The following is a 72089-nucleotide window of genomic DNA, read 5'->3' as shown; positions in this document are numbered from 1 at the left end:
TCAAATCTAATGGTTTGATATTCTCATAATTTGCAGATACTACTCTTGACTCCAAAACTTATGGGAACTGTTTTGACTCTTTCGAAACTACAAGAGCGATAACTTTTCTATATATATACAAGTGCATACATGTGAGTTAAAACTATAGAAACAAACAAATAAAAGGAGCCTTCACAAAGATTGCTCATGTAAGCATCAGTACTTGGTAGTATCCCATAATGGGGAGGCACTTAAGATTGCTCATGTGAAGCCTCAGTACTTGGCAGAATCTCGGAAGAGGGAGATATAGAGATATTGATCATGTGACACCCCAATACTTGGCAGAACGCTAGAAGAAGGGGGCACTGATGGTTGATTATTTGAAACCTCAGTACTTGGTAGAACTCCAGATGGTGGAGGCAATGACTGCCTTTGAAATAGAGCCATGAACCTTTGATGGTTACTTTGAATCCGATTTTTGGATTCTTACAGCTAGTCGAGCTTTCTCTTCATGCTTATTGAGTAATTATTTGCAATCATGTGTAACTCTCTATTCTTATGCTTGACCCCTCTAATTTCTTGTTTAAGGCTTGTTACCTCAGCCATTAGTGATTCAACTTGGAAAGTTCCAACTAGTAGGTGTTAGCACATATTGGATAAAGAGCTCGCACACTGAATACTGAAATCCAAATAGTCTTGAACAACCAATTCATCATACCTTTTTGAAAGTATTCTTTTGTCTTTGGGAGATAGAAGATTCCTATCTACTACTGTGGTAGTTATATCATTCTTCATCACCGAGTTCCCAACCGTAAGAGGACCATTAAAGGATAAGAAGGATGGGTGCCATATGTTGCCTTGAAGAAGCATATCAGTATCTTCCATAACATTCAAATTAAAATGATGGTCAGATAGGCAAGCCATTTTTAGAAAAGATGAAAGAAAAGGAAATCAGATAAAGTGAAATCTCATAGGCTATTTTCACATGAAGACAACTTTCTGAGTATGCTTTTGGATACCATTGATGCCTCTATAAAATGAGAGGCAACATGACCACTCGTTCAAAAATCAAAGAGACATCAGTCTCTGAATTTCAAAAGCCGGATTTTCCTGAATTAATTTCCTTGTCACTTCTCAGACATAATCTCAGCTCTGGATATCAAGGACAACTTTGTCAAAATTGAAACACGTGAATTTTATTGTTCCAACTACACCACCGTTGCTGACAAGCGTGAAGGAGATGGTCCCAACAGCAGCACTACCTGCTATTGGGAAATCCCTATATATGTTGACTTTCATCCTCCATGGCAAAGCAGAGCTCCAAAAATGTCTAACCCTTTTTTTTGCTGAGAATACATCTTCAACCAAGCCTCACAAAATACCCAATCTTCCTCCTCTCTGAAAATACCTCTTCAACCAAGTCCCTCAAAATGCCAAACTTATTTTCTTAGCCAGAAATTTTGATCGAGAAGCTTTACATCAACATCAAATCCTTTTACTGTTTTTCTTCAAGAATAAAAGTATCTCATATCTTCAGGGTCAAGAGCAAAAGTATCATATCATGCTCTTTCCCTGTCTTTTCCTTTGCCCTTGCACTTACTTGCAAGACAAGGTGAAAGAAAGCAATCATTTGAAACATGAAATCAAACTTCCGATCTGGAACTGATTGCCTGGAACCTTTGCCTGGTTGTTTACCTTGCATTGCTCTTAAGTAGTCATCTTGAACTGTTGTTGGAGCCGAGTTTCAAGTCACTAACATCGCAGAATAGTTGGTATGCTTTTGGGTCTTTACACTGAAGTTGCCAAGTATGGATAAGTCACCAATAGGTGATGCTTTGAAGGACCATTCAAAGGTAAAGGATGTGCACCACTTTTGTTGTGTAGAATGCTAAAGTTGAATGACCAATGACAAACCCATAGAAGTTCAAAAAGGAGAAAATGAGTGCTAACCAAGTGAATGGAAAACCAAAGTTCAATGATGGGAATCCTACTCATAGCCCAAGCAAACTCTACCAGTTTATATCATTCACATGATGTACAAAAAGGTAATCCAAATTTTGAAAATTACTAATTAATTACAACTTATAGAGATGTTGCACGGATTGAAGTCTCACTAAAACTATCCATAGATTTGGCACTATTGAAGCATGACAGTTGCCACATGGATTCAAGTTCCATAAGGATAATCCAAGGACATGGCAATTTTAATAAATCTTCTGCTTGAACCATGATGGATGTATAGGTTCCAATGATTCAGCCCCCTAGAAGTGGGGATTAAAAAAATCCAAGCTCTATAACGCTCTAGAGAAGGTTATGATCTAAATTCTTTAAACAATTAATCTAATAAGAGATGATTGTTCTAGAAGAGACAATGTAAAGCCCCTGAAGAGGCAATGATATCCAAAGTAATGAAATGCTTATAAATATGCATACGCATGCGCATGCACATGAGAATTATGGGATCACAAATTGATGATTACCAATGTTAATTTTGATTTTACAATAGCTACTAAATTCATCAATGAGTTATGCTAATACTGAGCCACATTCTTTTGGTCGTCAACAAAAAGAAAACTTATTGGCCAAAATGGAGAAAGGCAATTGTATTAAAATTTAGTAAGAACGTGGAAAAATGGACTTATAGTACAAATTGCCAAATAATTTTGAACCCAGAAGGTTACATATGGGCATTTGTAATGTAGTAAACTCACATGGTATGACACAAGGTTCCTAGTTGAAACCTGAAATTTTAATACAGTCCTGTAAACTTGATTTCCTATTGTGAAACTTGTTCATTTCAATGGAGAATAATACATATTATACGAAGGCTTATGAAATGCCCAAAGGATATCTTCATAAGTAAATCCCTCAAGTATACATGGAAGCAAGTTGCTATGTATAAATTCCAAAGGAGAATGTGTCATGAAGTGTAGATAATTTTTGAAGGATTCAAATTGCTTGAAGAAAGCCGTGGAAGGGTAAAACATAAATTACGTACTCAATACCAATGGATGGTATAAATTACCTTAGTGAGTACTATCATTATGATATTATTGCAACATACTAAATCTCTTGTAAAAGTTGATATTAGATTGAGACTCATGAAGAGTCTAGAAAGATTATAAAGTGTTGAAAGTAATATTGTCTCGGGCTGCAGATTGAGCAATATGGCAACACAAGTCTTATCCATGATGCTTATGGTATTAAAAAACCATATGGATTGAAGATCATGAGTTGAACACTCAATGGTTAATTAATATTTAGACACTAAGAAAGATCATTCATTATCATGAGGGAAATGATGAATTGATATTTGGTCCAAAAGTACCACATTTTAGTGAAGTATGTGCCTTACTATATTTAGCCTAGTACATTGAATCAAATGTTACATTTCTAGTGAAGCACAATACCAACATATAGGTACTGGTATGAGGTTAAACTTATCTATTAATAACTCCAGGAAATTATAGACATATATTTGTTCTATTCCAAATAACTCACTAATAACCATGGTCTTATTGGGCAAGCAAACTCTGAATATCTCTCGAGCTTGCATACAAATCGCTCACAGAGAGGATTTGTTGCATACGGAAATGGATTGATCCTACAACTGTCAAGGAAGTAAATATTCATTGCTACATCTTCATCTCTCAGAAATACATATCTCCAAAGTTTTTCAATGCACATGAGCTTTAGAAGGCCAAAGTTATTGAAGTCAGACAAATTTGTTCCAGCAATAACCAGGTAGATTTCTTCACCAAATCTCTACCAAAGTGTACATTCCAGAAGTTGGTACATAATATCATATTACATCAACTTTGTAATCAGTCAAATTGAAGAATTTGAAATCAAGGGTAGCATCCAAAACAGATCAAGGTTTTAACGAGGCAACCGATATGGGCATCTAAGGAGGAGTGTTGTAAATGGAGGTGTGAATGCCCATTGTAATAATTAAGCAACTAAATATGACTATACTTTGTTGTCAAAGAAAAAGTCTTTGGTAGGTTTGAAAAGTTTGATAGGTTTGCTAGACATTTTGCCTATAAAAGATTGAAGAATAAAGAGAGGAGAGACATACGAAGGAAAGGAAAGAAAAGAGGAAAAGAAGAGAGAAAAGAAATAAGACGTATGCAGGAGAAAATATTAGTGAGCTAGGCTAGAGAGAAAAGAGAAAATAGTGAGGTTATTTTGTACACCTATTATTTTAGATAATGAAAGAAAGTGCTATTGTTGCCTTAAGGACTTAGGCACATTTGCCGAACCTCATAAATATTGTGTTTTATTTACTTTATATTCCACTACACATATATCCTCAATTTCACAACACTTTGTTATTTTTCCATTTCCTCTTAACAGTTATTTTTCTAAATTTCTCAAAAGTCCCAATCTTTGTCATCTCCTTCCCATCACAGCAAAACCCAAAGGTCGGAGCTAATAGGGACTTTACGACACACACAAAAAGGTTAAAAACACCTATAATACTTGCAAGAATGACAAGGATATTGTAGTATAAATGGTTCTTGCAAGGTCGTTCTCCATAAGGATTATTAAATAATTCAAAATAAACCAAATTCTAATTAATTATTGTACATCAAAGATTTGAGATGATTGATTTTATGACTTAATTTAATAAAAACGAATTTAATTAATGAAAGTAGACAAATCTACAATATTAAAGATGAGGAAAAAGGACTATTAATGAGATTAAGTGGGACTCACCTAGACTTAGTCTTTCACTAGAGGGCCTTAACAAGACCAACCCCTCCTAAAAACCATTGGATTGCTAAGACAGTGTGCTTCCCTTCGTCTTGTTGCTTCGCACCGTTTCGCTGTTTTGTTTTCACTTATTTTTAAACAAAAAACTTATTTAGTACTATTTTCAGTTTTCAAAACAATGAAAAATAAAAAGTGAAAATTAGTATGACACACCGCAATCTAGAATGTCCTATTGGACTTCGAAATTGAGTTGTACTGGCCAACACCAAGAAGGTGACGAAGCCATAAATTATGGTGATGTGAAAAATGTGGATAAATTTAAACCTAAAAATGACTAAATGCAAGAGTGCGCATGTGAGCGGGATTGAACCTATCTCCTCTATCAACTTTTTGCTAGAAATCCTCGTCGACACAAGAGCTCTGTCACTGAATCCTAGAAGGGCGAAAAATAAGGGTGAGTAGGCCTGAAAATAAAGTGTTATAAAAACCTTTTTGAAAATATATAACGCATCGCCATCAAACAAGTATAGTTTCCGAACACTTACCGTAAACAATAATATTTCAAAAATACGATAAATCATAATATTTCACATGTAGAACATATAACACCCAATAATGACAATATCTCGTATAGACAAACAAATAATGTCGGATGCTCATCGATATATGCTGACGCACGAGTTCATGCAGAGGTATTTTGACATTGGACCGGATGTAATAATGATTTACGCTCTAGTACTATAATCACATGAAGGCTGGCGCTAAAGGGTCACATACGAGTCTTATTTTCCTATAGCAATCTAGGACAAGATTGGCACCTACAATGGATCCAAAAGTAAGCGTCTGGTGTGATTTGAACATATATGATCATGCCACGGTAATTCGATAATTCTAATCAACATAATACTATTCATGATTGTAAATATAATAATAGTAGCATGCACGATGAGCAGTGTAGCATGCACGATGAGCAGTTAACATATATGATCATGCCACGGTAATTCGATAATTCTAGTCAACATAATACTATTCATGATTGTAAATATAATAACAGTAGCTGAAGAAGGTCTCAAGAGAGAGAAAGCTCAAACAAGAACCATAAATGGAAACCTTATATAATATTCTTTTACTGAAATTTACCAGATTAGTTATAAATGAATATTCCCTTTACTATGTATACTTCATACAAAGCTTACAAACTAAGCAACCTTATAACTACCCAACTCACAAGATTATGACACATGTAAAACATCAAGATATGCCACATATCTCTATCAGAATCTTACATCACTCAATATCCCTCCTCAATCTCAACTGGGAAATCTTATTTTAAGATTGGAACAATGACAAACAAAAGTTGGACCATGAAGACCTTTGATCAAAACATCGGCAACCTGATCTGCAGTGGCAATATATTCAACCTGAAGATCTCATTTTTGAACCCTTTCAAGAACAAAATGGAAATCAGTATCCAAATGTTTAATACGAGTGTGAAAATAGGATTCGAGTAGAGTGCTAGAGTAGAAACATTATCATAGTGAAGCAATGGTGGCTAAGGAAGAAAGACATGCAGATCCTTCAAAATCAAACGAATCTAGGCTATATCAGCAGTTGCATTAGCCAAGGCCATGTACTCAGCCTTGGTTGAACTTCGAGACACACTACTTTGTTTCTTAGCTCGCCAGAAAATAAGGTTATGATCCAAGAAAACAACATAACATGTTGTGGACATTCGAGTATTAAAATAATAATTGAGACCATAATCAATAGTACACTGTAAGTATCTAAAGATGGGCTTAACAAGATGAAAATGTGCATCAATAAGATGAGCCATAAACTGACAAGCAAAATTCACAACAAATGCAATGTTTGGATGGGTAAACAAAATACTGAAAGGCACCCACAAGGCTTCTATAGATAGTAGGATCAGGATTACCTTCATCCTTTAGCAACTATGTATGTGGCTTACAAGGAGAATGACATGACTTGTAGGATTCCATATATGTCTTTTTGAGCAATTTTTTAACATACTTTGATTGAGAAATAAAATGATCCCATTACACTTATAGGTGACCTGAAGACCAAGAAAGAAGGTTAAATGACCCATATCCTTCACATCAAATACTTCACCCAAACTGTCAATAACTTGCTAGACAAGAAGAGAGTCTGAGCTTGTAATGGTTATATCATCGACATATAAAAGAAGAGCAACCACATATGTATTGGAAGCTTTGAGAAACAAACTTGGGTCTAAATCTAAAACAACAAAGCCTAAAATAGGCAATAGGTAGTAAACTTGGAGTTCCATGCTCTAGAGGCTTGTTTAAGTCCAGAAAGCGAGTTAACAAGCTTACAAACATAATGAGGATGAATTATATCTTGAAAACCCTGTGGCTGTTTCATAAAGACTTCCTCTTGTAAATCATTATGGAGGAAGGAATTTTTTACATCCAACTACCTTAAAGACCATTTATGTGCAGTAACCAAAGCAAGAACAATCCTAATAGTACTTTGCTTGACCACATGATTGAAAGTATCATCATAATTCAACCCTTGCTCTTGCCTATACCCTTAAGCCACTAAACGAGCTTTATACCTGGAAATAGCTACATTTTGATCCTTCTTAATCTTATAAACCCACTTATTGCTAATAATATTCTTATTGGATGGGGCAAGAACCAATTCCCAAGTTTCTTGCTTCTGTAATGCTTGAAACTCCTCAGTCATAGCTGCTCTCCAATGAGACTGAGAGACAGCAACCTTAAATGAAGTAGGTTCACCTGAATCCACAATGCTCAATACTGCATTATAACCTTTAAAAGCAACTTCATTTGGAATACTAAGATGAGAAGCTAAATCATTAGCAAAACCAACCAAGTTATCAGATTCTCTTTGAGAAGCAACAGTGAACTAAGAAGAGTCAAACTCAGAAACAGCCATAGAACCGTAGCTTTTTTCTAATCTTGCATAGGATGGGAAGAAGATACTAATCTTCGAAAAGAAAAAGAATTAGAATCACTCGAAGAGGTAAAAAAGGAGAATTACCTCAAGTTGAGCATCATGATGGGCAGGCAACAAAGGTTCTGTAGAATGCTGGAGAGAAGGTGTGTAAACTTGAGAATAAGAGGCTCATGAAGAAAAGTCAATCCTAATACCCTGAACCATAATATTTGGTATAACCTGTGTAGACCCATTCAAAGATCTTACTGAACTAGAAACATCACTGAGAGACAAAGAACCATTATCAATTTGGGCATAATTATCAACAGATTTAGTAGTGTCAACATAAAAAGTATTTTCAACAAATAGAGGAATAACATAGGGAACGGTCACTAGATGTCTTGATAGAACTGTTGTTTCATTCTAAGAACTGGGAACAATTGAATTTGTATGAAAAGGAAATACTTGTTCAACATGAACAACATGCCTGACAATGAACAACTTTTGTTTCCCTCTGTGATAACATATAACACCCTTGTACCATAAGGTATACCTCAAACGTACACATTTCTTTCATCTAGTCTTTGGTTTGGTAGAAATATAGGGCCTAACATAGGGATAAACTATTTTACCAAATATTTTCAAAGAACTTAACACAGGATGAGAACCAAAAAGCTTAAAATATGGAGATTGCATATCTAAAGACTTACAAGGCATTTTATTTATGAGAAAAATGGCATGAGAACAAGCATGAAACCAAAAGTTGCGAGGTAACTTAGCAGTAGTTACCAAAGTAATTGCAATCACATTTTGTTGAGGGGTATAAGGACAGGAAACCATATGTATAATCCCATTAGATTCTAACAACTTCTTGAAAGCATTACTCATGTACTCACCACCACCATCAGATTGAAAGAATTTCACAGAGGCTTGAAAATGATTCTTAATGAAAGCATAAAACTTCTCAAAGATAGAATACACTTGAGATTTATAAGTAATAGGAAAAATCCAAGTGAATTGAGTAAAATCATCAATGAAACTAACATAGTATTTATAGCCCTTAGTGTATACAACTGGTGATGGTCTCCAAACATCACTACTAATTCTCTCAAAAGGTTTTACAAAAGTATGAGAACTAGAGGAAAATAGTTGTCTAGACATCTTGCCACACATACAAAATTCACAAACATGCTTATTTACATCAGGTTGGTAAAGAACCTTAGAGTAAGATAACATACTATTCAAGACCTCATTTCTAGGATGACCTAGTCTATGATGCCAAAGAGAAGCTTTCACCATTCATCCCAGAAAAACAGTTGGTTGTAGTAGCTTATTGTAGTTGAAGAAAAGACTCTTAGTAATGTAGTACATGCCTTCCTTACTCTTCTTCTCATTAGAACCTTCTTTTTTGCCTTATCTTGCACCAAAAAGCCAAAACTCATCAAGAATAACAAAATAATTATTATCCCTACAAAGAGTACAAACAGAAAATAAACTGCCAGCAAGTGCAGGAACATGCAAAACTGTAATAAGATTCAATGGTAAGAATTTTAATAGAGGTTGAACCAGTGCTCTTGATTGGAAGACACTCTCTATTGCCAATTGCAATCTTTTGATCTCCCTCAAAAGGTGTAACCAAATTCAAATATACCATCTCTCCAATCATATGATGTGTGGAACCAGTGTCCATTATCCAAGCATGATTGAGCTTAAAACTAGCAGAAGCATTAGCTGTCATAGCAATGAGAGAATGAGGTCGTTAAGCACCTTGAAATGCGTAGTTATTCATGTAAAAATAGTTCAATGTTGTATGACCACATTTGCCACAGATTTGTCACTTAGGAACTGTGGCAACAGAAGTAGAAGATTAATCATTCTTGTAGAAGCAATTGGGAGCAGTGTGCTCTCTTTTGCTACAAATTTGACATTCAAGGATGATGGTTGATTTTTTTTTTTTACCACTATTACCATTCCAAAAACTCCAAGTAGATCCCCCTTTGAATTATTACCAGCCTAATTAAAATAGCCACTAAAAGTTCTGTTGTTAAACGTGCCATTACCTCCTCCATTAAACCTCTGTCTAGAACCATTGAAACCACTATGCTTTTATTAGAATTGAAATTGGAGCTGGTGTTGTTCTGAGTAAACCCTCCATTATTTCCACTACCATTTCCATTGTTCCTTGGATATTGTCCCATAAAACAAGTACCACCATTGAAATTGTTATACTTTTGAGTGGATGATTCTCCATGATAAAACTGCATTTGAGAACCAAAATTAAAGGACTCTTGTGGATAAAATGGTCTTTGTGCACCCATTGCAGATGATTCTCCTTGTGAAAGCATGCTAGCCATAGGAAATGTAGGTTGAGATCTTCAGCTATCTTCTTAGCACTGAGAAGCTGAGCCCAAAATTCTTTTGGGGTGATTGGTGATTCACTAGCCATTATTATTGCCTTGATCATGTTATATTCTGCAGGTAATCTAGCTAAGGCAGCTACAATCAAATCATTCTTAGATGCACTCTCTCTTGCAGCCAAGCCTTGATCTTTCAAATGCCTAATTCCAAGAAGATAATTCTCAACAGAATCAACCCCATTTATGATTAACCCTAGCTCAAGACACAATAGCATAACAATCAGTTAAATGAGTCCAAGCGTCATAAGTTATTTTGCTTCCAACTACATACTCAATTGCTTCATCACCCAGTGTAACAATCAATAGACTAAGTAGAGCTTTATGAACTGTTATCTGCTCACGATATGCCTCTGTAATTTCTTTTGTAACTCCTTTCTCCAAACAAACAACATACTTGGGAGGCCAAACATTAGATTCATCAAAGTAATCAAAAAGATCATAACCTTCAAGAATTGATCTAAATTGAAAGACCACTTTGCAAAGTTGTTATCATTCAATCGAATGGTAAGCATACCAAGTAATCCATCAATTTTCAATGGTTAAGAAGTCATAGAAACAATTCACAGTCAAAATTATACAATTGATAGAAAGACTAGAACTAAATCACCAAATGAACTCTATATACAAACAATAACAAGCACAGAGCTTCGTGCTCACAAATTTCAATTTCAATTACAGAGCTTCGTTCTCTCAAACTCCAAACTTCTCCAAGAATAAGCAACGAACATAGAGCTTTGTGCTCACTGAGTCCAAGCTTCAAGAAAAATTGAGGCTTTGTGTCCTAGACAACTTAATTTCTTCAATTTTCTCAAACAATTTAGGCTTAGTGCCCTAAGACAACTCTTCATGCTCAATTTTCACAGAATTCATATCAACAATTACCAAATTCATATCAAGAATCATCACAATTCAGATCTATAACAAATAGTCAAACAGATATGGTTTCATGCCTCATCATCAATTAAAGATTCAATATCAAAGAATCATAAGCTACAAATAAAAGATTCAATGAGAAACAACCTGAATTGCAACCATCGCCATAGTCGAAGAACACCGATCAACAACACCTAGAATCTTGAAATTACAGACACGAATTACACAATTCAACTCAAATTATCATTGAGACTCAGATTCGATGAAAAACCTAAGCTCATGATACCATAATAATAGTAGCAGAAGAAGATCTCAAGAGAGAGAAATAAGAGAGAGAAACCTCGAACAATAACCAGAAATGGAAAACTTGTACAATATCTTTTACTAAAATTTACCAGATTAGTTACAAATGAATATTCCCTTTACAATATATACTACATACAAAGCTTACAGACTAAGCAACCTTATAACTACCCAACTCACGAGATTATGACACATGTACAACATCAAGATATGCCACATGTCTCTATTAGAATCTTACATCACTCAATAGTAAACACATTTTAGTCGAATGGAGATTCTTTTTTCTTTTTTCTTTTTTACTGTTGTAATTTATATCATTGTTTCGATATTAAAAAAAAAGGTTATTTTGTTGCATTCATTTATGTTACATAGGAAATCTATAGTTGAAAACCCAATAATACGAAAAAATAATCTTATTTTGCCTTGCGTTCTTTGTTCTCTTTTTCTTTTCCTTTTTTGGATGCCTATAGATGTGCTGAATTATGAGGAAGATATAGCCACCGACACAATAAAAGCAGCAACAAATCCAAGGGTAGCCAACCACGTCCTCATTTGTAGACCACAAGGAAGCGTTATATCTCAGTTGGATTTGATTTCTTGTTGGAAGAAGAAGACCAAACAGACTTTTAGAAGGATTCATATCCTAGAACAAGAAATCCTCAAGCACTCTTAAGAGTAAGAATAATTCTAATCTACATACAACTGCATATTAAAGTAAAGATAGTGGGTTCATATATCATACCTTCCTCTATGGATACTCAGAATATGTTTCTTGCAGTTTTAACAACAAAAAAAAAAAGAAAAACAACATTTAATTTCACTTTTTCTTCGTTATGTTAGAGAAAAACGAAGGTGAACCTATTATAATTCTAATTCATTTGATTTTTTGAATCATATGGATGGTGATGATCTCATTTATTATTTTTTTTGTTTGAAGAATTTTGCTTCAATTTCCTGCAGCCCTTCCTCCCCTAGACAATGTATGTGCGGCAGTCATTTACAGTGTATTCATCAAAGGTCAGATGAGGATTGAACTCTTAGCGAATGACCTAGAGGCCTCATAATTATATCCTGATTAGAAGTACACTTCCATTAATAACTTTCTTGATATTTGCTTGGTTGATCCTCCCAAGCCAAAATTAGCATTATTTTAAATAGCTTCCTTGACATTTGTTTGTTTAAAGTATTATTGTAATTTCTTTTTGTTTAACAATGTAATTATATAATTACGGCTTTATATGCTATAACATTGAGCTTATATCGTCAAAGAAGTGATTCCTCACTTATTTTCTCCTTATGCTCACTCAAGTAAATTTCTATACCTTGATTTTCTGTTGATTTTATTTAATCCAACAACTAGAAATAAACATAAGCGTACACATAAAGAAAAAAGTGGACGGAAATCGTTTCCTTGTATATGTTTAGCTTCTCTCCGTATGACATTAGTGATCATTTGTCTCCATGCATGTTTTGTGGTGGTGTGGTATGGAAGCGTCTCTTTTCAATGTAGTATGATTGAACACGAGAAAGATATATGTAGATAACAAACATCAAATACTAATATTTTGTTTGTATGAAATTGACGGGACATAATTTTTGTCCAAATTAATGAGTAAATGCCTAATTTTTATAAAAGACTCTAGGTTACCAGTTAGGCAGTTGCACCACAAACCTAAAGTAGCAAGGAAGACAAAAAAGATACCAAAATTTACTAAATAAATGCTTCAAAATTAATGGTGTCTAGAAATTTTAACTAATTGAAAAATTAATGATAAATCTCTATTGATTAATTCGTCATCATAGCACAATATGAGCTAAACCACGTTAAATGTTTCAATGACCAACTTCATCCAATTTTCCGTCACTTGAGAGGTATGTAACACATTTTTGAGGACATAAAGTCTTCACTAATAGTCTCAAAGATACGCATATTGCTCTTCAATGTTTCATTGTCAAGCAGTGGAAAACGGTTTAGCCCTCAAAAGTGAGTCACAGTAGTCACACAATACACCCTTTGATTAAAAATTAAATGATATCGCCACTTAGTATAACAGTCTAGTGGTATTCCTCTTTACTTGCAAGTGAGAGGCCTTAGGTTCGACTCTCACGAAAGACAAATTTGAATCACAGTATTGCTACCCCTCCTCCTTAGTGTAGACAATATCGTTTGTTAAAAAAAGAAAAATTAAATAAGATTGGTTAAGATCACTACTAAGAATAACTTCTTGGGTGACGAAGGGAAAAGCGTCGCACAAGGGCCAAAACCGTCCTCGGAAACATTGGGCGGCGAAAAGAGCGTTGCACAAATTCTGTCACACAAAGCTCATGACGTCAGGCATTGAGCGACAGAACTGGTGGTCGTTGCGCATAGCTAGTGATGAAACTGGGGTTCGACCCCCAAGCTCTTGCGCGATGAACATATGGCATCGACCCACAAACACTTGCGCGACGAACATACAGGTTCGACCCACAAACTCTTGCGCGACGGATATAAAGGCCATCACAGTAAGATTTTAAAATTAGTTTTCTAAATTATTTATTATTTATATTTAAATTAGTTTTGTAAATAACTTATTATTATTTTTTTCGTTTATGTAAAAATGAATTTAATGAAATTAAAAATAGAAAATGTAAAGAAGAATATTGAATTAAAAAAATTATTGTAAATGTACATACAATGGAAAAAAAATATTTTAATTTGAAAACAATTTAAAACAAAACTAAAAAAAAGTAGTCCTTGACGTCACAATCGCCGGCTAGTGGTGTTGTTGCTGTGTCGGGGGGCTGGGAGGTTGTTTTTGGAGTTGGTTCAACGTCGGGGAAGTGAACGGCAAAGATTTGAAGTGCGCGACATATTTGGTTCATCAAATTGTTTTGGGCCACAATCTGATCCTTCAAGCCCGCCACTTCAGATGTCATCGTTTGGACCTCTTCAGTTCTCTGCCTTGAGGATAAGGCAGACGGGTCCCGAATGCGAGCTTTCCTAAGCCCTCGGTGAACATTCCCATGCCGACGATCAAGGGTCTGATCAAGCGTGTCTGTCATGATCTAAAACCCAGCATCCTCAAGGGGAAACACTTCCTCAATTAGGGTCTCTAAGGGAAGCTGGGAAGCCACCTCCTCCGGAACGGTCTGGCCTTTCTCCACCATGGTGGACTAGAAAAATGAAATAAACAAATTAATTTGATATACATGTAATTAATATTAATACTAATTGAATATTAAAAATTTGAAATAACTTACATGAAGCTGCTCCGTCAGCTCATCCCCGGGCCAAACGTACACCTCCTTGAACATGTCAATTTCAGGAAACTTTGACCCCCCCTGAAAAAATTTAAAAAGTGTTAATATAGATTACCAATTGTGTAATAAAGAGTAAAAAGAATGAAAACTTAAAATAAATGTACGGTTACCTTACATCGCTCCTCCAACCTATAAGAGAAGCGTCATGAGCCAGATCGGTGAAGAAGTTTCTTCTTCGACCGATTTATTGAGTTTTCCTTCACTTTTTTCTGTTGAATTAAAAAAACGTATTAGTTTAGATATTTATAACAAATGAATGAAAAAATGAAAATTTTATTTAAAATTGTAAATTTTTTTATTAATATATTATTGAAATATATATTATATGTACCAGGTATTTCTCGGCCGCAAAGCCACTCCCATTCATCCCGACGGTCCACCAACTCGATAGGGCACCCAACTTCTAGAGCGACCTACGGACCGTCATATAGCTCATAATACTTGTGGAGGTCGCTCTTCCATTGAGTGAACCTACTGGAGCAAAGGTCGTTGATGTACTGCATTTGATTGGCAACGAGGTTGGAGAGCTCATAGTGATGCTACAAAACTCAACAAATAAAAAGTAGTTAAAATTTATAGTCTTTGTATACTTTAATAAAAATTTAGTATTTGAGCTTGAAAATACTTACCGATAATTCATGAAGAATGGCTTCCTTGGTTTCTTCTGGGACAACTCTCCATGACTCCCACATGAGGGGGCAATAGTTCCTGATAACCAAGCCAACATCAGTGGCCAACGCACTATGCTGCTCATTTATTGCAGTCGCACGGTGTTGAGGATCCCACGTAATGGTGATCTTCTCAGTTATGGTGCGAGTGGTCTATGTCGTCTTAAGTAGTTTGCAAGGGCCCCTGGTTTTTTTTTTTTTTTTTTTTGACCTACCAAATAAATAAAGTAAACATTAGACGAATTCTAGTTTCTGCTGAAAATTCAGCAGAACGTCCCCTAAAACTATAACATACACAAACAACACATCCACCCAACAATTCAAACAATTTATACCAATTGGGGACGTTAAAACAAAATTTACAACTTGTTGATATGACTTCAACTTACTCAGTGCTACTTAACAATAATTAATATAGGTCAAAATCACAATTCAAATTAACTAGCTAGCATGCATGTTATTCTCTGCATAAATTAAAGGTATCAGCTCATCGTTGACAAAGAAAGATGTAAAGCAGGTTGATTGCTATTTAGCTTAGCATATTCAGAAGAATATAACAATCTTTTGCAGCTACATATCAAACTGTTCAAACCAATAAAATCCACACCTATTTTTCTCAGTAAAAGTAGTTGGAAAAATGGTTATATGTGTGTGTGTTCGCGCACACGCATTGGACAAACAATTCAAAATAATACAAATACTCTAGTTGCAACATAGCTTAAGACTGGTAAACATTTGTATCCATTAATGGAGACTATTCTGAATTAATGTTTGCAGTCAATTTGCAAGCCAAAACTTAAGAAAATATTAGAAAGCACATGTGCCACTCGTATATTTGTAAGGAACATATCATTATGGCTATGAATAAAGATGAAACAAGAAGCAAGCTTATCAATGGACAGAGCAAGCTTACCTGTCTAGGACCTTTCTTCATGGACAGAGGAAGCCTCACCAGACGACTGAGCCTTATCAGAACTCCGAGGCCGTCGATGAGTCCGTCAGGTGCTTTGAACAACATGCGTCACCGAAGAAGTCGATGATGCAGGAGGCATAGACACCGTTGGCCCCAAAGGTGTGACCGGAGGGACACCCGCCGTGCCGATATCAGGTGTGGAGGTGGCAGCAGCATTACCTCCTAGATAAGGTGTCTGACTGCCCCTATTAGCTGCCCACCGATTTGATATTAAGTTTGACATCTACAAAAACAATCATGAATCTGTTTAGATATCATCTTATTATATGCATTTTATTTCACATATATAAGGTGAATGAAAACATGCGATAAGAATAAAAAGGAGTATTGCAAGGAACATGTTTATTCATAAAAACAAACAAACAAATTGACCCATCTACAATAATATTCAAATGCATGCCATGACAAAGTTAAAACCAACATAGTTTCAAATCAATAATCTTCAAACACTTTTGGGCATACAACATTTTTATGCACTGAAGAAGATCACTTATAGATGCGATGAAGAACTCAGAAAAAGAGAAAATAGAAGAATCTTGCAATCTTTCTAAAAAATCTCAGAGTTGGTTACAAAGAATATTCTCACCACTATTTATACTAGATACAAATCTTAATGACTAAGCAATCCTTATAACTACCCAACTCACTACATTATGACACATGTAATACATCTACCAATGACCCATGTCATCATCTAAAACCATCCATATCACTCAATACCTTGGTGCGAATTCGAATAAAAATAATGGAAAGAGTATGAGGACATGAACTTATATATCATTTATTTGATTAAGAGGCCAAGAATGAAATTATGAAATTAAGTGTTGAACCCTCAACCATGAGCAAATTACATTTGTGAGGAGAAAGATGCTATTTAGACCCGGAAGTAATAACCATTAGATATTCTAAATTTAAATCTCACGATTGACAAACATACGATTAAAAAGTTGGATTATATCCCTCATGCATATATTGCCAATATGAAATTTAAAGGTATCAGAGAATCCGAATAACCAGCAAAATGTCATTGTCATAGTCATGATTGATCCCTAAGAACATCTGATATGGATTTTAGGTAGCTGATCACAAGGCATATCTTATTAACTTCTTTACGTATATATATGTTATGCTAACAAGAAGTAAGATAGGTTTTTACAAGGGTTGGTTCAGAATTCAGATATAAAATTCTATTCTAGCATGGCTTGTTTTACAAGTCACACCAACAAAAACATGATCCCAAGTTAGGTAAATATGTATTGGAGCACTAAATATTTATCTACATGTACAAACTAAGGGTAATATCATTCAATGTTTTAGACCTAGAAGCCCACAAGGAATAAAAAAATAACTGTCCTAAGGTGAAGCCACAGTGTCTTCTTTATTCTAAAGTTTCCCTATTTATACTCCACCAAACCACCAAAAAGAAAAGCCAAAAAAGCACACTTTCACAAGGTGATCAATATCTTGTTCTATAAACTCATGGAGGCAACACCATATGTTAAATAAATATCAGGATCAGAACTTGACATTAACATATATAAACGTTGTTAAAAACAATGTGATGAATAAACTATGAGCAATCAGCTCTAGAAGGATAACATATAGCAATGCGAAAAAGTAAGCAGGCTTAAGAAGAAAAATAATGGACAATACATGCAATATCCTTCAGTACCAGAAAAGTTGCTCAGTTGCTTGGTAAATTGTTTAACTCCTTTATTAGAGCAATGGTCTCCAATGCCTGTCATGATGAATGAAGCATTAGAATGCAGAAAGAGCGTAAGAATGCAATAGTAAATAATGGTAAAAGAAGAAATGAATTCTTAGTTTCAATGATCTACAAAGTTAATAAAATCCAGGAAAGAACCACTCAAATATATAAAAGGAGACTAAAAGCAGAACTAAAATGGATGATGTTCATAATCCAACCAAAAACACTTGACAACTAATATTAGATTGACCAAATTCAAAGGAAACTAGGTATCTATAAATGTCAAACTTCTTTTCAAACATACAACACAGAACACTTGCACTACTCCAAAATGTTCTTTGTGAGGTCATTCTCACGGGTCAAGATTGAATTAGTACATTAGATTATGCAGAGTTTATTGAATGCACTAGTTAATTGGCTAACATGGAGGTTCTGACAATCATCAAATGAAAAATATATCATACTACCTATGCTTCACAAAAACACATTGGGTTCATTTTCAAACTCAGACAGACTCTCTCTTGAGACACTACTTACCACTTGAATTATAATTTTAGAGGCTGGTTTACATGCCAAATCTTCCTCGTAATTCGAATTAGTCTGCTGCAGTTAGATGAGGCATGCCCAGGCAACCAACAGATATAGTGGTAACCATCCAGCAGTAGTTTTTATTATCTTTTTTGGCTCCACATGCCATTTTGTTTTGTAATTTTCTCAGCAGTTTTTCTTGGTAATTAACTTCAAAAAGAATCCATTTGGTTCATGCTACAGAAAGAAAAAGTCACTTCAAAAAGCAACGCCATACATAAACCTATGAAATAAGATATATGCTTTTGATTCATTATGCAGCTGGTATTTAATTGGTTTACTATGATGAGTGTAAGGTTTTCGATTTGATACTGCTAGATTATAATGGTTCTGTGTAACTGAATTTATTGGACTTGACCATTTTTCTCTTACTTGATTGCTTGTAAGTAGTTACAAAAACCAACCTGTCTTCCTTGCTTTGACATGAATATTTTATCCAAAACTAGATTGTAATGGTATAGCTACATGCACAGAGATTTAACCCTTGTGTTGGACATAAAAAATCCTTTATTTGCACATAAAAGATCCTCAGATTTAACCCTAAGATCCAAATATAAGCAAACTTTATTTGCACATACAAAATCCTTGAAACTACAACCTGGGATGAATGTATAGCTACATGCACGGAGATTTAACCCAGGATTCCCAATTCCAACCCTGAATCCTTAACCCAGGCTTCCTAATTCCAACCCTAAATTCCTAAATGTTGAGATTAGAACAATTCAATATAAAATTTGAGAAAATTGCAATTATAAATAATTGAATTAAGGGAGATGAATTAAGGGAGACTGGGTGCTTACCTAGTAATGTTGTGGCGGTGGGGAGAGGGTGAGGCGTTGGAGTGCGGCAGATGCGATAGGGAGATTAGCAGAGAGACAAAGAAATAGAGAGAGTGTGAGAGAGGGAGAAAGGAGCTTGAGATAGTGATTCTGAGATAGACAGAGTGGGAGAGAGGGAGAGAGGAGCTTGAGAGAATCGGACAAAATCGAGAGAGATTGAGTGAGTTTGAGATAGAGAGAGAGAGAGAGAGAGAGTTAATTAAGGCACCGAATTAAAAACGCGCCCAATTTTGGCACAAAAAATCAAATTTTTACATGTTTGCGTGACGAGGGTGTTTAAACTTTTGTCGTGCCACTAGTTTTTTTTTTTTTTTTTTTTTTTAAACGAATTTTAAAATATTTGCGCAACAAACATTTATAAAACAACGTAGCGCAAATCTATAAATTTAACTTATTTTTTGGTTTAAATAATTAAATAAATTTAAAAAAAATAATAATTTTGTTACAAATTTTAAATGAAACTTTTGTTTGTATACAAAATAAATATCATTCAATACATATCATTACATTTACATCACAATTTTTTATTAATCCTTGTCTAAACTAGAATAAATATCATCATTATCATCAGATTCAAACTCCCATTCCTCCTCATATATAAGCACGTCAACATCATCGTTTGCGCGCTCGGGTGCATAGTATCGCTATAGATCCCCGAGGTCAATCATAATAGAGTTGATTAGTATTTCGATTTCAGGACCTCCGGCTACTTGATACGGTTCTTGTACAATAGTCATATCCCGTAGTGTATATGCACCAATTGTCGTTGAAGTCTCCAATTGTTGGTCAGCAACGTCAACATAATCATCATTGGCAGCAGGCTCTCGGTCCGGGGTATCATACAGCCCTTTGTGTTCAATCTTTTGAACTACTTTCCGTCCCCTCCCGCCCTTAGGGTCATCTATATAGAAAATTTGTTTCGTCATCGTTGCCAAAATGTAGGCGTCATCGTTATACCAACATCTGTTAATGTTGACTGATAGCAAACCATCGTCTCGCTTAACACCTCCAACTCGACGTGGGTTTATATCAAACTAGTGACACTTTAACAGGATAACTTGACACCGGTCTTTGTAAAGCAATTGCACAACCCTTGTTAGTTTTCCATAGAAATCAATGTCTGCAATGTCACCCCCATATCTTGAGGCTGATAACTCATACATTTCATACATTTATACCATCCATTCCTAGTCCCTTTGTGATATTTTTGAGTTAAACTAGTTGTATTTTACCCTCTTTTGTGTTAGTGTGCAGCTAATCGTATTTTAGAGCTCAGTTGAGGACAAATAAGGCAAAATGGTGCTAAAAATGGAGAATTGAATAAGGATGTTGATGTACACAAAGAATTAAAAGTGGAAACTAAATATGGTGATGAATATGGCTCTTTATAAGACCAATAATAGCAAAAAAAACATGGGAATTAAATGCCCAATTACTGGGATGTATTGGCAATCTGTAACAGCTCTTTAACATCATAAAACCTAGCCTTTCAGCCACCATACACCTTTTATTTTGAGCAAATTTCACAACTTCATTCACTATTTTTCCCTCTTTTCATCCACACTCAAAACTCCACCCATTCTATACTCTCCAACATCATCGAAGACTCATCTCGACAGGCTGTTCTCGGAGAAGTTCAACATCAGAATTGCTTCAAGGGTTTCCTCTTTCTTTGATTTATTTTCACTCATGTTGTGTATTTCCAATTTCATCTTTGTGAACATGATGTGTAACTAAATTCATAGCTAGGGATTTCGATGTAGCCTAGCACAATTGATCCATGTTTTTATGTTAAAATATTCAATTCATCAATCTGTCTCTTGTTTCATTCACTGAATCTTTTGTTAAATTTGTTTGTTAATTTTAATGATTGATCACCATTAGGATTTCTTACAGATCATTTGATCAAGATTATAGTAAACATCATGCTTAATCTTGGTAGACATGTGAATAAATGAAGAGAATGTTATGCAAACATCCTGCTATGTATTTCTTTTGGTTCTTTAACGTTTAATTGCATGCTAAAGACTTTTAATTTGGAATCGAAGTTGAACATCCCAATTAGGTTGTAGATTAAGAGAATTTGATCAAGACATACATCATATGGCTGATCATATATATGTAAAACGAACTCTAGAAACAGGTTGGTAATTGAATACGATTTAACTTTATGAACATGGAATTGGTTTTGTAATGGTGAACTCGAAATCCTTAGACCCATCCTCATCGTTTCTCAATCAACATATCATTCGTTGTTACATTTTTCTTGTATTTTTAGTTATTCTCATTAACAGCACACAACCTACATTTAATTTGTTATTTTCATTGTTTAGTTAGGGTTCTTTCAAGGCTAGTAATTTATAGAGGTCTAATCATTCCCTGTGGTTCGACACCCTTACTTGTGCCATTATACTAACCATCTATTGCACTTGGAAGGAACATAACAAAGTTATGGCGCCGTTGCCGGGGACTGATTTCAGCCCCCTATAATTGCTTGTTCTTCAAACCCTATTTATTTTCATTTTCAGTTTAGATTTCTAAATTTCATTTGTGTTCTTTCTATTTCTCAGGTAGTATATGTCCAACAAACTTGCTAAGATAGGCCAAAAACTTGAACGTATAAAGAGCAACACTTTTGAGAACTGTCTATCAACTAATGCTTAAATTAACCGTGAAGACGAGGACGATCAATCTTCTAGATCAGCGAGTGTAGGTGCTTATTCTGAGCACTCTAATTCAGACAGAGAAGAAGAGATAGCTGACAATAATGATGACAATTAAGCTTTGGAGGATTATGCTCAACCGATTATACCAAATTCACCTTCATGCATCTTACTGCCTCTTGAAGCTAGAAATTATTATCTCAAAACTTCACATTTTCACATGCTTCCTTCTTTTTATGGTTTACCTAATGAAGATCCGTTAGCCTATATTAAAGAATTCTATAATGTTGTGAGTGGTTTACCTTTGCAGGGAGTGAATGAAGCAAATCTGAGGATGAGGGTCTTTCCGTACACATTGAAAGATAAGGCTAAGGGTTGGCTAATGACTTTAGCACCTGGTTCGCTCACCACTTGGGATGCCGTAGCTAAGAAATTTTTGGAGAAATTTTTCTCTACTCAAAAGACAGCTACTTTGAGAAAGCAAATCTTCAATTTTGCACAACATGATGGAGAACCTTTCAATGAATGTTGGGAGCGCTTCAAAGGCCTTTTGCTGCAATGTCCACATCATAGGTTACCTCCTTACTTACAAATGCAATTTTTTTATGATGGATTAACCCAAACATGTCAATCTATTGTTGAAAATGCAGCAGGTGGAGCTTTGAAGAAAAAGAATGCTCAAGAGTCATATAACATCTATGAGATGTTGGGATCTAATGCCCAACACAAAGATACAAGAAGTAAACGAGCTGGAGTGTATGAAATGAGTTCTAATAATGATCTTGAATTGCAGGTGGCTAGTTTGGAAAAAGGAGCTTGATTCTGTGCTTAATATGGTGCCCAAGATAGCTAAGGTTAGGTTATCCTACTTATCAATGCTCATCTAGTGAGGCTTATCCCAAATTCGTCCAAGAGCAAGTGAATTTCATGAACTCTTACAATCAAAGGCCAAGGAATGACGCATACTTTAATACATATAACCCTAGTTGGAGAGATCATCCCAACCTCTCATGGAAGAATAACAATCAGTTTCAAAATTTCCAACCAAAGTCTGCCACTACACATGAAGATACGGTCAAATTGCTAGCCTAAAACATCGTTCAATTCCAGCAAACTACCAATAGTACTCTCCAACAACATTCGGCTGCTCTAACCAAAATGGAGACATAATTAGGTCAGATTGCAAATGCTTTGAGTCAAAAAGAGGCCGGAAAGTTTCCGAGCCAACCGGTGGTACTTCAAAGGAACCAAGAGCAGGCCAAAGTAATTACTACACTTAGAAGTGGTAAGGTTATTAATAATGGAGTTGGCAATGAAGTTACTAATGAATCTGATCATGTGAATGCAGGTGCTACTCAAGAAGAGATTGAGAAACCAAATGACAAACCAAGCAATGTTACTTCTTCATTTAAAGCACCAAATCTTCACAAGGCTGAAAAACCTTACACTCATCCCATTCCATTTCTTGGAAGACTTGCCAAAAGCAAGCAAGATAAGTCATTTAAAGAAATTTTTGATATTTTAAGTAAAGTGAATGTTAATTTACCTTTGCTCTATGTCATTAGGAATATGCCAGCGTATGGGAAATCTTCAAGGAGCTGAACAACTATAAAAGAAAGTATGGACCTAATGAGAAAGTGATGGTGTCTGAAAATGTGAATGTTATGCTTCAAAGAAAGCTCCCACCAAAACTTAAGGATCTGGGCAGTTTTTCTATCAATATCACCATTGGAGACAAGCTAGTAAAAAAGGCTATGCTCAATTTGGGTGCTAGCATCAATTTAATGCCCCATTCAGTGTACCTTCAATTAGGTTTGGGGGATTTGAAGGCAACAACTATTTCATTGCAACTTGATGATCAATCAGTGAAATATCCAAGAGGTATAGTGGAAGATATCTTAGTTCAAGTTGACAAACTAATGTCACCTGCTGATTTTGTAGTGTTGGATATGGAAGAAGCTCCTGTACATGATCGTGAGTTACTTATTTTGCTTGGGAAACTCTTTATGGCTACTTCAAAGACTATCATAGACATGCCAAATGGTCTTCTCACCATGGCCGTGCTAGGAAAAACTGTACAATTCAAAGTGTTTGAATCTCTTTCTCACCCTTCTAGTTTACTTGATTGTTGTTCGGTTGATGTGTTTGATTCACTTGTTTTCTCTAAGTTTTTGCAGACACAATCTAATGATCCGTTACAATTTGCTAGTCCTTTAGCAAAACTAAAACTGAAAGCAAACAAAACAAAGAAAAATCTAACCAAACCACTTTCGTTGGCTAAACGATTACATTGAGCATGTGCAACAAGCCTTTAAACCTCTAGGTGTCCCTAGTAGGAGGAGTTGTGTCTCATGAGGGATTACAACGATGACGCCCACAAACATCTATAGACTCGACAAATAAATTGGTTAAAACTCACTTGAAACAAACTAATAAGAACCAATAAATGCTTAGTCATACCATCAAACAAAACACTGCCACTTCAAAGAATCATATCATGTGTGTAGAGTAAAAGTATTACTCCATGACTCATGACTTCAAAAGCACCATACTCAAATGCCAAAGATAGAATTCGCTTTAACTCTAATTCTCTCATATTGTCACTCAAATTTTCACTTAGATCCTAAAGTTTTGTCTCTCATCAAACATATATGAGTGAAGTTATTTAAAAGGAATCAAAATTCTCACATATGAAATATGAAATAACAGCATAATTTTCTTGAACAAATCTTATGAAAGGAATCAAATACTAAGAATATGGATAACACACATACTTACCAACACCCATGAATATATCCCCAAATATCAGCTAGGTCTTTCACAAGGTTGTAATGTAAGGCTTAGGCTAGGGCTAGGAAAGAATGGATAGGAAATACTAGAGCTTCGGACATACCAAAGTGTCTTTGTTGTTAAACTAGCAAGCTCTGGTCCTGAATTGATCTTCGTTGTTTGTTCTTGGCGTCCAAGACACACATGCGATAGTGACGGATTTGGAAATTGCATCTTCTTTATTCATTTTTTTTTTTTAGCAAACTTTTTTCTTTCTTGTCTTGCAATTCCAGCACATGTTACCTCGGTACACGCCACATTCTTGATATAGAGCTCTATCTATCTTTGTCTTCATCACTTTGGTATTCCCCAAACTATAAGGTATGGCTGTAATGGGCTAAGATAGGTAGAGTTTGGTGTGGGTGATGAAAGAACTAGGCTAATAGTGTTTGGCTGCAACAAGAGTGAATGGAGCACACAAAGGGATGGGAATTAGGCCTTTTAGTGGTTAAAACATGCATAGCCTAACATCTTCTCAATGAGTTCATTCATAGTTGATAATAAGCACATGGTATCTTTAACATAGGATTATTCTTAGCATTCAATCAAAGAGAAATAATGAGATCATTTGAAATGAAATTGAAAGAAAAAGATAGGAGCTGAAACACTTTAAACCCTCTCAAAGAAGCAAATAGGCTCAAAATAACTCACTAGGGTAGTCTCCACTATTCTTCTTCAATAATTTGAGTTTGACACTTTAATCACCATAATTCAAGAGTAATAACTTTGTGAACTACAAAAATTATGATATGGAACTTTTCATGACAGCATCATAGTCAGATTGTATACACAGCCATCATATACATTCACATTAGTAAGCAAAAGCAAACTTTAACCAAAATGCAAAAGCAAAAGAAAATTTTCAATTTCTAGAGGTCGAAAAATTTGCCTTCATCCACGTTTGCACAACGGCCGATCTTTGAAGCATACCCATCTAGAAACTTTATAGAAGATGGAAACTATAAAAACTCTTTCCTCTTTTCCGGTTTCACCGAAAACAATGTGAGCTTCTTTCTGGCTATGTGTCCATCCCTCGTCATCCATGAACCTAGCCTAATGCCAATTTTTTCCAGATCAATCCGAGCTTTTATTGTGTCCTTTGTTTTTCTCTCTATGTCCAGTATAGTTCCGACCAGTGTATCAAACATTTTTTTCTCAACATGCATTACATCGATGTTGTATCTCAATTTTAATTTGGATTAGTACGGGAGCTTGAACAACCTTGTCTTGTGTGTCCAGTTTAGATGTGTTTCTGGTCTTGTCCTATTTACGGATTTGCCCAATGAAGCAAAATTCAACCGATTCACTAAAGCCAAAATTTCATCGCCAAACCATTCTCTGGGTCTTGGCTGAAGCTCTATGCATTGAAGAAGGTTGTCTCGTTCTGATGCCACTCGTGGTCCCATGGCAACCACCTATGATGCCCTAAGTAACAAACTTTTTCGCGTGCCAACTAGACGTCGTGTCTTCTTTGCAAACTGGGCATGCGTAATAGCCCTTAGTGCTCTACCCAATCATCATAGCGTACGTAGGAAAATCATTTATAATCCACATCACAGCTGCTCTCAAAGTGAACATCTTCCTAGTACATTTATCATACATGGGAACACCGCTTTTTCCATAATTCTTTTAGTTCATTGATCAACGGTTGTAAATACACATCAATACACGTGCCTAGATCTTCGATTATCAACAACGACATCATCCTATATTCTTTTTTCATGCACTTCCAAGGTGGCAAATTATACGAAATTGTGAAGATTGGCCAAGTGTTGTGGTTTTGGTTTAGAACCTCGATCGGATTAAACCCGTCTGCCGTAAGTCCCAATCTAACGTTCTAGGGCTCTTTCCAGGCCTCTCCATCAGCAGGATGTCTTATAACATCATCATCCACTCGTCTGTCCTTATGCTACCTCATGCCGCTTGTAGTGTGTGTACAATTGCTGCAACTTGGACTTTAGTGGGAAATAACGCATAATTTTTTGTGGAAACTTCTTTCTTCATTCATAGAGGTCATTTTAAACCGTGACTCATTACATACACGACATTTATCTAACGCTTTATTCTCTTTGTAGAACAAAATGCAATTATTTTTACACGCGTGAATTTTTCATATCCTAATCCAAGACCACCTTCTTTGCACTTTTATGATCTTTAGGAAGGCAATTGTCCTTTGGAAGCATCCACTTGAAAACCCCCAAAAAGCAATCAAAACACTAGTTCGACATATGAAACTTTGTTTTGCCATGCATCAACTCAACAATGGCCATGAGCACCGAAAATCCTCGCAACCGGGGTATAATTCTTGCCTGGCACTTTTTAATAGTTTTTCGTATTTTCCGAATGCTTACTGTCCATGGTGGGTGGAACGTCATCTTCTACTTCCACATTCGTATTCGGCTTAGGGTTGGAAAAGCATCATTGATAATGTCCATAATTTGGTCATTTGGCTCCATAACATATTCAACTGTATCCATTGCTTGGGTAATGTGGGAGGATGAAGCATATTGTATTTGTTCTCCATGACGATTCCATGTAGTATAGGTTTCGATCATCCCATTTCTGACTAAATGATATTTGAACAGTTTCAAAATATTCAATCATTAAGTTGTTACACTTTCTACAAGGACACCGAATTTGATTTGAACCGTGGTTGTTTACAATTGCAAAATCGATGAACTGATTTATTCCATCCAAATAATCATTAACACATCTGTTAGGATTATGTATCCACTATTTGTCCATTTCACCTGTAAACAAAAAAAAAATTTACAAGGGTTATAACAACTTCATTTATGATATGCCACCTATGCTTCCAATATGGGTTCTATCACATTTAAGAATGCACAGTTACATGCTGTAATTTACGATTCCAACACATTAGAGTTCAAGTGTGGGAAAATTTCGACAACATCTCCCTACAGTTCTTCAAGTGCACGACGTATATACAAAAAACTACGATGCACCTGAAGAACGCAAACAGATGCTACCACATTTCCCACGTTCAAACTCTAACGCGTGAATCGCAAACTACAACATGTAAATGTGCAATATCAAACTGTCCAAAGTTTTGGGACAATTCAAGAATTAATTGGACCGCAGTCATGCTTTCACATCCATTCGTGAAATCCAACTAATTCTCAAATGAGAAACTAAGCTCATATGAACATTGCAAACCATTTTTTGTACATCCATACAAAAATGATTGCATACAAATACATAAACTCACAACACCTATAAGTGGTTTGCAATCTTGTTAAGTTCAATAAAGTGACAAACTTTGCGCGACGAACAAATAGTCACGCAAAACCTTGGGCTTCAACTTTTTGGGCACCATCCAACTATGCTTTCTCGCGTTTTTTAAACCCATTGCGCGACAAACCATAGTTCGTCACGTTTTTTTTTTTTTTTTACATTCGTTTTTCAAAAAAAAAACTTTACCATTCACTCTTCAAATTTTTTCAAACCACATACATATTTAATAAATAAGAACTTATCTCATTATACCATTTGTGCATATTTGATTAATATACATATATATTAAAATGCATTCATTTTATTCGTAATAAACATTAACTACATATTTAATCAAAAAATTTCATACTAAAAAAACTTAAATTCATATCTAATTATTAAATAAGCAATAAAATTAAAATAAGAAACCCTATTCTACTCATCCCTGGTAGTTCTAGTTCTTGCTGTAGTACTGCAGCGCGTTCATTATCAAACTTCCACTCTCGGAATCTTGATTGAACATGTTGTCGATAGCCTTCATCAAATTTGGGCCACTTTTGTCAATGTCTCAATTGGGCTGTCATGCAAAAATTAATAAATTAAAATCTCAGTATTATATTATATGTGACAAACATAATTATTATTTAACTAATGAAATTAACATATACAGCTAACTCATCAATCATGTGCATCTTTAGCTCCTCGAGGATGGCTCTCCAAGACTCCCAATACGCATCACATTTGGTACGCACCAATGTTCCTACGTCGAACCAAAAGCTGGCGTGCTTATCTGACTTCACAACCCTTATTATTTTGTTAGCAGTGATTCTATAACGGCTCCCACCATAAGTGTGTCGGACCCGTACCGCAGCTCTTTTCTTCTTGTCTGTCAACAAAATATATTTTCATTATACTGAAGCTAAATAAAAACTTTATACAAAATGCAAAAATTTCAACGCAAACCTTTTCCAAAACCTTCGCCATCCGTTGTCTTTCACAAACGTGCACCACTGTCGACCATCGTACCAACACTCAAAGAACGAACTGATTATAATCGTCAGAATTGTAAAGCATTTCTGAAACAAAGTGTGAAGAATAAGGAGAGCAGAAGCGTGTATTTATAGGAAGGTTAGGGACTTTGTGCGACGAAGACTTTGTCGAACAAACAACTGCAGTAAATACGGTATTTATTTCTCTGATTTAGATGCACCAAATACGCTGACCTAAAATTGAATGCCAGTTGCGCGATGAAGACTTTGTCGCGCAAGGGGTTTGCACATCAACATCTTTGTCGCGCAAATGTTTTAGCAACGAACTTGATCGATTGTAATTATGAAGTTTACGTAAACATAGATAGATATCTATGTTTACGTAAACTTCATAATTACAAACAAATTTTCAGTTATAATATGTATTCTAAAAATAGTTACTACCTTAAATAAATTGATATTATATTCCATTCAATTAATACATTAAATAATTAATACCTTAAATAAATTGATATTATATTCCATAATATAAACAAATTACAAACAAATTTTCAGTTATAATATATATTCAAAAAATAATTACTACCTTTGTAACATCCGACATTGCCCAGGGGAATGGATCTTGTAAGCCTTATATGTATATTCCCATCTCTATCTAGCACGAGGCCTTTTGGGAGCTCACTAGCTTCGGGTTCCGTAGGAACTCCGAAGTTAAGCAAGTAGGGCGCGAAAGCAATCCTAGGATGGGTGACTCACTGGGAAGTTCTCGTGTGAGTTCCCAGAAACAAAACTATGAGGGTGTGGTAGGGGCCTAAAGCGGACAAAATCGTGCTACGGTGGAGTCGAGCCCGGGTTGTGGTGGGGGCTCGGGCTAGAATGTGACAATTTGGTATCAGAGCCAATCCTTGGCCAGATGTGTGCTGACGAGGACGTCGTGCCCCTAAGAGAGGTGGGTTGTAACATCCCACATCGCCCAAGGGAGTGGATCTTGTAAGCCTTATATGTATATTCCCATCTCTACCTAGCACGAGGCCTTTTGGGAGCCCACTGGCTTCGAGTTCCATAGGAACTTCGAAGTTAAGTGATTAGCACGCGAGAGCAATCCTAGGATGGGTGACCCATTGAGCGGTTCTCGTGTAAGTTCCCAGAAACAAAACCGTGAGGGTGTGGTAGGGGCCCAAAACGGACAATATCGTGCTACGATGGAGTCGAGCCCGGGTTGTGGTGGGGGCCCGGGCCGGGATGTAACAACCTTAAAAAAATTGATATTATATTCTATTCAATTAATATGTGACAACCCGTCCATAATTTTACGTTTTTATTAATTTTAAAAGCATGAATTTACGCAAATGCCCTGGAGGCAAGAACTTTGACTTTCGTTGACCATCGTTTAAAGGAACATATGACTTATTCTTTTAGCGTAACCTTGTAGTACTCGTCACTACGAACACATAGGCGAAAGCCGTGTGCGAGTCCGGATTATAACGGTATAGATACAAACGTTTGAAATTGGTTATTCAAAGTTTAGTTCTAATTAAATTGAACTCCCATCTTGTGGGAATGAAGCCAATCAGCTTTTAGCAAGGAAATAAGGAACCAATCATATTATTTCTTTTAAGGACCAATCAGACAAGGGGAGAAAAGAAAGGACCAATTGGAAGAGGAGAGAGAAGCATCCTTCCCTATTTCATTAGCTCGTGCACGCCACCAACCCTGTTCGAACCTCCTATTTTCTAAGGCCGATTCTGGCCAACATCTGTGGAGTTTTTTGACGCCACCACCACCATCTTAAAGCTCTCATTCCCCTCTAAAAAACCCACCCAAGAACCATCTTGATTAACCACGGTATGTGGCGGTTTGATGCCACGAAAGTCAACAAAAATCAACAGTGCTCCGACCACTCCTTTCAATTTTCCGGCAAATCAGCAAAGTGATAGCCTATGCCACCACTTTGGCCTTATAGCCCATCATCCCAGGAGAAAATCCCAACCAACCTTGATCCCGTTGGACTACCGTAAACAACGAATCGATGCCAAGAAGCTTTAGGCACCTACCGGATTTGTGGGCAAAATTGACCATCATCCGTTCGCTTTTGGACTTCGTGGCATGTATGAAAGGGTTTTCTTTCTTTGAGATATTCATTTCTGTGAAATTTGAGAATGTTTAGAAATAGTGGAATTTTCTGGTGAACCGTGGCGGCTAGCGACCGCGTACGGCACTGCATGGGTTGGGACTCCACCTGACCATCTTAGGCTAATTTGGATGCTCCAATTCTATATTTGACATGCATTTAGTGAAATTACGATGTTTTAATGTAGTTTCGTAGTTGACCACCTAGTTGGCCGTCATAGTGTCCTTGCATGAATTGACATTCCAACTGTTGGATCGTTCCAAAACTTTAGGATATTGTTCTAGAAGCATAATGTGGATCTTTAGAAGTTACGGATCAGAAATCCGAGATACGGATCTTCTGGATCGAGTTATGTAGGGTTGTGGACCCTATCGTCGACCTTTAACCGACTGTTGACTTTTGGTCAATGGGTTTCAAATCATTCTAGAACGTCCTTAGGGATGTGTTTTACGTGAATTGTGTATTCTATCGATAAGAATTCTGAGATGTGATTTGATAATTGTTCTAGGCGACGATCGTTCGTGACGCCTTGATATTCGTGCTAAGGAGTTGTAGTGCGGACTCCAGGTGAGTAGACAGTTTGTTTTTATACCTATACATAGTTATAGTTTCCATAAATGTGAATTTACTTCATTTTTACGCTTATATTTGCCAAGTATTCGTTATTGTGATATGAATTGTAATAAATGCTGATATATGGATAAGATATAATTGTCATGACATTCATACATATTTGTACATGCTCATCTGCTGCACCCTAGTGTTAGTACTTCACCCAAGGCCAGGGCCAGTCCTTCACGTGTATGTTCACATCAGCACCATTCGCTCACCTTGGATCCAAGTTAGGCGTCAGTCCTGTCGTACATATTGCATTAGGCAATTCCAGCTCGTATGTGACCACACCTCGGCGCCAGTCTTCACGTGATCGTAGTACTAGAGCGTATTGATTACACTCAGTCCTATCGTACAGGTTGCATTATGCAACTCCAACTCGTGTGCTAGCATAAATTGATGAGCAATTGATTATACTTGATTATCACATGATTTTATTACTGTGGCATTTGATATATCATGACTTGGCATATTTCTGGTTATAATGCTATTGTATTATTGTTTACATACTTACGTAGTACGTTTTAAGGAAACTATGCTTATTTTACAACGAGGGGTTAGTATATTTGAAAATAAAGGTCTTTACAAAACGTTGTTTTGTTCACCCACCCAACTTTGTTTTTCGCCCCTCCAGGTTTAGTAGTTGTGCTCACGTGTAAACGAGGATTCTGGCAAATCTCAGTAGATGGTTATCTTTAGTAGTATAACCCTCACCCTAATTACTATATTGTTCTTATGCTTTAATATCAGGTGTGAAATGGGTGCAATCCCGCTCACCCACGCACTCTTTTGTTTAGGCATTTATAGGTTTAAATTTATTCACATTCTTTTTCCACTACACTACACTTTATGGCTTCGTCACCCTCTAGGTGTAGGCCAGCACAACTCGATCCGGAGTCCAAGTGGACTTTCTGGTTCGGGGTGTGTCATAATACATTAATAATTAATACCTTAAATAAATTGATATTATATTCCATTCAATTATTTAAATAACCAAATAGGAATTAAAACCTAATTAAGTCCAAATACATAATTTATAAAAAAAAAAAAAAAAAAAAAACCCTTAAATTTAAATATTGTCATACAAAACATAAATTTAAAACTATTATTTTGATGGTCCTCCATTCCACTGGACTTCATAACGCCACCAATGGTAACCTCCCTTTAACGCATCCTCCATCAACTTCATCAACCGTTCGTTTGTATCATCATCAAGAGTATACTTACACTGTTACACATATATGCAAATAATTAATTCTAACATATAACAACAAATTTCACAAAAGTAATTATTTATCCATCAACAATGTACTTACTAATAATTCATCCATCACCGCCTTCTTCGCATTCTCGAGCATATCTTTCCAAGAATGCCACTTAGCAGTAGGACAATTATTCCCCATGGCTACAACAATCGCATATGCGAACTCAAAATGCTGCCTCAAATCATTTGGGTCGGCGGTGGCCATGCTTTGATCCTTGTTTTTATCCTCCATCCCAACACGAACAGAATTGTGAAGAATAAGGAAAGCAAAAGCACATATTTATAGGAAGGCTAGGGCCTTTGCACGACAAAGGCTTTGTCGCGCAAAGACCCGCACTAAATACAGTCTAAATTCCTCTTATTCGCATGCACTAACTTGTCTAGATCAAAACTGACAACAACTTGTGTGACTAAGCCTTCATCGCACAAGTGTTCCTCTATTTCCCATGCGTCAAATGCTCTGCCCCAAAAAACTGAAGAATCTTTGCGCGACAAAGACTTTGTCGCACATTTATTTTTCACCCAAAAAAAAAACACCCGAGGTTTTCTTACTGGGTTTGCGCGACGAACACATTTTTCTTGTCGTGTAAACACTCTTGCACAACGATGGATCTCTTGTCGTTGCGCAAAACATCATTGCGCGATGGATTTTGCTTTGTCGTGCAAAATTTGGTCGCACAAATAGTTTTTCCTACTAGATATAACGTTAGGAGAGTAACTTGGATATTTCATGCTCATTTTAGGGATAAAGTAGCAAGAAAAATAGTCTAAGGGGTAAATTGACACTAGGGGTGTAGGAATAAATTAATTTTAGACTCTCCATTCACGAGATTTGAATTTATGGTCTGTCAATTACTAGTATAGAAGAATACCATTAGATCGTAGTACTAAGTGGCATAAACAAAAACCATTCACGAGATTTGAATTTATGGTTGGTCCTTTCTTTCCCGCCAAAAAATGGTTGTAGCTATTAGTCCCATCACCCTCATCTGGCGAAAGCAAAACCCATGGTTACTCGCTTTGATTGCCACGTGGTGGGCCAGGTTGTCGCCAACGCTGTCTCTGGGGAGGAAACACTGGGTGACGTCAACCTTGTTAAGATCAAGGCCTTCAATTCTTGTTGTGTCAATGAATTTGAGGACGTTAAAGCCGTCTTCGTACTGGGAGGGATACCGATGCTCTGGCGCATGGCAGTCGTTGACTGAGGTGACTACTGCGAGGAGTTCGGTGGCGAGGCATTTGCAGAGGTTATTGTAGGGTTGTGAGTTGGCAGAAAAGAACACGAATCCACTAGATAACGAGTGGTAGTTTGGCGGCAACGTCGGTGGTGGTAGGGATGTAGAGGCGGAACCAGAGGTTAGGGGAAGGGTCCACCATTACGTCGGAGGTTTTGATAGAGTTGTCAGGTTTGTTTGAATGCGAGGCTTTAAAGTCGAAGAGGCTGATAAGATGGTGGTTGATAGTGTCGTTGGAGCGGCAAGTGGTGTCGATGACTACAGGTAACACCAAGCAGATTAAATTTGTAGACCAAATTTGCAAACTAAATAATGTGTCACCGATAAGAAATAATCACGTTAATTAAAATTTAAGTAATAATCTAATCATCAACTTTCATATAATTTAATTACAAAATTTAGAGCATCTCCAAAGAAGATGTCAAATTCAAAACGTCAAATTTCTATTTGATGGCTGACTTGACAATTTGACATATTGTCAATATTTTCCTTATATTCGATATGCCAAATTTATTGTTTCATTTATGTTTTTTATTAAAACAAAAATAATAAAAATTGGGTTGTCGTTGGTTTAAAAATAACTAGCATATGGGCACACACAAAATGTGTGAGAGATTTTTTTTTTTTTTTTTTTTTTTTTTTTTTTTTAAATTAGAGATATGTTAGGATTATATGTTTGTGAGACTTTGAAAAAAAAAAAAGCAAAATTTGTTTGTATGAAATTACATTTCTGCCCCATATTTCTTATTCATGTTCTGTCTTAATTAGAGGGTGAAACTGATAATTTGATAGGATTTTGGTTGACAATGAGTATTTTATTAATTAGTAGAAATAAAATAATACTTAAATATGCTAGCATTTAAGGTATAAGACAAGTAGAATGCCTTTGGACATAGCAAAAATCATATTTGAAGGCAGCTTCAAATTTAACATCTATTTATCCATGTTAACTTGGCCTTCTCTTTCATATCAGATTTGACATCTCGGTTGGAGTAAATGGTACGTCATTTGTTACTGTTATATATTTATGTAACAGTTTCAACATCTCATTTGGCGATGGCTTAGATGTCACAAAAAGCTTTTAATCTTTTTTCCTTCCAAAAACTAGTTATATTGATCTTGGACCAAATACAATGTGATCAATCATGGACGTGACTTTTGTGGAAAAGAAATATGAAAAGAGAAATGATAAACACCTATCATTTTTCTTCTCCTACGCATCATTGTTTAATCTAAAAGAGAGATACGTGAGAGGCTAAAAAATTTGTGTGAAAGTAGGCTCCCAATAGTGGAAAAATTCTCAAAGGTACTATAGTAAAACCTCTATACTGTCATAATGTTAGGACATAACCATTTTATTACTATAAAGAGGTTATTACTTAATAAGTATAGTTTAAAAAAATAGGATTTGGCCACCATACTTACATGTATTAATACAATCACCACGAATTATATTTGACTGGCAGATGGTGATTGTATTAAATACGTGTAAATATCCTTAAAAAAACAATTGCATGTAAGTATTGTAGTCAGTCCAAAAGAATATAATTTTTTTTACTTGGTTATCTTTAATGAGAGTTGTATGGATACAAAGAACTATATTAGTAATGTAGCATGCCAATTTTCAAGATGCAACAATGGAAAAAGGCACAACTAGTCTCTAATATCAAAAGTATGCCAAGAAGGTGTAAACATGCTTGAGAAGCTTGAAACATTGTGGCTTCACAAAAAATTGTCCATATTGACGAGATTTTTAGCCTAAATTTAAAAATATAAAACATTGTTACAAACAACTCTTGAAAAATATTTTAATTTATTTAATGGGAACTGTCATTGGCAATCCAAAAATCTCAGTTTGCAATCCTCACAAGTGTATTTTTTTTAATGTAGAAAGGTTGGAGAGCAAAATGTGTTGGAGTATAAAATGAGAACTTTGGAGTGTAGATAACAATTTCTTATTTTATATTTTTATTTGTGATATTACATATTTTTGAATTTAATAGTAATTATTAACATGTGTAGGCAAGTTTCGTTAAGATGGGAACCTCGAAATTTATAACCTATAACACATAATTAAAAATTAACCCCACTCTAGCAACTAAGCACGCCACTTGTTATACATAGAAGAGTGTGTTGCGTGGTATTGAATTACTAAGAACGGGTATGCTTTGGAGGATAGGAACGGACTAAACACAAAGTTTTGGGTGGATCCATGGGTTCTTAGTGGGGAGCCGTTAATCAACAAAGTTGGTAATGTTAATGATTTGCCTATGAACTCTTGTGTTGCAGATGACATAAAGATAGATAGTGGGGCATGAGCAAATTGAGGAATGAGCTTCCAGAAGAGCTAGTGCAAATAATAGCCAGTCATCCAGCTGGTGTTTTGGGTGTTGGCATGGATAAACAAATATGGGGACAAATTGCTAATGGCCTTTTTAGTGTCAAAACAGCTTATGAGCTCCTTTTGAAGGCGATGAATGGCCTGCTTCTCCGTGGTATTTTATATGGAAGTTGACTTGCCCACCAAAAATTAAAATTTTTATGTGGTTAATTTCCAAAGGAACTTTTAACGAATGAGTAAAGGGCCAAGAGAAATCTGGCTGAATTTCTCTCGTCCTTTATTCTTCGAGACTGCCCAAGAGCAAGGAGTAATTAGGAATTGATGGGAATGCCTAGACCGGTACGACTCTCCTTTAATCTTGATGCTACAGCTTGGTTGTTGGCTAATTTGAAATCCAAGTTAGTATGGTCTGAACAAATTGGGTGGAGCAATGCTTTTATTTCTACTTGTTGAGATATATGGAAATGGAGGAATAAACAACTCTTTGAAGACAACTTCGCAAGGCCGCAATATCCCAAAGGTGTTATCTTTAAGGTTGCAAATGAATGGTATGATGCCTATAAGTGTGTATGCTCTAATGTTCCTGAGATGCAAGTGTGTCTCTGGCTTGGGATCCACCTACTGCAGAGAGGGTGAAGCTTAATGCGGACGGTTCTCAGATCAATGCCACTGGAATTATAGGTGCAAGAAGAGTTTTTAGAGACAAGAACGGTGATTGCTTGGTCGGTTCTCTGTCACTATGGGCAAAAGGTCAGGTGGTTGATGCTGAAATTTTAGGGCTTTATTTTGGACTGAAACTTGGAGTTGACAAAGCATTTCAAGATTACACGTGGAAATGGATTCGGCTCTTGTGGTTAATTTAATTAATAATATGACCGATACGAGCTTTCATCATTTTGCAAACATCATTGATTAATGCAGACAACTTATGACATGCATAGCAAAATGCGAGTTAGTACATGTTTACTAGGAGAAGAACATGAAGGCATATGACATTGCCAATTGGATACCATTATTTTGAAAATCCTCATGATTGGATTAGAACTCAATTGTTTATGATATGGATAGCTAGTTTTTTGGGCAGTCCACCCGGTTATTTACCTCCCCCCAAAAAAAAAACAGAAAAAAACCCAAAAAGGAAAGGTTCTCACACACTCTTTTAATTTTCAACTGTTGGATCCAATGAATTGAAGACGATGAAATGATAGAAATTAACAAGATACACGTAAGAAGTAAAAAAAATGTAACACATCCAAAAGAAAAGGACAAGACGGCTATCGACCCTCCAAAGGCCCAAAAGCCGAAACCCATAAATCCCAATCGTCCCAATTCCCGAACCCTTGCGCCCTTTTTCCTTCCTCATCTAAAACTAGGACCATCGAGAGCTGTGACTGTGAGAGCATCAGCTATGGCGAGCGGAGACGTAGAAACGGTGGACTTCGAGCCCGAAGATGACGACCTCATGGACGAGGACGGAGCCGTCGACGCCGAGCCCTCCGCCTCCCCCAGGGCCCCACTCCCCAAGCTCAAGTCCGCTATCACCGGCGTTGGAGCGGCGTCCGCCGTCCCTAAGAAGACCAAAGGTCGCGGATTCCGTGAAGATCTCAATGCCGACCGTAACAGCCGCCTCGCTGCCTCCGACTTCGACTCTCTCAACTCTTCTGACGGCCTCGAACCCCAACGATGTAAGCTCTCTCTCTCTCGCGCTCCCCCTCTCGCTCCCCTCTATTGATTGGTAGCTATTACTTTAGGATTCTTGGGAGTTTTATTTGATAGAAATAGGTTCCTGATTCGATTGGTAGCTTGGATTGTATGTTTTGGGGAAAGTTTCAATTTTTAAATTGACTGGTAGCTAGGGTTTGAGGATTCTTGGAGTTTTACCTGATAGAAAAGGTTCTTGATTGGATTTGTAGGATTCTTTTGTTTGTAATTTAGATTTAATGCAAAAGGATTAAGTTCTTGGAAATTTCTGCTCTTGAGGATTCTTCCCTGTTGTTTGTCCGGATTCATTGGGGAAAATAGGTCTATCTCTGTGGGTATTTTTTTTATTTTTTTTATTTGTTTTTTTGGGGGGAGGGGGTGGGGTGGTAGTGTGTGTGTTTTGTGATAAGATATAATTAAGTTCTTGGAAATTTCTGCCCTTGAAAGTGGAATTTGGATTTCCATTCTTGAGTTTGAACTTTGGATTTCTGTTTTTGAGTTTGAACTTCAGATATCTTGAGAGATTATTTTGTGTGAATATACTTCAGTTATTCACATATGTATCTATACAACACGTGGTTGCTTTTTTTCATGTGTCACAGTATTCAACTGCTTTTTATGCAATGGATGAGAGTGCTGTTTTAATGGGTCATGAATTTTGGAGATGGTTTTATCTCATAGTACCCCCTACTTAGTGTTCAACAACAGGCAGCAAGGTCAATGTTTTGGCAAGAACGAGATGAGCGTGAGATTATTTTAAATCTTTTTTTCTTCTAGAGGTTTTTCATGAAAAAGAAATAATACAAAGAATATGGGAAGCTCCTTCTCCAAGGTGCAGAAAAGTCATTCAATTTTCCATTTTGTTTTCATTTGAAAGCTTATGACTTTTAAACTACATGTTCTTTCCTTCTTTTTTGGCAACATAGGATCTTTTTGGTTGCACTGAGGGGTTAAATTTTATTTTCTCTGTTACCGGCAATCTTGAACTGCTTTTCTAGAGACTTAATATGAACTTCTATGGGGCTAGGCTTCTTTAGTTAAGCATAGCCTACCATATGTGCAGTCTAGCTCTAGCATCTGCTTCAGTATTCTGTACCAATAACAGGGTCCTAGTTATTTGGAAGTCATGTTTTCTTTTATTTTTTATTTTTCTTATAGGTGTGTATATAGCCTCATGTTCTGTTCATTATCTTTTCTACCTCTTTGCAATTTTTCTACTAGTTCAAATTTAAACGTTAAGCTTTAATTTTAATCTGTTTCATTTGACCTCTAGTGGCTAATATCATATATTTTGGGTTGGTGGCTCATAATTTCAACTACTGAAAGAAGCTGCTTGAATGTGTACCAAGTCAAGAATTCATTCTTTATCTCAACTACGAAGGAACTTTATTAATTTGCTTATTATTGCCTTCCATTGCTTCTTTCAGTTATGCTCAGGCCTCAATAGTTGAATTATTTAGAATAAATCCCGATTGTTTTGATTCTGGTCAGTCAAGAATGATATTCTTGTGCAGTTTACACAGAACCTTTTCTTTCAAATTAGAAAGTTTTGTATATTTTTGTAGCCATATAGGAAGGACATTATGTTTCCTACTTACATATAGTTTATCTTTGCATCCCCTGACAGTTTCTTCCTTTCATTTTGAAAATGTCTACAGCCGTTGAGGGATGGATTATTCTGGTCACTGGGGTACATGAGGAGGCCCAAGAGGACCACCTACAAGATGCATTTGGTGAATTTGGGGAGATAAAGAATTTGCATTTAAATCTTGATCGCCGCACTGGGTTTGTGAAGGTATGATTGAACTTCCATTACAATACATGAAATTTTGATGTGCATTTTTTAAAATTATTGGAAAATGAAAAAACTGTTGTAAAAACTTATTGATCAGTTGTGGAATATGGAGAATACCTGAATAGAACAAAATAATGTTATGGATGAAATTGTTTGATATTTTCTAGTCAAGGATGGAAATGTTTTTACTCTAGGATATTAATCAATCGAAAATCAGCAGAAGTGACCAGAATTTTCAGAAGACCATGAAGATTTTGAATTGAATTTTAGAAAAAATACAATCTGTTGGACTACCAGTCATTTTAATTAAATGATTGGACTTAGAATACACCAGAATATCGTCAATGAAGACAATAACAAATCTATCCAAGTAAGGCTGAAACACCCGGTTCATTAAATCCATAAAAGCTGCTGGTGCATTCGTCAACCCAAATGGCATAACCAGAAACTCGTAATGACCGTAACGAGTCCTGAACGCCGTCTTAGGAACATCATCCCTACTAATCTTCAGCTGATAGTACCCAGACCTCAAGTCTATCTTAGAAAATACACAAGCACCTCTCAGCTGATTAAACAAATCGTCGATACGAGGCAATGGATAACGGTTTTTAATCGTCACCCGATTTAATTGCCTGTAGTCGATACACAGCCTCAAAGTCCCATCTTTCTTTTTCACAAACAACACTGGAGCGCCCCAAGGCGAAGTACTAGGCTGAATGAACCCCTTATCCACTAATTCCTGTAACTGAACTTTCAATTCCCTTAACTCAGCGGGAGCCATACGATAAGGAGTTAATGAAATAGGATTAGTACCTGGAAGTAACTCAATAGTGAAATCCACGTCTCGATCTGGGGGTAAACCAGGTAAATCCTCAGGAAAAACATCAGGGAAGTGTCTGACCACTCTCACATCCTCAATTCTGCTAGGAACGGTCTCATCTAACACCACATGAGCTAGATACCCCTGACAACCTTTAGACAACAACTTCTTCGCTCGCAAAGCCGAAATAACACCGTGTCTCACCCCACTCTGCTCACCCACAAAGGTAACCTCAGGTAGTCCAGGACGGTGAAACGTAACTACTTTCCCGTAACAATCAATGTTGGCACGATAAAAATGCAACCAATCCGTGCCCAAAAGCACATCAAAATCGACAATATCTAACGGGATAAGATCAGCGGGCATAACAACACCCTCTACTATCACTGGACATCCTGGGTACATACAATCTACAACACATCTCTCCCCTCTAGGCATAGCGAACTCTAAATCGTACCCTAGAGGTGTGGGGCGAGGTTACGTTACTTGAGCAAATGTATGAGAAATAACGGAATGTGTAGCTCCACAATCAATTAAGACTCTAACAAAATAACCAAGAATGTTTAACGTACCCATAATTAGATCCGGGTTGTTCTGAGCATCCTGCAGGGAAATATTGTGAATACGCCCCTGACCCTGCTGTCGTCCGCCGCGACCTCTGCTCGCTTGAACACCACGACCTTGAGCTCCACGCCCCTGACTGGACTGACCCATCTGTCTCGAAGACCCTGCACTACTAGTGGCAATCTCACCCTGCTGATATTGTCCTCCCTGGCATTCTCGACCGTGGTGGAACCCGGCGCACCGGTCCGACCCCACAACGAGCTACCGCTCGGTTTTGTTCTTGTGGACCGCAGTCCACAAAAGGCCTCACTGAAAGGTACATGTGGGCATGGACATATAAGGCCCAGGCTCAACCCTCAAGTCGTCGATGTGGGATCTTACAATCCACCCCCCTTAGAGAGCCCGACGTCCTCGTCGGCACACCGTGCGAGCCTGAGTCTGGCTCTGATACCAAATTGTCACATCCCGCCTTCCCTCGCAGTGATATTGTCCGCTTTGGCATTCTCGACCGTGGTGGAACCCGGCGCACCGGTCCGACCCCACAACGAGCTACCGCACGGTTTTGTTCTTGTGGACCACAGTCCACAAAAGGCCTCACTGGGTATCAGAGTACGCAGCTGATATTGTCCGCTTTAACTATCTCCCGCTGTAGTGGAACCCGGCGCACCGGTCCGACCCTACAGGGGAGCTTCGTCTCACGGGTTTGTCTTCCTCTGGACTATGTCACAGCAGGAAGGGCCTCACTGGAAGGTACATGTGGGCATGGACATATAAGGTCCAGGCTCAACCCTCAAGTCGTCGATGTGCGATCTTACAATCCACCCCTCTTAGGGAGCCCGACGTCCTCGTCGGCACACCGCGCGAGCCTGAACCTGGCTCTGATACCAAATTGTCACATCCCGCCTTCCCTCGCAGTGATATTGTCCGCTTTGGCATTCTCGACCGTGGTGGAACCCGGCGCACCGGTCCGACCCCACAACGAGCTACCGCTCGGTTTTGTTCTTGTGGACCGCAGTCCACAAAAGGCCTCACTGAAAGGTACATGTGGGCATGGACATATAAGGCCCAGGCTCAACCCTCAAGTCGTCGATGTGGGATCTTACAATCCACCCCCCTTAGGGAGCCCGACGTCCTCGTCGGCACACCGCGCGAGCCTGAGTCTGGCTATTATACCAAATTGTCACATCCCGCCTTCCCTCGCAGTGATATTGTCCGCTTTGGCATTCTCGACCGTGGTGGAACCCGGCGCACCGGTCCGACCCCACAACGAGCTACCGCACGGTTTTGTTCTTGTGGACCGCAATCCACAAAAGGCCTCACTGAAAGGTACATGTGGACATGGACATATAAGGCCCAGGCTCAACCCTCAAGTCGTCGATGTGGGATCTTACAATAATTGTCACATCCCGCCTTCCCTCGTAGTGATATTGTCCGCTTTGGCATTCTCGACCGTGGTTCCCGACGAGGCGGCATAATTCTGACAGAAGACACCAACTATTAGAATACTCACAAAGACACAGGACTGCCAAACCTAGGCTCTGATACCAAACTGTCACATCCCGCCTTCCCTTGCAGTGATATTGTCCGCTTTGGCATTCTCGACCGTGGTGGAACCCGACGCACCGGTCCGACCCCACAACGAGCTACCGCACGGTTTTGTTCTTGTGGACCGCAGTCCACAAAAGGCCTCACTGAAAGGTACATGTGGGCATGGACATATAAGGCCCAGGCTCAATCCTCAAGTCGTCGATGTGGGATCTTACAATCCACCCCCCTTAGGGAGCCCGACGTCCTCGTCTGCACACCGCGCGAGCCTGAGTCTGGCTCTGATACCAAATTGTCACATCCCGCCTTCCCTCGCAGTGATATTATCCGCTTTGGCATTCTCGACCGTGGTGGAACCCGGCGCACCGGTCCGACCCCACAACGAGCTACCGCACGGTTTTGTTCTTGTGGACCGCAGTCCACAAAAGGCCTCACTGAAAGGTACATGTGGGCATGGACATATAAGGCCCAGGCTCAACCCTCAAGTCGTCGATGTGGGATCTTACAATCCACCCCCCTTAGGGAGCCCGACGTCCTCGTCGGCACACCGCGCGAGCCTGAGTCTGACTCTGATACCAAATTGTCACATCTCGCCTTCCCTCGCAGTGATATTGTCCTGGGGCATAGGGAACAGCATCACCCTGATAGTGATAGGCACCACCTCTACTTGTTTGACCATAATTACTCGGACCTTGTATCTGTTGAATAGGTACAGGTGGTGGCATAAAGGTCTGCTGCGGCTTCTGCTGCTGACCCTGGGGACAATTCACAGCTCTATGTCCTACCTGCCCACACGTGAAACAACCACCGCTGCTATGCCTGCACTCGCCGAAATGTCGGTTATTACATCTACGACAAAATGGGACTCGGCTTCGGCCACCATCACCTTGTCTCTGGCCTCGAGCGCCTCCATAAAACCTACCTCCTCGTCCCTGTCCAGAGGTACTGAAACCACCACTAGACGAACTCGAACTAGTACCACCCCTCTTGAAGTTCTGAGTCTGGCGAGGCCCAAGCGACATTTGACTTTTTCCTTTGTCATCTTTCTTTTCATCACTGTCACTCGACATATTCTCTGAGTCCTCAATCCTCAATAGTATCTCGTAAAAATCCTGGTAGGACTCACAGTGAGTAGTAGTCGCCATAGAACGCCATCTCTTCCTAGTGCCTAAGCGGAAACGACGAAGCATCTCCGCCGGATTACCAGCGACGTCAGGATAGTAACGAGACAGATCAGTGAACTTACGATAATACTCGTTAGCCGTCATCTTTCGCTGTTTCAACTCGGTGAATTCCTGTTTCTTACGATCAATGTACTCAGGGGGCACAAACCTCCTCTGAAACACATCCTTGAAAACATTCCAATCAGTCCTCTGAGCTGGCGTCAACCTACGAAGCTCCTGCTCCCACCAGGCTGCAGACTCCATCTCCAGAAACCATGAGGTTGTCTCGACCCACCTCTCCATAGGAAGGTTCCCCTGATTGTGCAACACACGGAAAGTCTTTTGTATGTGTACCAACCATCGCTCTGCGCCTTCGTTGACGAAGATTAAGTTCCTTCTGAGTAAAGAGATACTGAAGACTTTTGTGATCTGTGAAGATCCTACACTTCTCTCCGTAAAGATAATGTCTCCACAACTTCAACGCAAAGATGATAGCAGCCAACTCCAAATCATGTGTAGGGTAATTCATCTCATGGGGTTTCAACTGCCGCGAAGCATAAGCAATCACCCTACCATGCTGCATCAATACACATCCCAGACCATTCAAGGAAGCATCACTATAAACCTCGAAATCACCACTATCGTCCGGGAGTGCCAAAACAGGTGCATGAGTGAGACAATGCTTCAACTGCTGGAAACTCTGCTCACACTTATCATCCCACTCAAATTTAACATTTTTCCTTGTTAACCTCGTTAATGGCAAAGTAATCACCGAAAAATCCTTAACGAATCTCCGATAATACCCTGCCAAACCAAGGAAACTTCTCACTTCGGTGATGGTTCGTGGTTGCTCCCAACTCTCCACAGCTGCAACCTTCTGAGGGTCAACCAGAATACCTTGAGCAGAAATGATGTGCCCCAAAAACGCAACTTGATCTAACCAGAACTGGCACTTGTTAAACTTAGCATACAATTGGTGTTCCCTCAACCTCTTCAACACCAAAGTAAGATGTCGAACATGCTCCTCACAACCTCACGAGTTCAATGGTGTAATTGGTTTCTTGATTTGTGAAGGTTTGAGTATATGTGTGTGTTGTCCGTATGTTGAAGAAAGAAGAGGAAGAACTCGGGGAGAGAGAGAGAGAGACAAAGACAGAGAAGAGACAGAGAGTGAGGGAATCCCGGGAGAGAAAGAGAGTGTGTTGCACAATCAGGGGAACCTTCCTATGGAGAGGTGGGTCGAGACAACCTCATGGTTTCTGGAGATGGAGTCTGCAGCCTGGTGGGAGCAGGAGCTTCGTAGGTTGACGCCAGCTCAGAGGACTGATTGGAATGTTTTCAAGGATGTGTTTCAGAGGAGGTTTGTGCCCCCTGAGTACATTGATCGTAAGAAACAGGAATTCACCGAGTTGAAACAGCGAAAGATGACGGCTAACGAGTATTATCGTAAGTTCACTGATCTGTCTCGTTACTATCCTGACGTCGCTGGTAATCCGGCGGAGATGCTTCGTCGTTTCCGCTTAGGCACTAGGAAGAGATGGCGTTCTATGGCGACTACTACTCACTGTGAGTCCTACCAGGATTTTTACGAGATACTATTGAGGATTGAGGACTCAGAGAATATGTCGAGTGACAGTGATGAAAAGAAAGATGACAAAGGAAAAAGTCAAATGTCGCTTGGGCCTCGCCAGACTCAGAACTTCAAGAGGGGTGGTACTAGTTCGAGTTCGTCTAGTGGTGGTTTCAGTACCTCTGGACAGGGACGAGGAGGTAGGTTTTATGGAGGCGCTCGAGGCCAGAGACAAGGTGATGGTGGCCGAAGCCGAGTCCCATTTTGCCGTAGATGTAATAACCGACATTTCGGCGAGTGCAGGCATAGCAGCGGTGGTTGTTTCACGTGTGGGCAGGTAGGACATAGAGCTGTGAATTGTCCCCAGGGTCAGCAGCAGAAGCCGCAGCAGACCTTTATGCCACCACCTGTACCTATTCAACAGATACAAGGTCCGAGTAATTATGGTCAAGCAAGTAGAGGTGGTGCCTATCACTATCAGGGTGATGTTGTTCCCTATGCCCCGGGACAATATCACTGCGAGGGAAGGCGGGATGTGACAATTTGGTATCAGAGCCAGACTCAGGCTCGCGCGATGTGCTGACGAGGATGTCGGGCTCCCTAAGGGGGGTGGATTGTAAGATCCCACATCGACGACTTGAGGGTTGAGCCTGGGCCTTATATGTCCATGCCCACATGTACCTTTCAGTGAGGCCTTTTGTGGACTGCAGTCCACAAGAACAAAACCGTGCGGTAGCTCGTTGTGGGGTCGTACCTGTGCGCCGGGTTCCACCACGATCAAGAATGCCAAAGCGGACAATATCACTACGAGGGAAGGCGGGATATGACAATTTGGTATCAGAGCCAGACTCAGGCTCGCGCGGTGTGCCGACGAGGACGTCGGGCTCCCTAAGGGGGGTGGATTGTAAGATCCCACATCGACGACTTGAGGGTTGAGCCTGGGCCTTATATGTCCATGCCCACATGTACCTTTCAGTGAGGCCTTTTGTGGACTGCGGTCCACAAGAACAAAACCGTGCGGTAGCTCGTTGTGGGGTCGGACCGGTGCGCCGGATTCCACCACGGTCGAGAATGCCAAAGCGGACAATATCACTGCGAGGGAAGGCGGGGTGTGACAATTTGGTATCAGAGCCAGACTCAGGCTCGCGCGGTGTACCGACGAGAACGTCGGGCTCCCTAAGGGGGGTGGATTGTAAGATCCCACATCGACGACTTGAGGGTTGAGCCTGGACCTTATATGTCCATGCCCACATGTACCTTCCAGTGAGGCCCTTCCTGCTGTGACATAGTCCAGAGGAAGACAAACCCGTGAGACGAAGCTCCCTTGTAGGGTCGGACCGGTGCGCCGGGTTCCACTACAGCGGGAGATAGTTAAAGCGGACAATATCAGCTGCGTACTCTGATACCCAGTGAGGCCTTTTGTGGACTGTGGTCCACAAGAACAAAACCGTGCGGTAGCTCGTTGTGGGGTCGGACCGGTGCGCCGGGTTCCACCACGGTCGAGAATGCCAAAGCGGACAATATCACTGCGAGGGAATGCGGGATGTGACAGTGCATAAGGAAGTGAACGCCAGATGTTAAGATGGTTTTTTAACTCTAAGAAGTGAAGGCCAAATGGCTTTTGACCTATTCTGACTGCTTAAAAAGGGAATTCAGAAACGTGCATGCTCTTCTCAAATAAGAAAACGGTAAAGAGGAAATCAGAAAGTTGCCTTTTCTATTTCGTAACAGTAGCCCGCATTTTGGAGTCTCTCGTGGCCAATTCATTTTATCATTGTTACGTGGTTCCTAGAACATACTCTAGAAACCACCTCACCTACGTAGATCACTTCTGAACCTTGATTATCCTGTTCTTACTCTCTTTACTTGGTATATTGGCCAGTATTTTAACCCAAGTCTGGACTACATAATCTTTTTAGGCTTATAATGATTACTGGAAACTTTGTATTCCCTGTATTACCTGGCAAATCTTCTTATTTATTTATTTTAACTGGAACCTTAAGGCTCCAAATCTGAAATGGTGGTCTTATTTCCCTGTGAGATCAGTACCTTTTGTTACATTAATCAGGTGCTTTGATGGTACAAAGTTGAAGTAGGGCGTGAGGCTGTTGGTTTTTGCCTACAACAACAATAAAGCCTTATCCCACTGAGTGGGGTTGGCTGTATGAATCCTAGAACTCCATTGTACACAGTTCTGTGTCACGTCTTCCGTTAGATCCAAGTAATCCAAGTCTTTTCTTAAGAGTCTCTTCCAAAGTCTTAGGTCTTCCTCTATTCCTTCGGCCCTAAACTTCTGTCTTGTAATCACATCTTTTAACCGGAATATCTATAGGCCTTTGTTTCACTTGTCCAAACCACCATAACCAATTTTCTCTGATCTTTCCTTCAATTTCGGCTACTCCTACTTTACCTTGGATATCCTCATTCGTAATCTTATCCTTTCTCATGTGCCCACACATTCAATGAAGCATTCTCATCTTTGCTACACTCATTTTATGTATGTGTTGATGCTTCACCGCTCAACATTCCGTGCCATAAAGCATTGCTGGCCTAATGGCCGTCCAACTTAAATTTTGAATAAAAACTGTTGCTTAGAATGGACCTTCTGTTATTTTGGTAAGCAACTGAACTGGGAGTTCTTACATCCTAGTGGACCCAATAAAAAAAAAATGATCTATTATGGAATGGAAATATTAAAGTGCTGAAACTGCTTGCAAGGATGTTAAATGCATATGTACATCTGTGATAATATTGTTCTAGTAAAAGCAATAATATGGATTTTTTGTATCAAAATGCTTAGCAGTCATCTTTCTTGAGCCACAGTATTTTTGCATCTCGCATTAAGCTTTTGAACCACCAAATCAGTATATTGCTCAAGTCTAAAGTTCCTTATGAAGTGTAGTCTTTGTTGTCCTATTTTAGAAAAATAAGTATTGTATTTATGCAATAATATAGGATGGCAAAAATGCTATTTGACATTCTAATGGACTTATTTCTTGCTTTTGTTTTTGGTGATGCGCCATTAAATTCATAAGACAATATGGATGATTAGAAGGCTTCTGGACGGTGTTTTGACCGGTTTCTTATTCAGAAGTTAAATAATAGTTCTTTAGTGACGTAAATGTGAATTATTTTTTGTATCAGGGATATGCACTGATTGAATATGAAAGTTTTAAAGAGGCAAAAACTGCGATCGACAAAATGAATGGAGAGACATTACTTACACAAGTTTTAACTGTTGATTGGGCCTTCAGCAATGGATCCTTCCTTGATGGATCCAGGAAGAACTCAAGGTTTTACTTTACTCCAAAGCTTGTGAAATTTTCGTATAGGGACCTTTATAATAATGCTCAATACCTTTACAACTAACTTTCAGGCATGTGTTTCTTCAAACATCTTGTGTTAACATTTTCATTTTTTGCAGACCACTAAGAGAACGTCGCTCAAGGAGTCCTAGGAGGAGATACTAATGTGGCGTGCGCATTTATATCATGAGGGGACACTGATTTCATACAGGGGGTAGGATATTTAAAACCTCTAGTTATTGGAGCTTCGAGGTGGTGTGTACAATTCACCTGTTTTATGACCCCCACTTCTTTCCTACCGTGGTTTCAAGTGATGATTTCCCGGTTCAGAGATTTGTGTTTGTTAACATGTGGATGTTTCTTTGGTGTGATTTACTTTTTATTCGACTTTGAAGCTGCTTGCTAAGACCGTGAATTTTGTAACTTCAGTGTAGTTTAACCTTCTTTCATCTATCAAGTTTTTTGTTTCTTGTTTCTTTTTCTACCGAAACTTGTATATCGGTAGAACGTTACATTTTTTATGCAGTGATGAATATATATGATAACGTCCGTCTAGTCGGGTTGAATCAAACATCATTGCTGCAATTAGGAGCAGCCACCAAATCCGGCGGTCGTAGCTAAATGTCGTGTTGAGGTTCATGGGTGGAAGATCAATATAGTAGTGATACTTTAGCTCGGCCATCTTGATTTGGTTCGAGAGAGAGCATCCACGGTATTCCCTGAAGGATGGAATTGGAAGGAGGTAAATGTAATTGAGGAAATTCTTGTAGGAGTATTTGGTTCGAGAGAGAGCATCCACGGTATTCCCTGAAGGATGGAGTTGGAAGTAGGTAAATGCACTTGAGGAAATTCTTGTAGGAGTCAGTCAGAGTCATGGAAGTGGAGGAGGATCTATGTTGGGAGTGCATATCCCTTATCCCGACCACGAGTAGAAGCTTTTGCCTCTTAAAAGAGTCGCATGTGAACTGAACCAAGGCCATAACCCTATGTTGAACATTCTTTCAGCTCATACATTATTAATCTCCAAACATCAAAAAATCTCATGGAATTGTTGAGAGCTTTTGTCATTAAGTACTACGGTTTGGTGGTATTCCTCTTCGCTTAGAAGTGAGAGCTCATACAATAATTAATCTCCAAACATCAAATAATCTCATGGAACCGTTGAGAGCTTTTGCCACTCAATACTACATTTTGGTGGTATTCCTCTTCGCTTATGTTGGGGCCCAAAAATGTCACATACCAATTCGACCAAGTCTCAAGGCCCAATTGTCATGCAAAGCCTACATTCAAGCCCAAACACATGCCAAGGCACGGAATCAACGAGGAATATATTTACCAACGTGCCATGCCATGATGATTAAGCCGGACATTCACGCCATGCTCATGCCTACTTCCTTAGTCACTATCCATGCTTAAGCCCAAGTCACGTATTCAGGGTTCGTCAAGTGGATCGTGAAGTGGATGGTTACAAAAGGTTATCGGGCTTACGTGGAATCGGGGTCATGGAAGACTTTGGGTTGCTTAGGGGCCCAAAGATCCAAGCCCATACCCTTTGTATCTCACGCAGGCATTATTGAGAAAGAATTAGCCTAGTTTACTCATTTCTCTAACAAGCCAACTCCCTTAGTTAGGACTGAACTAGATTCTTGTATTAAATGCATGTTAAGCCTAGTAAGTCAGGCATTTAATGCTGACCTTCCCTTCCTAGCCTACACAGACAACCAACGAACGAAAGCCATGAGGCACGCTATCAGAAGTTGTGCCTATGGAAGGCCGCCCTAGGAAAGCCGTGTCTCAGAAAGAAACAAATTGTAGTTCTCAACAGTGCAACTATCTTACACCAAAATAGGAATAATAAGAGGGCTAAAGAGAAAGGAGGGGAAGACCAAGCTACAAAGGGAGATTCCATTTAAGCCTAGAAAAGAACCCTCCATCTACAAAACGAGGGAGAAAAGCCATTAGAGGGGATTGGAGGAACATGTAGAGTAATAGAGAAAGAGAAAGGAGAAACGCAGTGAGAGAGAACCACCCAGGAAATAAGTTCAGAAAGTTCCAATTAGCCTAGAAGCATACTTCATGCCTCAAGCATCATCATCCGTGCAACCTTAGTAATTTCCATAGCTTTCCATTAAGCATCTCAACCATGAAAAGCCTTATTATCACCTCAGGAAAGCCCAAATCATCTAGCAAAGAATGCCATGCAGCCATGCAATCCTTTCTCTCTCATGTAAACTGATAATCTTATAGCTTCCACACCACGCTTCACTTAAGCAAGTCATTATCTTGATCAGTCATGCTATCTTTGAGTCATTGATGTTACCGGGGTATTTCTTAAGACAAGCTAACTCTTTCGAGAGATCCCGGGGCTTGTTACAAATTCGTACCAAGGGAGACAAAAGAACGTTCTCAAAGCCTAAGTCCACTTCGACCTAAAAGTCCTCCAACATAAATTGGCGACTCTGCATGGGATAGGTCGCAATCTTGATTCAATGGCTCCAAGATCCAAAAGACATGCTACCAGGAATGGCAACGCCTCAGACGTAGGTGAGGCTATTTCCCGACTCGGCAAGTCTCAATGTGAAGGCCAACGCCAGGAAAGCCAGGAAAACCTAGACGAATATGACATGCTTGACATTATTGCAGCCATTCATGCCTTCGATGAAGCCCAAAAAGGAATTGCTACGTCTGTGAAGGAGTTGAAAAACTCAATCTCAAAGCCAAGCGAGAAAGCTAGTGACAAGGACTGCATGCCTAGGAAAAATTCTTCTCAAGATGAGTCAGCTGTTGCTGCTGGCAAGGGTCCTGAGAAAACACCATCCTTTGTCACTCAGGAAGACATCATAGCCATGCTTGAAAAAGAGCTGCACAGGAGTTCGGAGGACTGGAAATATGTTCCTAAGCCACTATATTCAACCAGCATTCTCCATATGCCGTATCTTAAGGGATACTAGACTCTCAACCTTGTTTTCTTTAATGGGAGGAAGGGTAGCCATAAGGAACATATAATCCGTTTCATAGACGCTTTGGGTCTTCATGCCGACGACAGCAACCTCCGTCTCAAGGAGTTCTAAAAAAGCCTAACTGATCATGCCTATACTTGGTACATCACCCTTACACCAGGTTTCATCAGGACCTGGTAAGAGTTGGTAGACAAGTTTTATAAAAAATACATCTAGCATGAAGAAAAAGTCACAACGACTCAGCTTAACAACACGCAGCAAAAGCACAAGGAAGATATGGTGACTTTTGCTAAATGTTTCCAAGGCCTCACCCTTGACTGCTATGACGAGAAGAATGAGGAAGTTCTTGTGGAGATTTGCATCAGCAACATTGTAGCTGACTAAATGGTGTACTTGGAGAACATTGGTATCAGCCAATTCTCGAGGCTCTTAGAAGCAGTGAAGAAGACCAGCTTGTCAGTCAAGCCTTTCACAAGGAGATCCTAAAAATTTGACAAAAATGAAGCTTATTATACCCTAGCCGTGGATGACAAATCCAACTACAACCCACAAAAAAAAAGGAAAATGAGAGCGATAGGGAAACATATCCTCCACTAGCGTACAACGATGAGGAATTCCAAGCCATCCTTGATACCATGCTCGCAGATCGGGCCATCAAGCTGCTCCAGCCGTACAAAACCCTTCTAGGGAAGATAGAAAGGATTGCAGGTATTGTCACTACCATTAGCATGTGGGACATCCCTCTACTGTATGTAAAACTTTGCGAAAAATTCTTCATGCAAAAACCTCAAAGGGATACTAGAGCTGCCATGTAAGACGCAAGCCATAGACATTGACCCTCTACCGGAACATTAAGGGAATGAGGTAGCAGCTGCCATTACATGCTCTAGAGATGACGATGACTACCATCTGTGGAACAACTACACCAAGCCATCGGAAGCCATTTAGGAACCTTTCGGGCATATGGAGAAAGCTTACTAATGCAAATACTCCAAACCGCAGAGCTATAATACTCCATGGCCTCAAGTTGAGGGATGGGGAGATGAGGATGCAAATCTCATGGATTTTACCCCAAGCCTAAGTGACGAGACCTTCACCATCAATATGCTTGAAGAATACAATGAGGAAACCTCGGAGGAGAAACTGTTCAACCAAGAAATGACGGCTGTGACTTTGTACAGCTTTCCCAACATGTAAGCCGACGCAGTTGAGCATTACCTTTCCTAAAGGCAAGGGCCCACTACAACGCAGGTCCTTTAGGAAAACCCGAAGTTCAAATCTCTCTTCTACCAGCTCGAATATGGCCCGGAAGCAAGGATTGCTGCTGCTGAAGCTCTCATGCATGTTTCCAAGGACTATGACCCTCAATGCTATACTACCTAGCAGCATAAGGCTTTCCTTGAGAACAACGCCATTATCTTCACTGACGAAGATATGGAAGTGGCTATCCCTGACCATCGAAGGCCAGTGTACTTGGAAGAGCAGATTAATGACATCTTCATCAGGCGAGCTTTGGTTGAAACTGGGTCATCCGTCAACATTTTGCCATTGGTAGTGCTCATTGCAGCAGGCGTCCCAACGTCAAAAGTGGTAGGGTCTCAAATCTCTATTAATGGGTTTGGGAACAGTAGTAAGAAAACTATTAGATCCATTGAGATCGACTTGAAGATTGGCCCTATCAGATCGTTTACTAAGTTTTATGTGATGGACATCAACGTGACTTACCACGCTCTGCTCGGAAAGCCATGGATAAACAAGCACAGACTCGAGGTCTCCACCTACCACCAGTGCGTTAAGGGAAGGATTGGTCTGAGGCCTATTCACATCCCAGGAAACTAGATGCCATTCAACCTAGACGAAGTTCACTATTCTGATGCCAAGTTCTATAATGATTTCTCAAATGCCAGAAGTGGGATATCACAGGTCTTAGGGGTACCTTTACCCTATTGGGAAGAAGTTCGAGATCTCAGTGACCGAGAATTCATAGCCACAGTGGAAAGAGGAAAACACATACAGCCAAAGACTAATATCCTTGCCTACACTTTACCTCAATGCTCCAAGGTCATGCTTCCCGACGGCCATATCGTTTACTGGTTATAACGGGTTGGGGGCATGGCCACATTGTGTGGGAAACCCCCGAGTATGAAGGCACTGCACGCCAAGTAAATAGCGCCCTTAAGGAAACCAAAGACATGTTTGCACCTGCTACAAATGACGAATCCCACCAAAAAATCATGCATGCGCCAAAATGCATACAGGATGGATCCATTACAGTGGTGGAAAAGCTTGAAGAGATAAACCTAGTGTTTCCTTAACTGTTGAGGAAAAGAAAAAACTAGTTAGCTTGTAAAATGAGTTCAAGGATGTCATTGCTTTGGAGGAATTTCCACCAGAAAATAGAGGCTAAAATCAAAGTCGAGGTAGAAAAGCTCCTGGCGGCCAGATTTATCAAGCCTATCAAGCACCCTTTTTGGCTAGCAAACATTGTCCCAGTAAAGAAGAATAACACTGTCCAAATCTGGATATGCATCAATTACCAAGATCTCAATGCAGCATGCCCAAAGGACGAGTTTCCATTGCCTAACATAAACCTCAAGATCGATTCAACCTCAAGGCAAGGCTTTATGTCATTCAAGGACGGCTTCAGTGGATACAACTAAATCAAGGATGTCTACCAAAGATGATGAGAAGACGGTTTTCCACACGCTATTTGGAAACTTTTACTACACAGCTATGCCATTTGGACTCAAAAACGCCGGTGCCACTAATCAGCGAGTAATGATGGCAACTTTTTTTATGACATGATGAGGAAGGAAATGGAAAACTATATGGACGACCTCGTTGTGAAATCCAAAACTAAGGAAGGGCATTGGGAAGTGCTAAGGAAAGTGCTTAGGAGATGCCGAGCATATAGGTTAAAGATGAACCCCAAGATATGCACCTTCGGTGTTTCCGGGCAAGTTCCTGGGCTTCTTAGTACATCAGCGCAGCATCAATGTAGATCTCAACAAGGCGCGCACCATATAAACCCTCATGCCACCGACAAACACAAATAAGCTGAAAAGTTTAATGAGGAAACTGTCCTACATTCGGCACTTCATCCAGGATTAGCAGCAACAACAAGAGCCTTCGCCATACTGCTTATGAAAGGGAAAGAATTCATGTGGAACGAGGAATGCACATAAGCCTATTAACGAGTCCAGCAGCTAGTCACCAACCTTCGTACCATGAAGGCACTAGTTTCAGGCATTCCGCTCAAGCTCTACTTAGCCGCAACAAGCACTATTGTAAGAGCTCTGCTTGCCCAAGACAGTTCAGTCGGGGAAGAAGCATTAATCTACTATGTCAGCAGACAACTAAGAAGCGCCGAAACTCGCTATGAGAAGACAGAACTCATTTGTCTAGCTCTCGTCTATGCATCACATCGATTGCACCACTATTTCCTAGCCCACAAGTTGCACCTTATGGCAAAGTCTGACTTCGTAAGGTACTTGTTCACTAGACCTATATTATCTGGTCGTTTGGCTTGTTGGTTGCTCAAACTTTCTGAATTCGATATCATATATATGACGTTTAAGGCTATCAAAGGCCAAGCTGTGACATACATGCTAGCATTGTTTCCCAAAGAATGAGAGACCATTATTTCCAAGGAAGTCCTTGGTGCACTGCCAGAGATAGCTACCACCGCTATGGAAGAAGAGTCATAGGTCATGCATTTAGATGGTTTTTCCATAGCCACAGGACAAGCTGGCATTGTACTTATCAATCTAGAAGGCCAAGCTACTGCCCTATCCTTCAAGCTAATATTTCCATGCACAAACAACGTAGCTGAGTATGAAGCTTTCATCATGGGCCTTTCCATAGATAGGTAAATGGGCGCAGGTAAGATACGAGTCGTAAAGGACTCGAATTTAGTCCTCAACGAGGTCCAGGGAAGCTTCACAATGAAGGAAATAACCTTGGCACCATATCGTATTATAGCCGAGAAACTCATGGCAAGCTTCAAGCAAGTGTTGTTGGAACATATTCCCGGCACAACCAACAGATATGCGGATGCCCTAGCCACACTTGGCTCTAAGCTTACCTTCATCGAAGAACAACTCAACATTGTTGTGATCAGAAGGAAGGCCCAAGCCATTGATGCAGTCTTTCTGGAGGAAACGTCAGAGGATGACGATTGGAGGAAAGTTGTCAAAAGGGAATTTTCCAACCCAAGCGAAGAGCTCAGTATCAAATACCCTAAGGATTACATCAATGTTGTTGTGACACTCTACAAGCACCCATCCGGATGAAGCACAAAAGCGATTGCACGAAATCTATGAAGCCACATGCAGAGTCGACCAAGTAATAAGTCTCTATCACCGACTACAAAGAAAAGGGTATTACTGGTTAGAGATGAAGCAACAAGCCACATGCATCCAAGCTGAATGTCCAAAGTGTACCAGAACGCTTTTCATAAGAAAGGCATTTGTAGTTTCCATCACTAATTATTAGAAGTCCTCATACTTAACCTTCTTCATTGATAAGACACTGCCAAGCAATGTCAAGGATGCGCGCAAACTGAAAGGGACGTCCAAGAGGTACTTCGTTGATGGGGCAACTCTAAATTTCCACAAAAGGTAGTAAGATAATGTCTTGAGTAGTTACATATACAGGACCCTTGACACAAATATACATAATACAAGTTCCATATAGATTACTTTTCAAGACAATTTCTTTCAAATTTATTAAAATTTCATGTACGAATTCTTGAATACCTACTATGGTGGAATATTCATGTGGTATTTTCTCAAATTTTGCACGTGTGATACATGTACCTTCTATTTCTCCAAGCTTCGATTCAATGGGGAGCCATTGAGATGCCTTGGGTTATCCGAGTCATCACAAGTCATGCAAGAAGTACATGCTGGAGAGTGCGGTGAGCACCAAGGAAGGAATAAGCTACATAAGCAGTTACTGAGCCTAGGATACTATTGGCTAACCATGAGGGAAGACATGCACAACATGGTCAAGCGATGTCATGCTTGCTAAGTTCATGGAAGCTTAATCCACAAGCCTCCAACGCTACTGTAAGACATGTGCACTTTTTTTCCATTCGATTTAATAGGAACCATTAACCCGGCTTCCGAGGGTCACTTATGAATCCTAGTAGCCAATGAGTACTTCACAAAGTGGGTGGAAGCAATCCCCCTTAGGATAGAAACACGAGTAGCGGTATCTAATTTCATTAGGGAATGTATCGTTTACCAATTTGGGATACCTTACAATATAGTGAGTGACAATGGCACACATTTTGTAAACAAACAAGTAAGTGCCACACTTGATGCTTACAGGATCAAGCAATGTCGCTCCATGCTATACTATCCCCAGGGAAATGGTCAAGCCGAAGCCACAAACAAAATACTGCTAAGGATACTAAGCAAGATGGTACACAACTATGTTGAGGGCTAGAACACGCATCTCCCAGACATCCTATGGGCCTATCACACATCTCCAAGGAATGCTACGGGTTTTTCCCTTTACTCCTTGGTGTATGGATTCGAAGCTATTTCTTTTATGCAAATGATGATGCCCACGACAAGAGTTTTAACGTTTAACGATGTGGAATGGGATGTTGCAGCTTGTGCAGACTGAAGGTGGAAAGACCTTGAGTTACTCGAGGAAAAAAGAGCATAAACAACTAGGAAAGCAGCCGTATACCACCAACAAGTTACCAAAGCCTACAACCGCATAGTCAAGCCACGCAACTTCAAGGAAGAAGATCTTGTCCTCAGGACAACCGAGCACATAAGGATGTAGATTTTCGGACCTTCGAAGTTTGCCTCACATTGGGAATGACATTTTGTGGTCAAGATAGCCTATCGAAGTGGTTACTATACTTGACTTCAGTCAAGGAAAGTATACTAACGAAACCTATCAATGCCAAGTGGCTAAAGCCTTATTACTGCTAAAATGCTCATGCTTATTTTAGAAGAACAAGCTTATTTTATGCAATAATGATCATTTTACTTACTCTATGAGGTCTTGTAAAGCCATGCAATGATTAATGTACCCCAAATTTTAATGAAATGAAGGAGCATTTTGTCAAAATCTTTGGTACATTTGTTTCTTTACATTGGCAAAAGTAACTAGAATGATTTCTTCTAAACAAGCTATAACAGTAATCATGTCAAGGCTATAAGGAAAGCCTACGCCAAGCAAGCTGCCCTAAGAGGCAAATCATGCTAAAGCTATACTCATGCAACATGCCTAGCCTATCAATGCCATGCAAGCTGCTCAATGGTTTAATGCTTATGCAACATGCCAAGCCAACACACCATGCAAAACCATTGAGTCAAGCAAATAAAGTTTTTTCAAAGCTATACTTATGCAACATTCTAAGCCTATCAATGCCATGCAAGTTGCTCAATGGTTTAATGCTCATGCAACATGCCAAGCCAACATGTCATGCAAAGCCATTGACTCAAGCAAATAAAGTTATTTCAAAGCTATACTTATGCAACAAGCCAAGCCTACCACTGTCATGCAAGCTGCTCAATGGTTCAATGCTCATGCAACATGCCAAGCCAACACGTTATGCAAAATCATTGAGTCATGCAAATAAGCTTTTTCAAAGCTATACTTATGCAACACTCCAAGTTTATCAATGCCATGCAAGTTACTCAATGGTTTAATGCTCATATAACATGCCAGGCCAACATGCCATGCAAAACCATTGAGTCAAGCAAATAAAGCTTTGTCAAAACTATACTTATGCAACATGCCAAGCCTATCAATGCCATGCAAACTACTCAATGGTTCAATGCTCATACAACATGCCAAGCTAACACGCTATGTAAAAGCATTGAGTCAAGCAAATAAAGCTTTTTCAAAAGCTATACTTATGCAACATGCCAATGCCTATCAAGCCAAGCAAGGAAAAGCTTTTAAAACCAGCAAGCCAATCAGTGTTGAGTAAGTCAAGCTCTTCTAACATGTTCTGCTTCCCTACGGAAGCTACAACATCTTTTCCATTTTTCCTCAAGGAAACTCACTAACAAAGTGCCAAGCAGCATGATCAACTATTTCCCCTAGAGAAGCAAGCAAAAGCTCAAAGCCTAAATGGAATTCATCTGGCAAATTCTCATGCACTTGAAGTAAGAGAAAACCAATGTCATTACAAGATTAAATACATCACAAGCATCAAGCTAAATTCAATGTTAGTAGCCAAAGCCAAAAGCAATAAGCATAATGCAAAGCAAAGCGGTTGTATGGCCATTGTTCAAAAAGCAATAAGCTAGCTGTCTAAAAGGAACTTACAACGGAAATTAAAGGTGGAGTGAGGAAAGCAATCTTCTTCATAGTTTGCTACTACAACATCTCAAGGTTCATGCTCTACTTAGAAAAAGAAGCCGAGGGTTAAGAAAATGCAAACAGTCATGCAAAATACGCAGTTGTGGGAATGTGAAGAGTTAAGCTCAGAACACCACCTTTCGGATGACCAGCTAGAGGTGCCAGCATGCAACTGATCTGCTGCAAGTTGAAGGCAAGCTGTTATTTCCTTGGAGCTCCTATAGGCCAACTTCTTCAACTTGAGCTTTTCAACCTCTAGTTCTTTACGCTGCAGTTCAAGAGCATGCATTAATTTGTTAACTTTGATGAATTTATCCAACACGCTCTTCTCATTCTCAAGCTGAAGCCCAAACATGGTATCACGCAACTCTCCTAGCTTCTCGACTAAAAAACCCATTGGCATGCCTAAAGTTGCCACATCGGTAATCATATCTCGCCAACATAGTAGTTTATGCTTTGTGACTTCCAATGGGGAAGTATGCTTCATGCCATAAAGTAGGGTCCCTAGCTCCTTAAAAATCATTCCACGCATGAAGAAAGATAAACCTATCAAGCTCACATCTCCATCACCGGCACGCTCAAAGAACTTGCCCAATGCCTTAGCTAGCCCGGAGCTGACCTTTACTCCCCTAAAGTTAACCAGGGAAGATAAAGTTTCACTTGAAGGGATCAATTCCTCAATCGAATTTAATACCCTGGCTACATTGGCGATATTATGCTTGAGCTTCCCGAAAACCTCAAGCCATGATGCCCACTCTTCAACCGATACATACTCCTCTGGGGAAAGAACCTCCTCAGAAAAAACTGTAGACTCGGGAAGAACGTCACTAGGGGCTTGAACACCTCATGTAGCCTTTAAAGCACCATCATTCACCTACAAGGAAAGCACGAAAGTATGCACAAGTAAGGGGACAAACCAAAAAGCGAAGACACAAAGCAACATATCTCATAAAAGCTATCCAATACGAAATTCCAACAGACCAACATGCTTATACATGCACATGAAAAAACACGAAGAAAACATTCTTGGAAAAGTTTAGCTAATTCCTACATGCACATGCAAGCTTAAGAAAAATTCAAAGGCTTAAGGAGAAGGTTGACAATAACAAATTCACGCAAGGGCAAACATCAACGAAGAATAAGGAAACGTACCTCTATATCTTTTACTTCCACCTGAACGTCATCGTTCAAAAATCCGTCAACTTCATCTAGATCAACATCTTCTACTGCCTTGCTATCATCATTGCAGCTTAGTTCTCTACCACTGTCCTCATCTTCCTTTTCATTTCCTAGAGAAGCCTGAAGATGTCCTCCGCTCCTAGGGTCAAACTCAGCACTTGTATTGCTGCTTTCCTCAACAGCTAAGCCTTCGCCAGCTTCCTCATCGTCGTTAGTTTCCACAATGCTCTATTTTTCCTCACTTGCAGCGGCAATATCAAGAAACTAATGAGGCTTTGGAGTGCCGGAAGAAGCAGATGCTCGAGAGTTCATGGTTCTACGAACAAGGCCAACATGAGCTGCTTCCTTGGCAAGGGTCTTGGTTGTAACAAAAGTTATAGTTAGCATACAACAACAAAGCAACAGAAGCAAAGAATGAAGGAAAAGCCATTACCAATCTTTGGCTTCGCTGAGGAACCTTCACTCTTCAATTTCATTGGAGTAAGAGAAGCGTCAGGCTTACTAGGTGGACCGTCCTCCACCACCTGAGGTTTGAAGTGCTTCACTGCATCATTTAAGGCACAACGTATAAAACACTAAGGAAGATCATGAAAAGGTAAAATTAGCAAGAGAAGTCAAGCCAAGAAATATATTCGAAGCTGTTTTCTTCCTTTGACCTGCAGGCTTTCCTTTGCTAACACCTGATGCCTTACTTTTCTTAGTGTTCTAGGAAGAATCACTTGAAGCGTTGTTTTCCTTTACTGCAGTAGGACATCAGCGTTTCGAACCAGAAGTGGTATCTATAGGCTCTAACACTAGTATGGGATGGCTAACAACGCTGAGAGATAATTGCAGCTGCTTGTCACCATGGAATTTGGCGATGGCACTTAAACACTTCAACTAATAAGTAACATAGCCATCGGAGATACAACCTACCTGAGTCCAATTGGTAATATCCTTGAAAGGGCGAAGACATTCCAAAGGCGCATACACAGAACTCCAAAATAAATTATTAGAAGAACCCTCAACTTCAGCCGGGGAAGATCGTGACAACCCTTGGTCAAAGCCTAGTTGACGTCTCACTCGGAAGGGGGAGTAAACAACACTCATTTCCTCACTATCCTCTTATAGGAAGGGGACCGATGAAGCAAATAAAGCCAACAACTTTTCAGTAAGCGAACAGAAATTCAAATTCTCGGAAAGAATGATTGACGTCACACTTGAATCCTCACCACAAACAACATCAGTAAAAAACATCACAGAGGCAAAACCTTCGGGGATGGACACGTACGGATAGAAAACAAAGTTGTTCACATCATCTAAAAGCTCCAAGAAGTCCTGCTTCTTCGTCGAAATCTTCTCGAACTAATGGAAAGCCAGCGGGAACTTCTCAGGCAATTAAGAGGAAAAGTCGATAACATATCGGCTCTTCACTGCACTAGAAGGGTAAAGGGTTATCTTTAGACACTTGATATGCTCCCACATGAAGATTTGCAAAAAGCTAGCACAAAGGAAACTCTTCAACAGAGCACTACCTGCAACCTGCTCCTCAAGAGTATGGAGCTGGTCTAACTCATTGTAGGGAAACCCAAGGAACAACGAAGATAGCAGAACCACGCGGCCATACGCAATCGCCATGACCCACGGAATCACTTGGCAGCTGAAAGTGTCTTTGCTAACGCAAAAGATAAAGCAGCCTAGCCACAAAGACAACATAGCCTTGAACCAGTAGTTTGGTTCTTGTTTCTTCTGCCAAAAGTGCTTGATCCATTCATTGAAGTGAAAAGCCTTACCCGAAGAAGTGGGGCTACCCTTCTTCAAAATATCAAAGTTATCAGCATCGGGAAGATGAATAACATAGTGGAAGGGATCTATATTACATGTAATTGGAAGATGCATAATATTAGTGACATCTTCCAAAGTGGGGGTAAACTCTCCCCAAGCACAAATGAAGGTATGGGTTTCTATACTCCACCTTTTAACCATGTGGCAAAGAAGTTCGGGCTTGAGGTGAACAACCTGCTTTTTGGCCATGAAGACAGCATCCAAAACCTTGGCCTTTGTCAAGGTCGCGCACTGGTTTTGCAAAGCCAAGCTCAGTATCTACCCAATCTGCCAGCCAGTGGCCTCACCACAGGAGAACTCGAAATGGATTGACACAGCGAGAAATAGCCCACTCTCAGTGTAGCACCAGGTAATGCGCTTGGGATCAATAGGAGAGACTGAGTCTAAAGAAGGCTCCTTATCCTTGAAGGCCTTATTCTGGGAACCAAGAGGAAGCGAGGACTTGCCTCGTTGAATACGGTCCTCAGTAGTGAAGGACCTATCTAGGCCTGGCAAACGGTCGTGTTTGCCCACACCTATTATCTTAATAGGTCGTGTTGTGTTACACCCGTTATCTTAAATGGTCCTTAACGAGTCGGGTCACTTTACCCAACAGGTAAAATGACTCGATCCGTTATGACCTATTAAGAAAATTATTCTTTTCTTAAATTTGCACATACCAGATTGCCACATAAATATTATTTCAAAACATAAAAACACATTTGTCGTTAAGTACTACATCTACACTCCAAAATAAGAGCCTAATAAAAAAGCACCAATACACTAATAGTCTACCGCAAAATATCAAATGTGCCATATGCAAAATGAAGGAATTTTTCTTTTCAAGGTTGTGAAACCTTTCTCAGAAATTAAAACATTACCAATGAAACTTAAAGCTTGCATGTTATTCATTTTACAAAATCCTTCAATTTTCATCGATCATTATGGGGAAATTGTATCGGAACTTTGGCTTGATCTATTGCCTATAAGTGTTATGTTGATGATGTTTTCAGTAAGGTTTTCAACATCAGAACTCTCTTCTGCATAAACTAAGTATAGAAAACCCGAACATTATAAACCATTAAAATTATGAGAAGTTTACCAAAATAATTATGAAAAGAAATAAAACAATCGTATTATACCATATACAAATATATTACCTCATTTTCCAAATTTTCTAAATTTAATTTAATATATATAATATAATGTGTATATATATATATATATATATTTATATTTATATTTATATCACATATATATATAATCATTTATATATAATATTATATATAATATAATTATTATAATATTTTTAAGGGTATAAAATTATTAAATAAATATTGCTTATCGTGTATCGGGTTAGCCACGTGCATACCCAGACCAACCCATACGTTATCTTAACAGGTGCTTATCGAGTTACTCGATAACGACCAAATTCGTTATCGTGTCGACCCGATAACCTGTTAATTTCGTGTCATGTTGGGTTAACAAGTTGTGTAAAAAATTGCTAGGCATAGAACCGCCCACTGCAGTTAAGCACTTTGGTGATTCTGCAGCCATAATGCACCTATGGAATGCAAGCGTCAAACCATAGATACTCTAAGCCAGTGCAACATGCGGGAATAAATGCAAAGTGAGGCACGACAAAGAATCTACCCTGGGAAAACAAGTAGGCACACCCCGGGAAAGCAAAAGTGTACGTTCATAAAATTCAAAATTTTCATGCCAAAGTTTAAGACCTTAACATGGAACTACTTTCCCTACATGCTATCATGCAAAACACCTACATCTTTTCCTACACATGCCATGCTATCAAAGCCCTATAAGATCCAGCCAGGGAAAGTATGTTATACACATATCCAAGCAAAAACAGGCTATATGCAGTCAAGCTAATCATGTCAAGTAGATCGATGTAATCAATCGATCGATCCTGCTTAAGCACGTAGCAACATGCAAGCAAGCTAAGCTCAATGACAATTGCATAGCATACATGAAAAGCAAGAAAGAAATCACAAAAAGTAAACACACAAGATTTCGAAGCAGCAAGACTGCCCAAGGAGTGGAGTGCAATTTCCTGAAGGAAAAAGTTGCACCCCTTACGCCCTATGTTGAAATCCCAAAATCTGTGGAACGCATAATCACAGAGAAGATATGCATGCCTAATTTCATCACTAGGGCAAATAGAAAAAGGCAAAAAGAAGGAGAAAAAAAAAATAAAAAATGAATCAAGGGAAGAATTTCCTTACCTGAAAAAAAACCTTGTCGTAGAGCACAGAGAAGCATGAACAGGGTGGCACAACCCAGTGCAAAAAGCAAAGATGAATTTGAACGAAAAGCAGTTATGGGAAATTTAAAGAAGTAAGGAGAATTAAAAAAGAAGAAGGAAAAGCAGGGACAAATTAAATACTTTTCCTAGGAAGAAGAGCAGTTTGTAACGGTTACCAAGTGAAGGTAGGGGAATACCTACAGTTTCTCCATATGATTGGACGTGCACGGAAAACAAGGGAGCACAACAACATGGAGTTATCAGCTTCCATGCGAGAAAATGTCCCATCAGGAAGCCCACATTCAAAAAGGAATCCCTTGGGCCTGCGGTTAATTATTCAGCCCACTCAAGGTGTCTCATAGCCCAAATAATCAAGGGGGCTAATGTTAAGGCCCAAAAATGTCACACACCAATCCAACCAAGTATCAAGGCCCAATTGTCATGCAAAGCCTACATTCAAGGTCAAACACATGCCAAGGTATGGGCTCGATGAGGAATATATTTACCTACATGCCATGCCATGGTGATTAAGCTTGACATTCATGTCATGCTTCCTAAGCCCAAGTCACGTATTTGGGGCTTATCAAGTGGATTGTGGTGTAGATGGTTACAGAAGGTTATCGGGCCTACGTGGAATCAGGGTCATGGAAGACCTTGGCCTGTTTGGGGTTCCAAAGATCCAATCCCATACCCTATGTATCTCACGTAGGCATCATTGAGAGAGAATTAGCCTAGTTTACCCCTTTCCCTAGCAAGCCAACTCCCTTAGTTAGGACTAAACTAGATTCTTACATTAAATGCATGTTAAGCCCAACAAGTCAGGCATTTAATGCTGACTTTCCCTTCTCAGCCTGCACAGACAACCAATGCACGAAAGTCATGAGGCGCATTACCAAAAGTAGTGTCTGCGGAAGGCCGCCCTGGGAAAGTCGCGTCTCGGGAAAAAGCAAACTGCTTGTCCCAACAGTGCAGCTATCTTACACCAAAATGGGAATAATAGGAGGGCTACGGAGAAATGAGGGGAAGACCAAGCCACAAAGGGAGATTCCTTTGAAGCCCAGAAAACAACCCCTCATCTACAAAAGGAGGGAGAGAAGTCATTAGAAGGGATTGGAAGAACATGCAGAGTAACAGATGTTCTTACTAAAGAAGTCTTCACTAATGTTTTAAAAATTACTTAACAAGTGAGCATGATGACATATATCCACCAACTAAAAAGGAGCGTTGATTGAGTTGTATTTCATGATATTTAGAATTGTAATCACTTACCTATTGCAGTTAGGACTCATCCTATTGCAATTGTCTTTATCACCTTGATTCTCTTTATTTTAAATTTACCTCCACAACGAAGATGAATAACATATTAGAAATTCTCAGTTATTTGTTTCGCAAGTTGAGCAAATACAATGCACTTAATCTTGCCATTCCAACTTTTACTATAATCCGTTGTATCAGACGCTTCAGATAAATTGATGATTATTGAATGTGAGATAACAATCAGATGAACAAAGATCCAACGTCTAAGATATACATGCACACTCGACACCTTCCCTTTCTAATTCATCTTTTTTTCATTTGAGTTGCTCTTTCTTACTCTTGAACAAGATTGAATCCGTTCTCCCACTTTGTCTTCTCTTGTCTCTTTATGTAAAGGACAACAAACCTTCAAACTACTATTTTAGAGAGAGAGAGAGAGAGAAATAATGGAGAGAGAAAGTAGTGAGTGAGTGTGTGAGAGCGAGTTTTTTTTTTTAATTTTTGAATAAATTATATTATTCACACTAAAGAAAAGTAAGAAAATGAGTTAAGTTTCATAATAGACGAGTCATAATAATGTGGTTCAAATTTTTTTTTTACAAAGATCGAACATAAGGTCTCTTATTTACAAGTAAAAAAAATACTACTAAACTGTATTACTAAGTGGTAAGAAAGTGTTTAGTCTCCCAAGCTGCAGCTTGTGCAGGATTTGGTAGTGTCATCAAAGCACCTTTGAATTGAATTGATACTTTCTCCTTTCCTCTTTTGTTCCACCAAATCATCTTCAAAGTTGAAAACACCGCACCATAATCTTACTCCTTGAAGACTTCTTGTTCATAGAATAAATCTTCACCTACTCACTCAGACATTTGCCTCTGCTTTTTCACACCCTAAGACAATCATTATACTGAAGTAATCATCCACCCCATTATTGCTTCCCTTGTTTTTATTATTATATACATAAAAAAAAATATTTTTAAACTATAGCACTAGTGGTACACCATGTATTATTATATAAGTGATAGAAAATTTTAATATTTAAGTTATTAACTTTTTAACACACATATTCTACCATTTGTATAATAACACGGGATGGTCACACTGAAAAACCTCTCCATATAATATGTTGGTTAATGATTAAAATTTTTTTCTCCAATGATTTAAAAAATTAAATCTAACAATTAGCCGTAATGTCATGTAATACATGAGAAAAGATTCATCGCACCATATTTTGAACACACAAAGTCTAGAGACAAGTTTAAAACCTCAGATGTAGACACAATTAATATATACGTGTGTGTGTACACACACACACATATATATATATATATATATATAAACAAAGGGGACAGCTCTACTCCACTCCTTCCTCTCTCTCTCTAGAACACAGCACGGACTGAATTTGTTTGTGTTGTTTTTCTCCATGGATTCTTATGAAGCTACCAAGATTGTTTTCTCAAGGATCCAAAGCTTGGACCCAGAAAATGCCTCAAAAATCATGGGGTACCTTCTGCTGCAAGAGCATGGCGACAAGGAGATGATACGTATGGCATTCGGACCAGAAACTCTCCTGCACAATCTCCTTCTCAACGCCAAAACACAACTCTCCCTACTTCCTGCCAACAACCCTGCTTCTACTTGTACCCCTACTACTGCTACTTTCACCCCCATCTCCAGGCCTACCCCTTTGTCCCTCTCCTCCTCCTCCTTCTCCTCCCCCTCCTCCTCTTCTTCCTCAACCATTTGGTCCCTCTCCAATCCCATAAGTCCCTCCTCTGCTTCTTCTCCCTCCTATGCCAATATTCTTACCAGAAACACTAACCCTACTTCTCTCTCTGCTTCTAGTAGTGAAGTTGTTGAAAAATACCAGTTTCAGAGCAACCTTTCTTTTCTCAGTGATCCAAAAACTGATGACTTATTTTATGGGGCTGAAGATTTGAGTTCTGGGGGGGGATGGAAACCATGTTTGTACTATTTAAGGGGGTTCTGTAAAAACGGAAGCGCCTGCCGTTTTCTCCACGGCGACTCCGCCAGTACTGACGGAGGTAGCTCCGTTAATGTTGACTCTCCAAGCAATGCCAATGTGCTTGAACAGTGCCATGAGATAATCAGATCCAATGCCGCTGCTCAGCAGCAGAAACTAGCCGCACTGTCACACTTCATGGCTGCTGCTGGTGGTGGTGGTGGTGCTTCGTCTTTCCCATATAACAAGTGCATGAATTTTCTTATGCAACAACAAAATGAATCCCCAAGGTAGATATATATACACACACACATACTTGTAATATTAAATAAAATTGTAGTAAAATGTATTACAGTTTTTGGTTATTTATCCGGAATCATTTGGTGCATGTTTCGATCTACTTTGTCCGTGTTTCGCTTCAGTTTTACGAATAAAGCAGATCAAGTCGTCTTTTAACTTTTCATACTTTCCACTGCTGTAAAAAAAGACTAGAGTGTAATAAATTGTAAATATCAAGCTTTGGTTCTTACTAAATTTAACTTGTGCATAAAGTTATTTCCTCTGAATGAATTTCGTCTGGATTTTTCATGTGTGTTTTTAGGTCAGCGGCATCTGTATTGATGACGGGAGACGAAGTTCAGAAGTTTGGGAGATACCAACATGATCGAAACGATTTTTCGCCCTTAAATTTGGGAGGAAACGTGAATCACAGTTCAAGGCAGATCTACTTGACATTCCCAGCTGACAGTCCGTTTAGAGAAGAAGATGTCTCTAATTATTTTAGGTAATTAAATGATTTTTCTTTTCTCCTTCTAGCAAACTGATAAAGTAGTTTAACATTTAGAACTTGTGTGGTTTTTGAAGCATATATGGACCAGTGCAAGATGTGAGGATTCCATACCAGCAAAGGAGGATGTTTGGATTTGTTACATTCGTCTACTCCGAGACTGTGAGGAACATTTTGGCGAAAGGGAATCCTCATTTCGTATGCGATTCCCGGGTGCTTGTGAAGCCTTACAAGGAGAAGGGCAAAATCCCAGACAAGTATGTTTTTTTTTTAGTCTTCTGGTTTGTTTTTGTTTTTACAAATTAATTTTACCTTCCTTGTCTCACATTGTTATTTTTGGACAATTTCAGGAAGCAACAACACCAACAGTTTGAGAGGGAAGACTATCATCTGTGTAGAAGCCTGTCCGCCATCGATTCAAGGGAGCGTTATGACCTGAATCTTGGTATGAAAACATGATCCATTGATGGTATACAACAGCTCATGTGAAAGGAGATTTTACTATTATTTTTCTTATTTGATATCTTTGTAGGATCAAGGATGTTTTACAATACAGAAGACATGCTTTTGAGAAGGAAATTAGAGGAGCAGGCTAATTTGCAGCAAGCCATTGAAATCCAAGAAAGGAGATTTATGAACCTCCAACTTCTAGGCATCAAAACCAACAATCTTCATCAGCAGAATCAGTACTACAATGGTCTATCACAAGGCTCTCCATTTCCTTCACCAACTTTGTCACATGCATCCAAAAATCAATCCCTCAATTTTTCACCCAAAGACAGTAATGAAGAATTCACACAAGGTTTGCTAATTTAATGTGTTATGGAGTTCTTGATGTAGAAAGAAAGTGATTTACACACACTCTTTTCTCCACCAACATACTCTTACACATTTCTGGTAATTGGATTGAATAAATTACAAGAGAGCCAATCCACGGAAATAAACAGTGTGTGCAGGCGGAGAAAATGGGTGTGTGGAAAACTTTTCCCAGCACTAATTAGTGGTGGTTAATTCATTTATGCTTCGTTCACATTGTTCTTGCAGAATATGAAGCTGAAAAACTGCAGCAGGAGATGAATCCAGCTTTTAACCATGGAAATGAAGATAACAATGGCAACGATTTTAAATTGCATGAAAGGTATAAAAACTTTTATATATGAAGTTGCATATACATTCAAAATTTGGTCAGAATAAATTTAACCTTCTAATTAAATTTTTTATAATTAAATCTCTAACCAATGTTAATTAAGTATGAATAATTTAAATCTTCTAATCAATGTTAATTTATTTTTTTTTTTTTAATTGAAAAGCAGTATGGAGCACAATCTCCCTGATAGCCTATCTGCATCTCCAAAGAAATCAGCTGCAGGAGACCAAATAAATGTCTTCTCAACTACTGCTTCTGCACAAGTTAATACTGAAAGCAGCAGAGCCACAACCATTTCCTCCAATAATAATAATAATATTAATATTAATAATACTAATAATAATAATAATTTATTGCCTACCCCTTTTATCCCAAATGCAGATTCCCCAGAATCTGTTCTTTCCAAATGCGCAGGTACTGCCACTACTTCTTTCCCCATATAAAAAAAATCACACACACAAACACATGCTTTACTTTACTACTATGAACTGAACAAACATTAAATAAATACACGAATTATTAATTTTAACGTTTTAGGTTTCCTTTTGGAATGTAATTAAGAAAGTTAAGCATGGGCAGCAATGGGGGAGAATGACTTGGCTACTGCTAGGGTAAGCATACATTTCAATCTCTTGCATGATTCTATGCTTGTTATACACAATTCTAGCCAAAGAGATCATTTCTGCTAAAATTCAATAATGATTCGGAGTGAAATTTTGGTGATAATCCTAATATTTTTTAATGAATAATTTGACGGTTAAAAACTCACTCCTAATGGTAATTACTTTGTGTATATTTTCTTAATTTGCAGAAACAATTGAGAAGGATGATACCAGGAAGAAAAAATCCTCTAGCTATATCGCCAAAAAAGCAAGTACCTGTATCAGACAATCTTGTAGACAAGATCTCAGCAAGATTACCATTGTCATTTATATACATCTATGTATAGTATTTAGAAAAATAATAATAGTTGTATACATAAAAAGAAGAACAGATGGAGATGGACTGATTTATTTGAGTGGGGTCTTTCAGTACTATCTGCCCAATCTACATAGGTATGTGCTAGCTGGATCACGGCAAGCAAGCAAGATGCAATGTAACATATCAACTTTCATATGATATTTTAACTTAGGGTTACTTATCTTTTTATTGTACCACTTCTAACTTACATATCTTCTCTGTGTCGTTTCAATTTTGTTATATTCTGATGGAATAATATATTATTATGTGTAAACTCTTTTTTGCATTACATTTTATTGTTAGGTATATTTGTCGATTTGCACCACGAACTTGTATAGAACTATCAATTTTTCCTCTAAACTTTAATTTTAGCCAATTACCCTCTGAACTTTTATAATTAGCCAATTTCCCCATTAAATTTTAATTTAGCCGATCACCCCCCCGGGGAACTTTTATAAATAGCAAATTTCCTCTCTGACGTTAGATATTAAAAATTTTCATCCGTTTTGATCACGCGAACAACACATGACAAATATATGAAGACAAAAAGAATGGAAAATTGGATGGATGAAAATTGGATGAAATATTTAAAACCTAAATGCATGGTTGTTTATAAAATTTTACGTGAAGATAAAGTTCAGGAAAAAAAATTGATTAATTATAAAAGTTTAGAAAATAATCGGTTAAAATAAAAATTTAAACGGCCAGTTGGCAGCTTTAGAAGCAAACGATAAATACCTCTTATTATTAAGTTAGAGTGTCACAATATCAAGACTGGAATGCCACGGTGACAAAATGGACGTTTTATTTAAATTGCTCTCTTGTTTTTTTTTTGGTTCGAGAGCGAGGAAAAGTAAGAATGAGGATGAGAGGTGATTGTTGTACATATATAGGCAATAAAGTGGTGAGCAACTGCAGCAGAAGCATAACAATTGTACTGATATAAAACGGAATGGAGCTCCCAAAAGGTTAAAAAGCAGTGGAGGAGATAACTAAGTGAACTGGAGGGTAAAAAGCTGAGTCTCTGTCTCCAACTTTAGGCTTAATCTACCATTGGATTATATGAGCTAGGCTGACCGAACGGAACGGAAAGGGAAACTTTTAGGGCTACATTTGAAAAATTATATAAAGGTAGGGGTAAAAGTTATAATAAAAGAAAGAAAAGTGGTAGTTGTTGCGATTCATGTGAGTAAATTGGAGGACTCTTTTGTCTTATTTTGTAATTTTATATAGGAAGAAGGGCCACAGAGTCAGTGTATCACATGGCTTCCGACAACCATTTGAATGGTATCTATCGAATCTGCCAATCTGGGGAGTCGGCACCGAGCACTCCTTTCTCTTTCACTTTCACTGAATTTTCTTCGCGACCC

General features: G+C 38.8%; 3 protein-coding genes, 2 long non-coding RNA genes, 1 other non-coding gene and 1 pseudogene across 8 annotated transcripts; 3 read left to right on the top strand and 4 right to left on the bottom strand.

Annotated features, from left to right (window-relative positions):
- Positions 1–13970: 13970 nt before the first annotated feature.
- On the bottom strand, positions 13971–14723 carry LOC148693082 (uncharacterized). Its single transcript, XR_015953052.1, has 3 exons — positions 14642–14723; positions 14472–14552; positions 13971–14384 (listed from the first exon to the last, which is right to left on the bottom strand). It is a non-coding gene; the product is annotated as an uncharacterized LOC148693082 (long non-coding RNA).
- A 7716-nt stretch (positions 14724–22439) lies between these two features.
- Positions 22440–22546, bottom strand: LOC137743953 (small nucleolar RNA R71). The gene has a single exon (XR_011069559.1). It is a non-coding gene; the product is annotated as a small nucleolar RNA R71 (small nucleolar RNA).
- Positions 22547–33903: 11357 nt separating this feature from the next.
- On the bottom strand, positions 33904–35272 carry LOC137742954 (putative carboxylesterase 18 pseudogene; annotated as a pseudogene).
- A 2634-nt stretch (positions 35273–37906) lies between these two features.
- Positions 37907–49639, top strand: LOC137743299 (RNA-binding protein Y14). Its single transcript, XM_068483164.2, has 4 exons — positions 37907–38290; positions 39965–40101; positions 48908–49056; positions 49188–49639. Exons 1-4 carry the CDS (start codon positions 38014–38016, stop codon positions 49231–49233), a joined length of 609 nt encoding a protein of 202 aa, XP_068339265.1. The 5' UTR covers positions 37907–38013; the 3' UTR covers positions 49234–49639.
- LOC148693081 (uncharacterized) lies at positions 40273–48433 on the bottom strand. The gene is made up of 2 exons (XR_015953627.1): positions 47314–48433; positions 40273–40420 (listed from the first exon to the last, which is right to left on the bottom strand). It is a non-coding gene; the product is annotated as an uncharacterized LOC148693081 (long non-coding RNA).
- Positions 49640–53462: 3823 nt separating the features above from the next.
- LOC137742955 (uncharacterized) lies at positions 53463–53867 on the top strand. Its single transcript, XM_068482888.1, has one exon. The coding sequence runs from the start codon at positions 53463–53465 to the stop codon at positions 53865–53867; it is 405 nt and encodes a 134-aa protein (XP_068338989.1).
- Positions 53868–67197: 13330 nt separating this feature from the next.
- Positions 67198–70900, top strand: LOC137742218 (zinc finger CCCH domain-containing protein 22). Of its 3 annotated transcripts, XM_068482014.2 has the most exons (9): positions 67200–68115; positions 68427–68609; positions 68690–68869; positions 68963–69057; positions 69145–69414; positions 69657–69750; positions 69926–70173; positions 70297–70370; positions 70571–70900. In XM_068482014.2, the coding sequence occupies exons 1-8, from the start codon at positions 67286–67288 to the stop codon at positions 70317–70319; spliced, it is 1923 nt and encodes a 640-aa protein (XP_068338115.1). In that variant the 5' UTR covers positions 67200–67285; the 3' UTR covers positions 70320–70370; positions 70571–70900. The 3 variants fall into 3 exon arrangements, with proteins under 3 accessions (XP_088536723.1, XP_088536724.1, XP_068338115.1); XM_088680597.1 differs by having other exon boundaries at positions 67198–68115; positions 69923–70370; XM_088680598.1 differs by having other exon boundaries at positions 67199–68115; positions 69926–70370.
- Positions 70901–72089: the final 1189 nt, after the last annotated feature.

This window comes from Pyrus communis, chromosome 11 (assembly GCF_041283825.1).
Source record: "Pyrus communis isolate YQ-2024b chromosome 11, ASM4128382v1, whole genome shotgun sequence".
NCBI classification, from domain to species: Eukaryota; Viridiplantae; Streptophyta; class Magnoliopsida; order Rosales; family Rosaceae; genus Pyrus; species Pyrus communis.
This window is presented reverse-complemented; position numbering and strand designations above follow the sequence as displayed.

Excerpts from the sequence above, each read along its gene's own strand:
- LOC137742955 (XM_068482888.1), top strand. The coding sequence starts at position 53,463 with ATGGAAGTGGCTATCCCTGACCATCGAAGGCCAGTGTACTTGGAAGAG.
- LOC137743299 (XM_068483164.2), top strand. The coding sequence starts at position 38,014 with ATGGCGAGCGGAGACGTAGAAACGGTGGACTTCGAGCCCGAAGATGAC. Across the intron at positions 40,102-48,907 it reads GCCGCACTGGGTTTGTGAAG|GGATATGCACTGATTGAATA; the intron begins GTATGATTGAAC and ends TTTTTGTATCAG. Across the intron at positions 49,057-49,187 it reads GGATCCAGGAAGAACTCAAG|ACCACTAAGAGAACGTCGCT; the intron begins GTTTTACTTTAC and ends CATTTTTTGCAG.
- LOC137742218 (XM_088680597.1), top strand. The coding sequence starts at position 67,286 with ATGGATTCTTATGAAGCTACCAAGATTGTTTTCTCAAGGATCCAAAGC. Across the intron at positions 69,058-69,144 it reads GCGTTATGACCTGAATCTTG|GATCAAGGATGTTTTACAAT; the intron begins GTATGAAAACAT and ends ATATCTTTGTAG. Across the intron at positions 69,415-69,656 it reads TAATGAAGAATTCACACAAG|AATATGAAGCTGAAAAACTG; the intron begins GTTTGCTAATTT and ends TTGTTCTTGCAG.